At 33.9% G+C, this 72,089-nt stretch overlaps 2 protein-coding genes across 2 annotated transcripts; both read left to right on the forward strand.

Moving 5' to 3' along the window:
* The first annotated feature begins 4,838 nt into the window (after positions 1–4,838).
* LOC145330169 (uncharacterized) lies at positions 4,839–20,703 on the forward strand. Its single transcript, XM_080174763.1, has 7 exons — positions 4,839–4,959; positions 10,627–10,758; positions 11,587–11,699; positions 12,263–12,407; positions 12,895–13,666; positions 19,980–20,086; positions 20,400–20,703. The coding sequence occupies exons 2-7, from the start codon at positions 10,690–10,692 to the stop codon at positions 20,694–20,696; spliced, it is 1,503 nt and encodes a 500-aa protein (XP_080030889.1). The 5' UTR covers positions 4,839–4,959; positions 10,627–10,689; the 3' UTR covers positions 20,697–20,703.
* A 305-nt stretch (positions 20,704–21,008) lies between these two features.
* On the forward strand, positions 21,009–24,673 carry LOC145330170 (uncharacterized). The gene is made up of 2 exons (XM_080174764.1): positions 21,009–21,288; positions 24,160–24,673. Exons 1-2 carry the CDS (start codon positions 21,023–21,025, stop codon positions 24,524–24,526), a joined length of 633 nt encoding a protein of 210 aa, XP_080030890.1. The 5' UTR covers positions 21,009–21,022; the 3' UTR covers positions 24,527–24,673.
* Positions 24,674–72,089: the final 47,416 nt, after the last annotated feature.

Below are 72,089 nucleotides of genomic sequence, written 5' to 3' on the forward strand. Positions count from 1 at the left end.
AACATCAGTTTAAAGACAATAAAACACTTTTATTCTGTTTTCACTATTCAAAATTTTACTTAAATATTTTATTTTATAATGAATTGTTTTATAAATAAATTTTTTTATGTAAAATTAAACAATGTATAATACATCCATAGCATTCCATTAAAAAAAATGTAAATATTGCTATGAAATTTTTCAAGAAATGTACAGAAGCTTATAATTATTGATAATTATCGCTCAAAAGTTCTCTTATGCAATGTAACTAACGGTCTATGACATACTGCATGACATACCGGCCATAGTTAAAGAAAAGCTTTGTTATCAATAAAACACACGTTGATAAAATTTGCCGAAGCGGGGAATGCAAAAAATCTGTGAAGCGATAAATTTTGGCACTTTCTGAAAATCAAACAATCAGAATAATTTGATAATTTAAAAATCTTTCTTTTGATAGATAAGAAATTTACTCCCATTTTAAAATTTAAACACCTTATTAATTACTAGCGGCTACGCCCCTATAGGCCTCTAGGAGTACCTAAGGTAGAGGGGGGGGGATGATCCTCCCCACTTTCGATTTTAGTTTTAAAAGAAAATGTAAGAGGAGAACCAAATTGGTTCAGCGGTTACAGAGATCCTTCGTTACAGACAGACAAACACAGATCCTGATACTTTTACATAAGGAAATTTTTTAGCACATCTACTTAAAAACTAAAAAAATATTAAAGAAAATTCCTTAAAGCTTCAAAATTAATTTGGCAATGTTTTCCTTTTAGAAATGTACCCCAAAGAAGCTTTCATAAAAAAGTACCTTTTTGTTTATCTAGGTTAGGTTAGGTAAGGATTGTTCAAAGAAAAAAAGGGTTTGCAACATGTAAAGGGTCTTTAAAAAAGGTTAAAAATTTTCTAATGAAATTTTTGAAAATAATGGATGAGATTTGTGTTCTGTGGTAATCTTTTTTATTTGATATTTAAATGTATTGCATAAGTAACTAAATTCTATTTAACAAGTTCTGTCATTTTTAGATCTTTAATGTCAGAGAGATATACATTTTACATACATCCTATTTTTTTTCTTTTCGGATAGATATGGCAAAAAATCTCTAAGTCATGGCAAAAAATAATTACAAATCTAAGTCGAATAATTAATCTCTGAATTTTTGCAAGAAATCAAACTTTTTTTCTGTGTGAAAACAGTAAATTTTTAAAAGCTGCCAATTTTTTAAATGCAAATCTTCTTTACATCAAGTTTATGGTAGCTGCTCTAAACATTAATGACGTTTTGCCGTATATTTTTTCCCATTTCATTAGGTAAGTAACATCTATTCTACAAGCGTTTAATTGCACAGACTTTGTCTGAAAGTCTAATAACTTAGTCGTCTTGCGCCTTGGACTTTATTATTGCTAGAAGTAATCCTTTAACGTCCCTAATTATTAATTAATTTTTTTAGCTTCGCTTCCACGAGTTTTGTCATTCTGTTTTGATAAACGCTTGAATTCTTTTAAACAAAACCATTCAAATTGAAGTCATTTAAAAATTTTCTTGTGTCATAAATATATATTAATCAGGGCTCGGCAGCATTTTGGGCAATCCTCCAGCAGACAGATCAGTAGACAATTGTTAGCAGCCGCAGCTTTAAAAATCCGACTGATTAATCGACTATTATATTTTACTAGATTCAGAAGGTACTACGAGAATTGCAGGTTAGCTTTAATGTAACATAGAATACACTCAGATGGGAAAGAAGTTTACTAATCTAAGATTGACTAAAGAATACTTGGTCCAATCGTCATGTGCATATGATTCCTAGCTGCAGAGAATCAGGACTAAATACATACGTACATAACAGATTTTTGTTAAGTGGCAGCTGAAAAAAACGCGCCACCTAGCTGCCTCTTGTATGAAAAAAGCGAATGCTGAAATATTTGATATATTTATTAATAAATTAAAATGTGATAAGAAAACTGATTTATTAAAGGATTAGTATTTATTTGTTAATTTTAGTATTTTATTATCAAACAATGATGACAACATCCATAAGTAGTTAAGCCATAAAAAAGTATGAATTGACATGCGGACAAAGTAAGTCATGGAGCAGATGTTCAGTGGTCATAAAAAAAGAAATGGAGCGAAAATGTGTTTATTAGATTGAATAAAATCACGAAACCTTTCTAAAACATGATAAATTTGTCTTTTTTATCATGACAAACAGACTGACGGACCAAGTGAATTGATTACTGGATGTTTTTTTTTGGAAAAGGGTATCTTCAGAAGAAAAATCAGCATGTTATCTTAAATAGCAATTGAGAATATAACGTTTTCCCATAGTACTACGCACAGACAGACATATAAAGTTAAATATAGAAAATCTTTATACTGAACATTTAAATTTATTACGTAATTACATTTGAATTTAATTTCTTTTATCATTTTCACACGAAGAAAAATTATAAAACAAAGAAGTAAAAACTAAGTTTTTAAAAACCAAAACAGAAAAAATTATACAGAATAGTTATTTATTTATTGCACCGTATTAAAGACAGTTTTCCGCGGAGCCGGATACTGTGACAAGAAAACTTTTGGTATCGAATTCCAGGGATCTAAAGGGATAAGACAATAGTAAACTGATAATTGAATAGTGTTACACACTCGAACCCGACACCTGCTAGACAGTAAGACTACTGGTTGCTGACTAAGCTAAATGTCGCTAGATATAGGTATTGGTCGAAGCAGCAAATAGTGCCTAATAAAACATGACGTCATACAATACTAATGATTAATGAAAGAATAGATTTATTAGAGAAAATAAACACAAAACCTTGTTTTATATTGTATGATGACGACGGTTAAAGTAAATTACATACTAGATGCGCACAACAATGAGAAAAAAATATTTTGATAATGCCATTGCAAAATAGTTTGAAAATCGTACCAAAAATACCAAAATATGGGGAAATATGTAAAACTTAAAAAATAGCTAAAAATGCTAAAAGACAGTCAGTCTGACCGCCATTGTTGCTTTTCTTAAAATGCCAGGAAATTTAATTTTAATATCTTTTTTAACTGAAAAATATGAAAATCGGACCACAAACACCAAAGAAATGGGGAAAATGTAAAAGATATAAAGTAGCCAAAAACCTGCTAAACGGCAGTCTGACCGTCATTGTTGTTTTCTTAAAACGACGGGAAATTTAATTTTGATATCTATAACTGAAAGATATGGGGAGAAATGTGGAAAATATAAAAATAGCCAAAAACCTGCTAAAAAGCAGTCCGACCGCCATTGATGTTTTATAGTTAACTAGCGGCTACGCCCCTAGAAGCCTCTAGGGGCACTTAAGGTAGGAGGGGGAAAAGTCGACCTCATCCCATTTAAAATTTGAGTTTCAAAAGAGTAAAAAATATTTTTTTTTTTTGGGGGGGGGGTAAAGACACTTTCCCAAAAAAGGGTTAAAAACCTTTCCAGGACCTAAAAGAAGCTTCACTGTAAAGGAGAACAATATCGGTTCGGCGGTTAGCGAGATCCTTAGTGACAGACAAAAAACGCTTACTACTTTATATATTAGGATTGTGCTCCTTAATGATGGGAATGTTGCCAGCATTCTATCTTTTGTAGGAACTGAATAAATCCCATTTCTCCCATAGCGTTACGGACGGACGGGTTCGACGGACAGACAAAGCGAATTATAGAGTAGCTTCGCCAAATAGCCAAAAAAAATCTGCTAAAAAGCAGTCTGACCGCCATTGATGTTTTATAGTTAATTGTGCTCCTTAGTGATGGCAATGTTGTCAAAAAATTTCAGCTTTCTATTTTTTATAGGAGCTGAGTAAATTCGATTTCCTCCCATAGCGTTACGGACTGACGAATAGACAAAGTGAATTATAGAGTAGCTTCGCTACTAAAAAAATAATAAGAAAACTAAAAGGGATGTTATCTAGCAGTTATCTAACATATTCAATAATTGTTATACTCTAATTTAATACCTTTGATTCTATGGGCACTCTAATAGCATATATACTTTAATTGTGGTATTCAACATTTCTTAGGGAAGTACGTCAGTGAGACAGTGAGGGAAGCGGACACTTATAGAGATGATACACATCTAACAAGGATGACAACATCCATAAAAGCGAAGCACTGAAACGATATGACAGACGAACATTAACTTTTGTTGAGTGTCAGAACTGAATATACAAAATATTAAAATATAAGGTTTGACAAAATTATACGTAAATTTGTTGCAAAACTTCTTAAATACAGAATTCTGTTTAAGGACATACTGACATTTTTAATACTTGATTATAGAGATACTTCGCTCATAATATTGTACCTTATTGTAATAGGAATCAGTAATCAAAAAATCAGATCAATCGGATAATTTTATCACATGAAAAATTGTTATTAAAAAAATAGAAAATCAACATGTTTAAAATTGACGTACGGACATTCTGGTAACGATTATAGAGTTGCTACGCTTTCTAAATCGTACCTAACTACTAAAGGAATCACCATACAAAGTTTGAAATAGATGGGACAATTTTAACATGCCTATATTAACGAATAAAAGCTAACAATCTCGGACGTACGCACCGACTCTAATTATAGAAAAGCTTCGCTTTTAAAACCATAATAAAATGACACGAGTGGCTAGGTGTAGTAACACAGGCCTAAATAGCGTGACTGTATCATTACTTTGTAAATAAGGCCTGCTTATGTATGTGTCGGGACGGTACAAGTATATTTTTTCCACCAAGAGGCCAAACTCCGATATTCAACGGAGTGAAAGGGAAAAGAGTAGCGGGGGGGGGGGGCGGAGTGTACACCCGGTAAACAAATTTCATTTTGTTACTTGTTAGTCGGTCAATAACTAGGAAAGTGTTAAAAGGTGGCTACTCAAAATTCTTGTGAAAAAAAGTGAATTTTTAAGATAAAATGAATATTAGTTATAGTTTTAAGATTTCCTATTAATTTATAGGTAAGCTTTTTAATGTTTATATATAAATCATTTGATTGTTCAAGGTAAGGTTTAATGCTATATATGTAACTAGCGGCTACGCCCCTAGAAGCCTCTATGGGCACTGCACTGGTAGGAGAAGGAAAAGTCGACCTCATCCTATTTTAAATTGAGTTTCCAAAGAGTTATAAAAATTATTTTTTGGGGGAGAGCGGGGGTTAAGAAACCCTCTCGAAAAATAGTTTAAAACCTTCCTAGGACCTATAAGAAGCTTCACTGTAAAGGAGAACAATATCGGTTCAGCGGTTAGCGAGATCCTTCAGGACAGACAAAAAACGTTTACTACTTTATATAATAGGATATTGAAGTTATACAATGGTTTTGGAAACAATTAATAACCATAATTATTAATCAATAAAGTTTTGTAACTTTTTAAAATAAAGATTTTCTATGGTTATTGTGTGTCAGTATGTTTGTATAACGTATTAATATTAATTATGCAAAAAAACATTATAAAAAAACAATAAATATTAGATATTGGTCAAAAACATTAAAAGATTTTTATTTCTATAAAACACCAGTGGATACGCCCCTAGAGACCTCCCAAGGCATTTAAGGGAAGGGGGGAGAGTCGACTCTCCAATTTGAGGTTTAAAGTAAAATAAAAAAAAGTTTGAGGGGGGTATATTTCACAGGTGTGTTTTATTAGGAGTGTAGAGGTTCCCTCCCCAAAAATAATACACCTTTTCAGGACCTATAAGAAACTTTACTATAAAGGAGAATCATATCAGTTCACACAGAAAGACAGACAGACATCCTATTATTTTTTTTCATATAGCAATTTTAAAAAGTTAGTTTTATAACAATCAATGAAAACGTTGTTTTTTATTTGAAGTAGACATTTTTTATGATCAGACAGAAGTATTTTTTATTTGTTCTGGTTCAGCAAATAAGAAATATCTGAAATTTGTATGTGTGGTTTAACAATAAATTAAAAAGTTTTTTCATAAAATAAAAAAACAAAATTAATTTGGTTTAACAGAAATGAAAATAAAAAAAAATAATTAGGTATATTTTATAAAATATTTTACTTATTTATTACAAAAAATATATATATTTAACCTAAATCAATCATGCGATAAATAAAAAATATCTTTTATGATATACAAGGAAAATATCATTAGTAGCCCAGAATAAACCATTTAAAGTAAATATAGAAATTTTTCAATTGTATCCTTATAATAAAGTAACAGGATGTTTGTTTGTTTGTATGTCTGTCTATCTATTTGTATCAGGGGATCTCGCTAACCGCTGAACCGATATGGTTCTCCATTATAGTAAAGCTTCTTATAGGTCCAAGTAAGGTTTTAATCTATTTTGGGGGAGGATATCTCCACCCTCCAAATAAAACTTCTAACCCCCCCCCCCACCCCAATTTAAGTGCACTTAGCTGCTAGTAAAATATGTAAAGTAAAAAGTTTTTTTTTCTGAAGCTTAAGATCTCAATAACTACTGAACCGATTGGGTTCTTTAATTTGGGTAAACTTTACCTAGGTCCAGTGATGATTTTGGGAAAATTTGTTTTTAGATTAAAGTGCGGTAGGGGGCTTTTGGGGGTTTCAACCCACCCCATTTAAAATTGAAACTAGGAATGTCTTTCTTCCCCTGTTTTCACCCATTATAGGTTTTTACACCACTCTGGCGAATAGCTGTACACGCCACTTGTTATAGGCTTTTTTCCAGCCCCCCTTCTGGCCTAAAGCACAGTGTACTGCAATCAGCAGTTATTGTCAATAAATCTTTGCATATAACACAGTAGTTAAATGTTTTAATATATTATAAGTTTTAAGCTATCTGTATTTTTTTTTAAATTTTCCATTAACACATTAACAATCTGTTAAGAATATATTTTGTATCTTATTTACAGTTACAGACGGACAAACCCTAGATATATAGAAGCGTCTGTTTGTAAGTGTATGGTTAAAATCAGATTTGTTCTATTGATTAAAATATAAAGGGTGGTTTCCCTTCATTAAGTTCTAAATATAACAGGGAGGAAGGGAACATTGGATTTTAAAAAATATTTTGGTCCCCAAAGTATAAAAAAAATATCTTTCTTGTTAGATTAAAAAATGTTTGGTCATTTGTTTAATCTTGATTGGGTGGTACAAACTTAAAATGTCCAAATTTGTTTGACCAACAATCATTACCTGTGGTAAGGGTAATTTTGATTATTATAATGGAGGGTTTAAATAAAAATATTTTCCATTGTCCTATGCCTTAGATCTGTATAATATACAAAGAAATAGTCAATAGTTGTTGCTATCTCTAATAATCAAAAAGAAGCTGTTTATTACACTAGTCCCCATAGTTTTATAATAACGTTTTTTTATACGTTAATTTATCAACTTTGGGGGCTTTAAAATTTTTTTGATTGGTTGGTATATCTAGTTGAATGTCGAAACGTTTCAACCACTAATCTTAATCTAAAGAAGGGGTAATTTTGTGTATCTACATTAATTCTTGGCCATTGTCTTATCCCTTTAGATCCCTAGGAAAATTATTTTTAAACATCTGTATGCCTGTGTAAACAAACCAATACCAAGCTCTAATAAAAATAGTTTTTTTTGGTTGGCTTTTCTGATTAGCAACACTAAATGTCTTGTACCTCAAGGCTTACTCCCTTTGTTGTCTGTATTAGCTGCACTACTCTTGAACATGATTGTCCTAGTTGAAATAAGAATTAGAACTAGAACTTAGAAGATTAAATGTTAATTGCTCCATTATAAAAAGTGTAAATCTGAGAACAACTTAATATGAACAATGTCAACCTTTTTGTAGGCAAATACGAGCATAACAAGGAGGATATCTTTCATTACAATCCATGGATCATAAGTGACAAGACAATTGACGTTAAATTGATTTACACAACAAGTAAAAAATCAGAATATTTCTTTTCTTTGCTAAAAGAATCTGCTTTTAAAAATTTTTCACTCATTTTTTAACAACCCTACCTAACATTTACTTTTAAAAGTTTATCAACTACAGAATTCTACGAAGATATATGACTAACCGTCCAACACTTAAGACTTGTAAAACAGCTTTGCTTAAAAAAAAATGTTTAAGGTCACTGAAATTTAAATTAAACTCATGTGTATTAAAGTTTTCATTTCAAAATTTTTCTGCAAACTTTTAAAGATGGATTTTATAATTTGCATATGGCTGTCATTTAAGAGTTCTTTCAAATCCCTATAATAAAGTAACAGGATGTTTATCTTTTTGTCTGTACTGAAGGATCTCGCTAACCGCTGAACCGATCGGGTTCTCCTTTACAGGGTAACTTCTCATAATTCCTGGGAAGGTTTATAACTATTTTGAGGGGGGGTAAGCCAACCCCCCCCCCTTCCAAAAAAAAAATCCCCCCCTATTAAATCTAAACTAAAATAAAAATATTTATCAACTTCAACTCCCCCCGCCTCAAGCGCCCCTAGAGGCCTCTAGGGGGAGTAGGCGGTAGTTTTTCACAATGTAGGTATTTAGTAATCATTGAACTAGGAATTATTTATTTTAAACAACAAGATTTTTAATTACTTAAGATCTCTAAAAAAGCTTCAACAAACTCAAAAAAAAACTTTAGCTCAAAATAGCAGTATCAAAACCTTTATACCTATAATCTTAAACTAAATTCAGGGGGGGGGGGTTTGGTTTATCATAAAAGTTTAACTAATTATCTTATCTCCGAAGATCCATTATATTTTACCAAAACATATTTTTAGTTTTAAAAGCGCAGCTACTATATAACTTAGGTTCGTCAGCCCGTCCGACTGTTCGTCCTTTATAGAAATGTAATCCCTTACCATTGTGACAATCTTAATTTTATAATGCAGTAATAATCTACTTTGGTCTTTGGTGCTATTATGAGATCAAAAAGATCTGAGGTGGATTCTTAAAAAAAATATTACGGTCGATGGCAACGCTGGTGAAATGTTTAGTGAAAAATCCTTCAAAATCACATAAAAAATCTACAAACATTAAAAAATTTATGTTAATAACTCTAGGTACTATGATTTTATTTCATTTTTGTATTTTTTTATGTGATTTTGGAGGATTTTTCACAAATACAATTTTGCCTCACCAGCGATGCAACGACCCTATTTTCTTTTTAAAAATCCACCTCTGATGTTTATTTCTATACTTAAATATATTATCATCATGATTGCATTACATTTGTTATGCTGCGCTTCTTATGACCAAATATGTGCTTGTTTTAATCAGATGATTGGTTAAGAAAATTATACAGATCTCACATCAAACTATTTTTTTGTGCTCAAAATTTGAAAGCGTGTAATTATATTGGTTTTGGAATTACTTTACAACCTTTTTTTGCTTTTTTTTTATTTAGTTAAAGTCTGTCTTTCTAATTCTTTGCATCATTTTTCTATCATTGTCCATAACTTTAAATGTATTTTTATAATATTATTTCCACATTCTTTATCTATTTGTATATATAATCCTTATACTAAAGTAACAGGATGTTTGTCTGTTTGTGTATCTGTCTGTACCGAAGGATCTCGCTAACCGCTGAACCGATCGGGTTCTCCTGAAATTTTTATATTTTTTATTTTTTTAACTAAAATTAAAAATAAGGGGGGGGGGCTGTGGGCACTCGGCACCCCCCCCCCCCCCAAAAAAAAAAAAAATTCGCCCCTCCCCCAAAATTGACTTTAAAACTATTTGTTTTATAATAGTGTGGTTTGCCTCATAACATATGCATATTGGCATTCTTGTTTCGTCTGGCTCTGTCAGATATGAGATATCTAATTATCTGCTCCTCAACTTTTTTACAAACTCATTCTCATATTTTCATCAACTTTCAGAATAGATAGTTATCGCATCACATTATAGACAGCTTTCCGTGGAAAATAAAATAAAGATTGATTACAGTTTTGTTGTCCCGAGGGGCTTATCTTATCTTAATTCTTAAGGGCGGAATTTTACTTCCATTTTTAAGTGATCATCTAGTGCATCAAGAGCACCATCCACGTTTAATGGGATGCGATACTCTAACAACCAAGGATATTTGGTTAAGTAACATCCAACAGACAACCAACCCTTTGATTACACGACCTTTGTCTTAGAAGTCCTAACTGTACGAGAGAAAGAATTGTAGACTAATATGTATGCACTTTTTATTCCATAATTATAAAGTGTTTTTATTTAACGCCCCTAGAGGCATCTAGGAGCACTTGAAAGAACGGGGGGCGGATGCCGTACATCCAATTAAAATTTTATTTTAAACAAAAACTCCATTAATTTCTTGTTGGGGGTATTTCTTCTAGGGGGAATTTCTTTTGGTAGGGAGCAGGTATCCTCCCCCTTCATGCTAATCTCGCGTGTTAACAATTAGGTAGGTATACCTATGTATGAGAAAGGTATACCTAAAAGCATGTTTATTCCTGGATTAGAGTAAAACAATCAAGGGGGAAGGTGAATAGCTGTATGTCCCCATCCCGAGGACCTTGTGCCAACTTTCAATTATGTCTTTGAAAATCAACCAATAGCTCGGGAATATTAACACAGCCAAGTAGCAGAAATCAATTTGCTAGCAGACGAAAAAGGTCCCCAACAAGAGGTTCCATGTAGTTGTCTGGTTATATATATCTATATTTATAAATTTATTATTCCTAGGTTGACCGACTGAAACTGAATTGAAACCGCTGAAGAGTTGGAAGGCGACTGGTGGCTGGCAGGATGACCTTGTCAGGTGTAGCTGCACTTGAGGAGTGGTGCCGCAGAGCTCTGGATGGCTCTGGTGTCCAGGTATACCAGGGAGGGAGGGGGAATTGGGCTGTTTGTTAAACTAGTCCCCAAAGTTTTATGATAACGTTTTCTTATTCGTTGGCCCAACAATTTTCACGACTTTTCCAAACGTTTGTTTTAATTGTAATCTATAGAAGGGGTAATTTTGTGTATAATCATTGGGGGTGTACACATAAAAGTATCCAAACTTTTTGAGTCAACGAATGAGATAACGCGGTTATAAAACTTTGGGAACCAGTATATTCTTCCCTATAAAGTATAGATATTTCCTACTCTCATTGTCCAAACGTTTGTTTCAACCTATAATTGTAATCTTTAGAAGAGGTAATTTTGTTTGTAATCATTGGGGGTGTACACATAAAAGTATCCAAACTTTTTGAGTCAACAAATGAGATAACGCGGTTATAAAACTTTGGGTACCAGTGTAATTTTCCTTATAAAGCATAAATATTTTCTACTCTCATTGTCCAAACGTTTGTTTCAACCTATAATTGTAATCTATAGAAGGGGTAATTTTGTGTATAATCATTGGGGGTGTACACATAAGAGTATCCAAAGTTTTTGAGCCAACGAATAAGATAACGTGATAATAAAACTTTGGGAACCAGTATATTCTTCCCTATAAAGTATAAATATTTCCTACTCTCATTGTCCATACGTTTGTTTCAACCTACAATTGTAATCTATAGAAGGGGTAATTTTGTATATAATCATTGGGGGTGTACACACAAAAGTATCCAAAGTTTTTGAGTCAACGAATGAGATAATGCGGTTATAAAACTTTGGGTACCAGTGTAATTTCCTACTCTGATTGTACTATTTATTAAGGTGACTAACATGACAAGTGCCTGGAGGGACGGGCTGGCATTCTGTGCTCTTATCCACAGATACAGGCCAGATCTTATTGACCTGGGCAAACTGGATACCAGAGATTGGAAAGGGTAATTTTATTTTCTAATATAAAGTAGTAACGTTTTGTTTGTCTCAAGCTTAAGATTTTGATAAAAAATGAATTGATGGAGTTTAACAACTGAGGCCAGCAACCAGAAATAACGATCTTTAAAAAATCGGTGCTTTCCTTTAAATTGCTTACAGAGCTAGAGAAAATACCCTTCCCCCTAATTTTTAAAAATGAATTAAAATTAGGGGGGGGGGGGGGTAGAATTGTTTTTCGTTTACTTAACCCCTGCAGGCCATATTCCAGCCTATCTTTACCATGCAGGGCTACCCTGTTCCCAACCTAACCTGGCCTCACGAAAAACTTATTTTCAAATTAGTCGAGGGTGTGGGGGTTATTACCTCGATTAGAAACTTTAAGAGAAATAAACAATAAATTGTACAATTTCAACAACATAAAATATAAATATTCAAAATAAAGTAGTATAGAGTAGCTTCGCTTCTAAAAAATATTTGTATTTCTAAATAGTTGCCTAATTCTTTTTACCATATCTAATTTTTTTTATAACTAATAATTTTTTTTTAAATCCACGAATTTTAATTTCAGAAACCTGGAGTTAGCCTTCTATGTAGCAGAGAACCAGCTGGGAATAGCCAGCCTATTAGATCCTGAAGACCTCCTATCCACACCTTCCCCAGATAGATTCTCTATACTCACATATCTGTCTCAGTTTTATCATACTTTTTGTCAGGTAAGCTTCATTTGTGTCTCTACTACTATGATTTATGTTGTGTGTTTCTCTGAGCAAAATTGACATTCTAACGCATAAAACTTGAATGGTAGCTTTTCTACTAAAGTAAGTTTCAGAGTTGTTAGTTTTATCTGACATTGTCCTATCACTCAAAAAATTTCTAATATATTTTTAAAGAAAAATTATTATAACGATTTGAAACTTTATCTCTTATGTATAACTAGCGGATCCGCCCCTAGAGGCCTCTTCAATCTATGTTAAGATCAGCTGTTTACTAAAATAAAATATTTTTTCACCGCTAGAGGAGTTGATTACGTTTTTTGCGAGGGTGGTGGACCGTAGCTTCTACCAAAATAGCTATGAACCCATGAGAAGCTACTCTGTAAAGGAGGACCACATCGGTTCGGCGGTTAGCAAGATCCTTCAATACGGAGAGACAAACATTCTGTTACTTTATTATAATGATGTTATAAATTTGTTTATTTAGGTTGACTCCGGAATCTCAAGCTGTAACCAAAGCCCTGTTCTATCAGACAACGAGCTAGAATCCAGTTTCGGCAGCAGTGGTAGTAGCGGCTACAACAGCCAGCTGCGCCGCCGCTCCTCGATTGCCGGAACCAGCGGCGGCTCCCGCAGCACCGCAAATTTAGACCAACTGGCTACGCGGCTGTTGCGCAGTAATTCTACAGTTGGAACGGCGGGCAGCCGGCGTCGCGGCGCAATACACAGCCTTATGGACGGCCGGCGGGTGCGGTCGTTATCCTGCGGTGGCGGCGCTGGTAGGCGCGGATTGCGGCATAATCCGCCCGACTCCCAACCGCCAATTCAAAGTGAAAATCCTTTTAATGATCCTGAACTAATGCAAGGCATTAATGATGACACTAAAAGAGTTGTTGAAGGAATTGTAGAAGGATCCAATTATCATCTAAGCAACAACAACAAGAAAATTTCCAACAACAATTGTCAAAACAACAACAACAGCAATAAGGAAAACAAAAGATTACGCTCTGTGTCAGAAAATAAAATTGATCAGAGTAAAAGTGGTCCTGCAACCACGAGGGGGGATGAAAAACCTGCCTCTAGTGGTAATACCAACATAAAATCTGGAAGCAGTGAAGTGAAAAAAGTTAATTTGCGAGAGAAAAAGCATCGTGGTGGTGCGGTGGGTGACGAGGAGCGTCGGCAGCGGGTCACTAAAAGTTTGATTTTGGAAACTGATTTCTCTGAGACCATTCCTAGCACTACTTTAACTAATTCAGGTAAAATTTGATCATTTTAATAATTCTATTTATCAAGGCTCGGCAGCTGCGCTTAAGCCTCCTGTAAGCCTTGGTGAAAGCAACTTTTACAATTTTTAAAATCATATGAAAGTCTAAACCTGACCAAAAAATGGCAATTAATATTTTAAAAATAATTTTTAAGGCATCCAAAAGGGTTTAAATTTGAGGCTTAGTCGCGGTTGCCATGTCCTGCAATATGTAGGCTATAGTAATAATAAGCTGGGAACAACATCAAAAAATTAAAATTCTACAATAGTAATTCATTTCTAAAAACCTTATACCGGCCATATATAATAAAAAATTTATAGTATTTTAACTTTTTATTATGGATGTTTTAATTCTTGTTTTTTTTATAATTAATAATCATAGAGCATAGCATATAAAAAAGGAAATTTTGAACAAATAATAAATAGCTGATAAATATGCATTTCCGTTCATTTCTTGTTGAATGCCAAATTATGCAATACAGCTTTAATTTGATCATAAAACAGGGATGATTTTATCTATTTTCCAGCTTTTCCAGTATGACTTCAAAACCGATTAATATCCGCTGTAACAGAACCAGTTTTAAGCCATAATGAAAAATAATGTATTGCATCGTATTACAAACAATTTTCTATGAATGATAAAATAAAAATCATAAATTAATGCAAGTTTTGTTAGATGGATCCTCAACACCTCGGGGCTAAAAAAACTGGTTTCAATCCTATGTTTTTTTAGTTTAATATCAGCGGAAATCTGTCTATAATACGATGCGATAAATTACTATAAAAATATTGCTTAACAAACAAAAGAACAAGTGTCGACAAACTTTATTCAATCCAAGAGGTCATAATTGACATATTGTTAGAGCTAATTTTTCTAATATTTACATATAACTAAATTTAACATTAGTAACTGTTGAATTTTACTAACAGCTATGTGAACTTACAATTCAAATGCCAGAAAAAATTGAATTGTATATAGAGTAGTTTTGCAACCAATTAAAAATGCATAATATATTGAATAATTCATATTTGAATGAATGCTTATTGCCAAAAATATGCTTGAAGATATGCAAAAATGTCTTTGTTGCAATTTTTTATGCAAATTTTTTTCTTCAGAGTTTCTATTAGAAGAGCAGCTACTCTATAAATAAAGTAAATCCGTACGTCTTTCCTAATCAATCAGTCAGTTAATTTATGGTAAATAACATAATAATATACAGGTTTTTACGCACTCTATCTTCCACACACGCAGGAAATAGTCATGTGTGACGTCATAAAAGTATATCTAAAAAGGAGAGATTAGAGTAGAAAGGTAAAAAAATCATAATAAGCATTGAAAAAAATACTTATTTTTATGACGTCATACATGACACATTCCAGCGCTTCGTCAAGTAAACACTTTGACTGTACTGTATATTTCATTTCAATTTCAATGCATTGAAGTTATTTTTAAATTTAAAATTAATTCTGCTTATGGACAAAATTTTCCGCGTTAAAAGAGTTTTTTTGCGAAGTAATCTTTATCCAAAGTGACATTTGACACTTGTCAATGGAATATTATAACAGATGCCTCTTTTGTTACGGAAAAAATCTTCTAAAACCGCGTGTTCACTTTTTGTATACAAAACACTTTTTGCACATTGAATAAGAAACAAGCACGATGAGATAATAGTTATTTCTCGCATCGTATTATAAACAGCTTTCCGCGAATATAGTAGGAGTATATGTACATTTTTATATTCGTAGAAAGCTGGATATAATACGGTGTTAGACATAGTTTTTTCGTATGGATGAGAACCGGTTCCTATCCACCAGATTCGAATGAATACGAGAAATGATATTCTTAAATATATAAATCTAGAGCTGGCCGATTTTGGAAATTTTTCCTGAGACCACAGCGGAAACTTGCACATCATTTTTATAAGTTTAATACAACCCTGGAGGATTTTTAAAATAATTTAAGGTCCAAAATCCGTGAGCTAAAATTTATTGAATGAGAACTTACATCTAGATACTTTAGTATCATTATGATTAAGTAACAGGATGTCTGTCTGTCTGTTTTTATTGAAGTATCTTGCTAACCGCTGAACCGTTATGGTTCTCCTTTACTGGGTAGCTTATCATAGGTCATGGTAATTTAAAATTTTTTAAAATTTTATTTTTATTTAGTTTTTTTAAAAATCGGGTTATCGAATAAAACTTCCATCTTCTTAAGTGCCCCTAGAGGCTTCTAGGAGGCGTAGCCACTAGTGTAAAAGAAAGCATTATAATTGCAAACTAAGTAGAAATGTCAAATTTTGTAATTTTCACTAATTAAGTTATTAAAAACTAAAGAATGCTAGCTGTGTAATTATTGTAAATCATAGAATAAAATAGCATGCAAAGCCAGTAGCAAGCACTGGAATAATCCAGAGAGAGAGGGGACAATAGACTGTTTATTACTCTGGTCACCAAAGTCCTATAATAACGTTTTTTTATTCGTTGACTTAACAACTTTGGGGACTTTTGATTGGTTGGTTAATTAAGTAGAGTGTTCAAACGTTTCAACTACCAATTTTAATCTACAAAAAAGGTAATTTTATATATCATAAATGGGGATGTATATCAATTCCCTATTCACTCATATCCCTGTAAAAACTTTGGCTACCGTAGTCATGGCCGTAGCCGTAGCCGTCACCACTGCCAATAAAGGTACTAAGAAAGAGAGGGAATGTCTAATTGAGCCAATAGGAGAATCGCATCGGAATTTACATTGGATCTCATTGGTTGAAATTATGTACACATTTTCCTACGAAGGCATGTTTTTTTTCATTTCATACATACATAAAAGTCAGCTGTTAACAGTATATTTTCTTAGTAGAAAGCTTTGCGGAATCAGAATTAATTGCCCAAAAATTTCGTTTACAATTTGAAAGCTTGAAACAAAGTTGGATTCTTAAAAAAAAAGTTAGGCTGGCAACTCGCTGGTGAGGCAAAATTATTTTTGTGAAAAATCCTCCAAAATCGAATAAAAAAATTTACAAAAATGAAATAAAATCTTAAGAGGGTTATTAACATATGATTTGTTTAATTTTTGTAGATTTTTAATGTGCTTTTGGATGATTTTTCACAAAAATAATTTTGCCTCACTATCGAATAGCGAGTCTATCATTTTTTAAGAATCCACATCAGCTTGAGTCGAAAGTAAACAATACTTTTGCCTGCTAGGAATGTTCTCTCTTAGATTTGACGAAAAAAGGGTTCAGAATATTCTTCTACTCTTCTATTTCTATTCCACTGCCAGTGCTGCCAATAAAACATGGATTTTTAAATGTTTGAAGTTTTTACGTATTATTATTATTATTTTTCTTCATTTTTTACTGAAAATTCAAAAAGTGGTTGTAATTAAAAGATCGCATATGTATAGCCGTGGCCACGCGTAGCCAATTTGATTTAAAGATTGCTATTAGGTTAGTGGCTGTACCTCTGGCTTCGGCCATGGCAACTGCTACACATTTAAAGACCCAGCTCAGAACAAAAAGCTCTTTGTTTATTTTCCGTTTAAATTAGATGGCCAAAATTTAATTAGAGTGTTAAGGGCAAACTAGTCTACCTGATTAACAATCTATATAAATTATTTGTAGCAGAGAAAGCAGATAATTTTCTGGTGTGGATTTGTTTTTATTGTTCCCGTTGTCTGTCAACCATTTGCAATTTTTTGCATTGTTTATACAGAGTAGCAAATTTTTTGCAAAAGATATCAGCTGGTTACTATTTAAGTCATTCGGCCAAGTGAAACTCGAAGCGGGCTATTATTATTATACTCTTCTTCCCCTACTCTCCTCCTGAACTGACCAATAAATAGGTTCCATGTTAGCAACCTAAATTTCGACCCTTGATCTTTAAGGATAAGACACTGGACGATTAAATTGATATACATTCCAAATGTTGGTAAATACAATTACCCCTTATGTAAATTACAATTATTTGTTGAAAGTTGGGTAGAACACATATGAACAAACCAATCAAATCCAATAAAATTCTGGGCCAAAAAGTAAAAAAATCGTGGTAACAGAACTTTGGTTACCAGTGTAATTTACAATCCAAAGTGCCATCCCTCCCTGCACTGGTGTCGATAGAATGTCAACATAATTGCCAGAGATGGGTTTTTGAAAGATGAATTCCGCGTTTTTTCGACATTTTTTAGACATTGATTGATTGAACGAAGACGATAGAATTTCAACAGAGTATACAACTTAAGAATTCAAAATTTTAAAATTATTATTTTAGCCATTTGTATCATGTCTAACACAGCTCTAAAAAGATGCATTTATTAATATGCAGCAAAAATGGATTGAAGATAATTTGTTTTTCTTCTACGAAGGCCGTACCAACAAAAGCGAAATAATTAAATATATAGTTGTATACTCTGTTTAGATTTTGCGAATGCCGCGCTTGTTATTCATAGCGTAAAAAATGTCGAAAAAACGCGGCATTATCTTTTAAGAACCCATCTCAGGCTATTTCTCTATACCGTAAAATTGGTTAAGCTTTTGACAAAATAAATTATTTTGGTCAAAAAGAAATTTATAGCGATGACAGTCAACCAATAGACCGAGAATGTACGTATGGTTAAAGAGTACAAGGGGGAAAGGGAGATAAAATACTGCTTTAATGTACATTTTAGTTATCAAAAATGTCTACAACTGAAGCAAATCCTATTTGTACAAAATGGTTACTGTACAAAATCATACCCTTAGGTAACCCATCTATATTGGCTAGTGCTTAGAAAAAGCAAAGCTTTCATTGCAACTGAATTGGAACTGATTTTTTTTATGTTGTCAATTTTATTTAAAACGCCCTTTACACATTTACAAGTATTTAACAGCAAGCACGATGCAAATTCATAAAAGCAGAGCTGAAAACTTTTTCAACTACCTATATCTTTTAAATGAAGAGAAAACACGTTTTTAGAAAATATTTAGTGTTTTTCTTCATATAAATTTCTTTTTATGCTATCCAACAATAGTAAAGCAAGGATAACATCATCCATAAAAGCGAACATTAACACTTGTAGAGTGTCAAGAACTGAATAAGATGTAAGTAACTTTGAAGTAAAACTGCTTACGTGCAGAATACTGTTTTAGGACATAATTACATTTTTAGGACTTGCATATGGAGGTGCTTCGCTTTGTTATCCTAAGAATCAGTATTCCAAATCAGATGATTAGGGAAAAATTTAAAAATCAGGATAAATGGTGTTTTAAATGGACAAAGGGACTTTCTTGTGCTTCCTGAATCGTACATAACTGTTATATGAATCCCCATGCAAATTATGAAATCGACAGTACAATTCTAACATGTATTAATCAACGAAAAGTGCTAGCCGTTACGGATGGACGGTCCGACCGACCCAAATTATAGAAAAGATTCGTAAATTGTATGTATTTTGAAAAAACAGGCGGACAGTTGTAACAAAGAAATGCTTCACTGTAACAATATCTGAAAGGGTGGATATTTATTAAAAATAAATTTTTAAAAAGAAAATTATCTGATTTCTTTGTTACACCCTTCATAAAAAGAAATCAATGGATTTTGAATTGGTGATAATTTCTTTTAAAAGCTTCATACCAATAGGTTAAATCTATTATTCAAATAGAAAATAGAATATCCAGGGATCTAAAGGGATAAGGCAATGGCTGATAAATTGATGTATGTCCCTAATGATGATATTTAAAATTACCCTATCTGTAGATTACAATATGTGATTGAAACATTTAGGCACTCTATTATAAAACTTTGGTGACTAGTGCAACAGCCCATTGTCCCCTCTCTGTGAAAATATCACAGACAGAGAAAGTCTTTAGTATAAAATATTAAGCATTTTTGTGTTTTTAGAAACATTTCTCAAAACAATAAATAAATAGATATATCTTAAGACATGCCCCATAAATCAGCTGATAGTGAAAGAACAATACGGCCTTATTATCAATAGAAATATGAAAAAATCTACTGTAAAAACACGACGAAACGCCCCTGAAGAGGCGCCGCCACGAAAGGGACTATACCATAGACGTCCAAGCTATTTTTTTTTTTTGGGGGGGGGGGGTAAAAAAATTTTAAGGGGGGGTAATTCGTATTTTGGGGCGGGGGGGTAAATGGCGCGCCCCCCCCCCCCAAATTTTTACCCGGGGGTAAAATTTGATTGGGGGGGTAATTACCCCCCCTGAAGTTTGTTGGGGGGGGTAAATTTAGTTTCCCCCCCCCCCAAAATTTACCCCCGGGGTAAAATGTTTGGGTGGGGTGATTTAAATTTTATTTTTCAGTTGACATGCATGGAAGTACCCAGTTGCGGACAAGTGTATCAAATCTAAGAGAAAAGTCCAGCTCAACTCTCAGCTTCACATCCATTCCCTCACCATATAGACGCCAGGTACAATATTTTCCAGGGTTATTTTCAATTGTCATATCCCTGAATTATTTGCAGGGAGGGAGGGAGGGTATCAGGGGCGTTAAATATATCTGGTCCCAAAACTTTGATAAACAAGTTCTTTCATTAGTTGGCTTAGAAACGATGTGGACTTTTATTTTAAACCTAAATAGCATGTACAACTTTATATCGCCGTAGCAAATTAAAATTAATACAAAATAAAAACAATCGTTTATGTAATCATTCGCTATGTGTAATTTATTGTTTCTAATAATATTTGCTTTTCTTTTTTGGAAATAATAAATTTTCATCTCAGGATATTTTGACAAACCCAGCCTCAGCCAACAGCGGTCAGTCTAGCCTGACCCTGCTGTCAAAAAGCTGCTCCTACAGAAACATATCCTCTGCCCCACCGAAACCACTGCGCACCTACACGCACAACCTACACCGCCAGTCAAGTGTGCCGCCAGAGATTATGGAGTATAATAGCGGCGGCATCGGCGGTGCTTATAATAATCAAACCACGGCATTTTTGTCTGCGAAAATGAGTGCCAGTATGAATGGACATTCTACAATACAGGAATATACTTTGTACTTCTTTTTCCCCTTCTAATCAACGCATTTTAAGCGCGACCATTTATGGGACAATTTCAACTCATACATTTTTTAAAATAATGATTATGTATTTGTTACTCTTAACTAAGGTATACCTAACTATTACAGGCATCACCAAGCAAACATTTGAAATTGAAAGAATTATTCTAACATGCCTGTATTCACAATTAAAATGATATGTTACGGACGGACGGTCCACATATTAAAAAAGCTTCTAGTAAACAATAGACTTTCAGACAGGCACTTCATTTATAAAGACGCTGCGCTGCTAAACACTAAAACCAACGTACAAAGTATATTTTGTTATAGAATGGCCTAAACAATATGAACAATAGTAATAATGAAATTATGTATACTCGGGCAAATGGTACAAAGTCAGAAATGAACCTCAGCCACGCGGTCCTGCACGACCGCTCCAACCTGCTGCATGACCGATCGAACCTGCTGACCGACCGGTGCTCACGCACGCCGCTGTACGCGCCAAGCTCCATGAGCCTAGGGCATAAATTTTCCAGCTGTCTAAAGACAAGTTCTCAAAACCTGCAGAATATTGCTTCACCAGTAATTGAAGAAAATATTACTGCCAATAGGTATAATATATTTTCTCGTATTCATTCGAATCCGGTGGATAGGAACCGGTTCTCATCCATACGAAAAAACTATGTCTAGCATCGTATTATATCCAGCTTTCTACGAATACAAAAATGTACAATCATAGGATTAAAACCAGTTTTTTAGCCCGTGCCTTTGCGCACCACGGGGCTAAAAAATTTAAGTTTTAATCTTATAACTGTATATCTATATCCGCGGAAAACTGTTTATAATACGATGCGAGAATTAACTATTCTCGAATGGTTTCAAAACCGATTAATATCCGCATGGTTAGAACCAGTTCTGAGTCATACTGAAAAATCATTTATAGCATCGTATTATAGACATTTTCTACGAATAATAAAATTAAAATCATAGAATAATACCAGTTTTGTTGGGCCGGGTATTCGGCTTCTCGGGGCCAACAAAACTGAATTAAATTTTCTTAAATTTTCATTTATTATCCGCGGAAAGCACTCTGTGATATGATGCGATAGATAGATATTGGTATCGCAGCTATTCTAAATCTTTTGCATGTCTGTCCGTCTGTTTGATCATAGGGCGGTAATATCATTGTTAATTGACGTTTTACATTTTTTCATAAATAAGAGTAGTGGAAACATTTAGGTATTTATGTAAATGATACTGGTACGATCCAATTAATTATTTACACTTATTATATATTAATGATTATATACACTTTCTCTCATTCATTGCCTTAAAAACTTTGGGGACTCTTCCTCCAATATTTTCAGGCAACAAAGGGAGTAATTATGTTTATGATAAATTGGGCTTTCACATAATTTTAACGCCTATCAATGTAAAAACAACTTCTTACTTTTCTTTTTACTCTTATTTTCATATTTAAAAAAAGACTTATAACTCAAAAATGATTAAGTTTCTTAAAATACAGATTTTTTTAAAATCCATATTTTGTACTTTGTTAATCTCAATTAATTTTAAATATAAAACAAGGATGACAACATCCATAAGTAGCGAAGCACAAAAATTGTGGATGGGAATACGTAGAAGTAGATTTAAAGTTTATTTATTAAAATCAATAATAGATTTATTGGAGAAAATAAACATGAAACCTTTTTTTATTTTGTACAGGGTCATTCAAGAGAAATGATTTTTTTAAAAACTTAATTATGCATAGAAAATAAAACAATTATGTAAAATCCTGTATATATTTGGAAAACCTATTTTGGGACATTTATGTTTCAAACATTAAAAAATGATTATTTCAACAAATTATGCCCTAAAAACCGGTTTTTCCAAAGGCCTTTTTTTCGAAGATTTATTGATTTAAAGGTTGTAAAAAAATGCGCACCTTTTTGAAATTCAAATTGCGCAGCTTGTGTTAATAGTAGAAAAATGTTATGCATATCGTTCGAACCGTCATAGCCTCTAGTTTTTTAATATATAAGAACCATTCCTGTGCTACGTACAGTATAGGAGCTACGTGGTAAAATGTTCCAATTATTTAAAACTTTTCATCCTTTTTCTCACATTTTTCAACGTAGCGCCTAAACTGAAAATAACACAAAAACGGGTCTTATATTTTCAAAAACTAGAGCTTATGACGATTTTAACGGTATGCGCAACATTTTTCTACTATTAACACAAGCCATGCAATTTGAATTTTAAAAATGTGTGTATTTTTTTCACACCCCTTAAATCAATAAATCTTCGAAAAAAGGCCTTTGGAAAAACCGGTTTTTAAGGCATAATTTGTTGAAATAATTATTTTTAAATATTTGAAACATAAATGTCCCATAATAGGTTTTCCAAATATATACAGGATTTTACATAATTGTTTTATTTTCTATGCATAATTAAGTTTTTAAAAAAATCATTTCTCTTGAATGACCCTGTATGATGAAGATGGTTAAAGTAAATAACATACTAGATGCACATAACAATGGGAAAAAATATTTTGAAACTGTTAATGCAAAAAAGTTTTAAAATTGGACCAAAAATGCCAAAGATATGGGGAAATATATCAACATATAAAAATAGCCAAAAACCTGCCGCCATTGTTTATTTTCTTAAAACGCCAGAAATTTAATTTTAATATCTTTAACTGAAAAATTTATGAAAATTGGACTATAAACACCAAAGATATGGGTAAAAATGTGAAAAATATAAAAATAGCCAAAAACCTGAAAAAAGGCAGTCTGACCGTCATTGTTGTTTTCTTCAAATGACGAGAAATTTGTTTTGATACTTATACTGAAAAAATTTTGAAAATCGGACCATAAACACCAAAGATATGAGGAAAATTTGGAAAATATAAAAAATAGCCTAAAACCTGCAAAAAGGCAGTCTGACTGTCATTGTTGTTTTCTTCAAACGACAGGAAATTTAATTTTTATATCTTTAACTGAAAAAATTTCGAAAATCGGACCATAAACACCAAAGATATAGGGGGAAATGTGAAAAATATAAAAATAGCCAAAAACCTGCAAAAAGGCAGTCTGACCGTCATTGTTGTTTTCTTCAAATGACGGGAAATTTAATTTTGATATCTTTAACTGAAAAAATTTCGAAAATCGGACCATAAACACCAAAGATATGAGGAAAATTTGAAAAATATAAAAAATAGCGTAAAACCTGCTAAAAAGCAGTCCGACCACCATTTATTTTTTATAGTTAATTGTGCTCCTTAATGATGGGAATGTTGTTAAAAAATTTTAGCTCTCTATCTCTTATAGGAGCCGAGAAAATCACGTTTTCCCCAATTCATTAATTACGGACGGACGGACAGACGGACGGACGGACATTGTGAATTATAGAGTAGCTTCGCTACTAAAAAACATCTAGGAAATTAGGTTTCTCCTAAATTTTACATCTTATTTTTTTTCCAGGGAAACGGTGCCAGAATCAAATACTACTAACGGTACTGGAGTACCGCGGATGGGCGTGCAAGCGGCACAATCTCCGCCGAAACGGCAAACGGTGGCGGCAAATCAGCATAAGCAATGGGCGGAAGATGTGAACAATAACGAGATGAAGGAAAGATTTACCAATTATCCAATCCGCAAGCTCACGCCAGAGTCCAGTTTCCGCCATTTGGTGAAGCTCCGCCTTACAACGGAAATTTTCCGCCGGATAACTTCGGCGGCAGCCGGCGATACCGGAAAAAGAACGGCGGGAAACCGAACCAAAGATGATGGTAATAGGAAAACAAGTTCTACTGCCAAGTCACTGCCATACTTACAAACCCTTGTGTAAAAAAAAATTTGAAATATTTTTTGTGAAAAAAATAAACAAAAAATATCTGTATCCACAAAACATAACTGCCTAAATTAGATTCCAAGTTAACTTTAAATTGCATAAACCTTACTATAGCTGCCAGAATGTAAATAAGAAAAACAAAGCCTCCTTACCTGCTTTTTATACATACATAAATATCAATATATACTCTAAAATAGACATAATTATGCTATTAATCAACATTTATTCTAATTTCAATTGCAATAGTTGTAATAATATATATAAATTATATTTGTGTGAAATAATAACCAAAGAAATAAGTATAGAAGTTATTTATCGCTGCGTATTATAGACAGCTTTCCGCGGATATTGAAATATAATAAAACTGGTATAAATTTTATGATTTTTTTAGTTTTCGAGAAAAATTGTCTGTAATACGATGCTAAGCATGATTTTTCAGCATGGCAGAGAGCCAGTTCTAATCCAGCGGATATTATTCGGTTTGGAAGCCATACTGGAAAAACTATTTTATTGCAGTTTATAAAATTCAGATATAAGAAAAATAAAATAAGAGTATGTAAATTTGAAATAGCATAATTGTGAATCTGCCAATTACGCGTAGAAACAAGTTTTGTAGTGTTACTTTATTTTTCATCTGAAAATTTCAAACATTATTGCAAACTAAAGAATACTAATGCTTCTTTTTATGGTGTTACTAAAAATAAGACATAAAAAGCTACCCAAATTTTTTTATTCAATTATCTTTTGTTAGATACAAAATAAGTTTATCTTATTTTAGATAAGTAAACCAAAAGGCCCCCACCCCCATTTTTATTTTTAACCTTTAAAAATATTATTTCTAGTGAAGGATCGAAGTTCGAACCTTGGAGTGCCTTCCAACTCCTAGGCATCAGTATGGAAAAACTTACGGGGGAGGATTTTACAACAGAAGATATATTGTAATGAGAAGCATATTCAGTGTCCGAGTTTGTACAGTATGTATTCTGTACATATGGATTTAACAATTTTTAAAAGTCTTATTGTTAAAACCTAACTCTAATTCAACTTATAGTAGCATTATTTTACCGGTTATTTGTCTTTGTACTTTTTAAATTTGTGTATATTCTCGGACTACTGGGTATCTGTCACCGATCTAGCCACCTAGGACTTTAAGCATGAATTAATTGGCATTGAAAAGAGTTACATAATTAACTGATCATACGCCAACACAAAATTAGGTATCTAAAGGGATACGACAATGGCCACTAAATTTATGTTGTACATCCCAAATGATGATACACAAAATTACCATTCGTGTAGATTACAATATGTGGTTGAAAATGTTTCAAAACTCAACATAATGAACCAACCAATCAAAATTCAATAACAGTCCCCAAAGTTGTTAAGCCAACGAGTAAGAAAACTTTATTATAAAACCTTGGGGACTAGTTTTATAAAAAGCCCAATGCTCTCTTCCTTTCTTTAGTTATGTTAATGTGATTTTATATAACAAAATCATTCTATTATAATTTAAAGATCTATTATTAAATTTCCAATTTTATAGTTGCAATTTACTGAGAAAAAAATGAAAATTTCCGATACAATTTTTGCAACAGACAGCTAGCTCAATATTTATTGAATTGGAAGAGAGAGAGAGAGAAGGGACAATTGGTTGTTTATTATATTAGTCCCCAAAGTTTTATGATAACGTTTTCTTTTTCGTTGGCTGAAAACTTTGGGGACTTTTGAATTTTGATTTGTTGATTTATTAGTTGAGTGTTCAAACGTTTCAAACACTAATTGTGATCCAAGGGAAAATATCATGTATCTTCTTAGTATATGTATCAATCTTAGTGAACTTTCTGGGCCAAACTGTAACAACATAATTTTATTTATTTTCTTATGCAAAGCAACAAAGTCTTTATTATTTGGGTCAAAGATAATTAAAGTCAAATTATTGTCATTACAGGGCAAACTTGCAAAGTATGCTCACAATTTTTCTATAAATTTACCTACAATTTTGTTATTCTATAAAGTAGTTGGGCTGATGATTTTTAACTTTCCACTTAACTTTAAAATTCTAATCTCTTTTAATGAAGAATATTTAAATTATTTTTTAATTTTAAGGTCTTTTATTAATTTTGCATTGGCAAAATTATTTTTGTAATGTTAGTAATTTATCTAAAGATATAGATTCATTACTCCTGATGGAGACCTTTTTCGTCTGCTAGCAAATTGCTTCTGGTCTTTTGTAGTGACTTGGCTGTGTTAATATTCCTGACGCTATTGGTTAATTTTCTAAAACCCTAATGAAAGTCGGCACAGGGTCATCGGGAAAGGGATATATAAAGTAATATAACCCCTTCCCACTCTATTATTTTACTCTTATATGTTAGTGACATTAAAAGAATTGACATTATTTTTAGGCAAAACCAAAAACAGTAAAAAAATTAATGTTTACGCCACTAGCGTAACCAAAGCTACGTTTTTTAGCTGCTCTACTTTATTAGGACAACAGGGAGGTCTAGAATTCTTTTATTTGACAGCAAACATTATCATTTCTACAGCCAACCTAATTAGAAGGAATGCCTACACACAAAAATAGCAAAATACTTTCTTTAAATTGGCAAAAGTTTCAAATATCTCATTTAAACTTAAATTGAAATGTCTAACTATTTTTTTTCTTGTATTTTCTGAAAACAAACCAAAAAAGCATATTCTAAAAAAACATACAAATATTTTTAAGTTTGCTCCTACCTTTTACCTATTTTGAGATTAAATAAGAAAAAATAAAGTGGAACTTTTTGTCAGAGATTCCTATAAAATAGCTTAGAACTTGAATGTCTTAATAACCACAACATATGCTTGTAACGTAATTAAAATATTGACTTTAAGAATGTAGTTTATGTATTGCCATCGTTTTAATGAGTTGTCATTAGTATTCTTTAGTTCAGTATTTATTAGTATATGATAAAATACTTTTTCTCTCCAAAATTTTTTTGCAACTAATAAAACAAAGCAAAATTTAAAAGTTTTTAAATATTTATATCTTTGGTTAATAAAGCTTAGCAAATGTTTAATGTTTATAACCAATAGAAATTAATAGTTAACATAATCTGCCTAAAAAAACTGCCTGTTAATTAATTTAAAATTTTCCTAATATGGTATTAAATAATGAAAACAATTATTCAATATTTATCTTGTTATAAATGAAGTACTGTATCCTTTCTGACATTAGACACTCAAATTTCATCAACTTAATTTTACAATTTTCAGAAAAAAAATGTGAAAGGATATACTATTTATCAATAGAAATTCTTATAATAAATAGCGTAGCTGAGCTTTAATTATAAGTATGTACGTCGTATGTCCGTCAGTCGCTTAATAAAAGATTTTAGAAATCTATATAATCTATATAATCTCTCTTTGTCTATCTATCTTCCACTCTCTCTAGATATTTGTAGTTTTCATAAAGTTGTTGCATTTTATTAAAAGCGAAGCTTTGCTATAATTAGGGTTGGCCCGTCCGTACGTCCGTACGTCCGTACGTAACGGATAGCTCTTTTCGTTAATTTAGGCATGTTAGAATTGTCCTATCGATTTCAAACTTTGCATGATGATTCCTATAGGAGTTAGGTACGAGTTAGAAAGTAAAGCAACACTATACTCGTTACTAGAAAGTCCGTACGTCCATTTAAAACATGTTGATTTTTAACTTTTTTAACATTAAATTTTTATGTGACAAAATTATCCGATTAGTCTGATTTTTGGAATACTGATTCTTAGAACAACAAAGTAATTGTTATAAGCGAAGAATCTCTATAATTAAGTCCTAAAAATGTAAGTATGTCCTTAAACAATATCCTGCATTTAAGCAGTTTTTCATCAGATTTACTTACAATTTTGTTCGTTTAACTTTTATACATTTACATTCTGATTTTTCAGTTCTGACACTATACAAGTGTTTAATGTTCGTTTGTCCTGACGTTTCAGAGCTTCGCTTTTATGGATGTTGTCATCCTTGTTGTGAAAATTAAATCAAAACTGCACTACTTATGATCTTTATTAAGAACAGATTAAGCTATGATTATAAAAAATTACATAATCCAAAGAAACTGTGATATTTAATTGAAATTTATGAATATTATTAAAATTTATGATTGTACATATAATTAATATCTATAATATATCTTTTTAATTTAATGTAAAAAATAATGTAAACAAACTTGGTAGTCTCTAGGCTCAGCCAGTTAGATTCACGAATGGATGATTGTGTATTAGAAGGGATAACATTCTTTTTTGATGTAATAAATAGTTTTCATGTGTAGATATATTTTATTTTTATTTTATTGTGCGTATCAAAATAGTATGTAAGTTTTTGTTTTTTAGATCATAATAACTAAAATAGCAAACTTCTCTTCCAATGCACGTGAGTTTATTTGTGTATCTGACTATAATTATTATACATGTAATATTTACTATCTGTCAAACATTTATCAATCTGTATCAGTTCAATATTATTAGTAATAAATGTCATTTTAAATCTTAAAAATATCCTTCGTTTTTTTTATTTAATAGGTGTAAGGAGGTTAATTATCCTATATATAAATGTATATCTATAATATAAAGTAGAACGATGTCTGTCTATTCTAACCGCTGAACCGATCGGGTTTTCCTTAACAGGGTAGCTTCTCATAGGTCCCGGGAAGGTTTATAACTAGTTTTTTAGGGAGGGTACAAAGAGAAATCGCCCCTAGAAAAAAATTACCCTTCCCAACCCCCCCAAAAATTTTGCTCCCCCAAAATATTTTTTTTACTTTAAAAAAAATCCAAATTAAGAAATTTATCTAATTCAATTACCCTCTCCTCTAGTACCACAGGAGGCCTCTAGGGGCGTAGCCGCTAGTATATATAAAAGTAACTGGATAAGTGTCTGTCTATCTGTATGTACCATAAAATTTCGTTAACTATTGAACCGATATGGTTCTCTTTAACAATATAGCTCCCCAGAGGTCCTGGGAAGGTTTATAGCTATCTTGGAAGATGGTAACACTAACCTCCCAAGAGAAATCGCCATTAAAAAATATCCCCTCCCACAGAAAAAAAAAATTATTTTGTTTTCACTTTTTAATAATTGAAAGAAGAAGGGTTAATATATCCCCCCCCCCCCATCCCTCAAGTGCCCCTAGAGGTAGATTAGATTAGATAAATAAAAGAATTAGAGTTCGTTTTAACAAATAAACCAGCTTGTTACTATAATTATACTAAACAAGTGTAAATACAATTTTATAATAAAAACTCATCAAAAAAAACTGACGGCTACTCTGTAACCCGCGCTATACGTGTAATATGTAACGCGTCGGCTTTATGTCTAGGTTGTGATAGATTTATGCCAGGACCACATTGTGGCATACCAAAGACGTTAGAAATGGCACCTTATGGCGCATTGTTGAGCATGTGATATTAATAATAAGAGTGGGGTGGTAATGTATTGGAGCTTAAAACAGACATTACTATGCGCAGGTTGGACTTACAGGTTAAGATCGTTCAACCAAATATATATTGCATATATGGTGTTGCCTTTTATAGTACCTTGGAAATTTGGATGGGAAATAAGACTTTGCTCCCCTTGGTTATCTTGGGTTGTTGGATCGAAGCGTTGGAAAGTGTCATGTGAAACGACATAAAAATTCGTCTAATATTTATCTCTTTTCTTTCAGGGGTTTCCTTTCCCACTTCTCATCTCGTCCCTCCTATTTAGACGTATTTTTATGACGTCACATATTACACTTTCAAGCGCTTCTGTTGGATCTAACGTTTCGGCGACATTGCAATAGCCTTGCTCATAGAGGTAATATCGTTAAGGGTACTCCATCTATAATACAAAGTAGAACGATGTCTGTCCGTCTGTCTGTCTGTCCGTTCGTCTGTCTGTCCGTCCGTCCCTTAAGATCTCGGTAACCACTGAACCGATCGGATTCTACTCTTCAGGGAATATACCTACTGGTCCTGTGGTGGTTTTAGGCTATTTTTTTTGGAGGGTGGGACACACCCAACTCCCCCCAAAAACAAAAAAATCCCCATCCATTTTTTAAATTTTTTTTTTAAAGATTTCCTTGGTCCTTTTACGTATTTCGCCAAAAAAAAATTTCACCTCTAGGGGCAAAGCCCCTAGAGGCTAGGGGCGAAGCCGCTAGTGCTTATATAAATCCTGCCGAACTATTAGCACAGCAACTATATAATTCAATGCAAGTTATTCCGTTTAAAGCTCTTATCCTTCAATATCTAAGTAATGTCTCCTTGTATAGAGGAGATTATCTTGTTACAGCTGAACTAGTTATTATCCTATCCTATAATATAAAGTAATAAGCGTTTTTTGGTCTGTAGTGAAGGATCTAACTAACCGCTGAACCGATATGGTTCTTCTTTAAAGTGAAGCCTCTTAAAGACTCTGAGATGGTTTTAGGCTATTTAATATATTTTAAAAATAAGTCTGGGTATGGTTTTAGGCTATTTTTCTGCTCTTCGAATATAAAGCCCCTAGATGCTAGGGGCGCAGTCGCTAGTGGATATAATAGTCCTTGTTATTTTTTTTTATGTTTTACATAATTATATCGGCGATCAATTATTTATTGATATCAACTAATGATCTGTCAAAAATCTATTATCTATTAACAAGAACAATTAGTTTATATATCAGCGAAACCTTTCTAGACAAATAGAAAAGCTTTGTATGGTAAGAGAAGGTTCCTCTCTTAGCTTTTTCACAGAAAGAATTGCATTATTCTTTATTAGCGGCCTAGAGGCCTTTAGGGGCACATAAAGAAGGGAAAGTCGACCCCTCCCCTTTACTATTTTAGTTTTAAAATGTAGCTGGACAAAGTGTCTCTAAAATCATCCATGTGACGTCATAAAAATGAGGAAGATGAGAGGAGAAGTGGAAAAAAAACCTTAAAAAGAGATAGATAATGCTTCATTTTTATGACGTCACAATGCTGATTTGTTTAGACACTTTGTCCAGCTACTACGATTTATATTGGAATAAACATGTTACCTTTCCACGACCAAACAAAAGCTGAGAACATATATATCGGTTTAGCAGTTCCTTCGGTACAGACACACAGACAAACAGACATCCTGTTTTTTTTACTTTTAATGGATGAGTAGCTACGCTAAAAACAAGAAAACATAATTACATGCTTATAAAAGTCGTACTCTAATTAAATATTTCATGGGTATCATTAAAATAAATCATTAAGGGGAGCAATTTTGTTTGGTTTAATTTAGGCTTATGAATGATTGTTTTTTCTTGCAAGTAGTTCGATAATGTTAATTTATTATAAGGGAAATATTTGTAAAGATGATTATTGTCTGTTTGTTTGTATGCAAATAAAATTATGGATCCCGTCAAATCAACAATATTTTGAAACATTTTTTAGTAATTAACTAATGATCTAATGAATTGACGGTCCAAAGGGTTTACTTTTTTGGAAGGCATTAACAATATTTCTTTGGATATTTTTCGACCAAGGGTGGATTCTTAAAAACCTTTTGGCTCGCTGGCTCACTAAAATCAGTGAGACTCGCTAAAATTTTTATGAAAAATTCTTAAAAATCGCATAAAAAATCTACAAAAAATTAAATAAAATCACAAAAGGGTTATTAACATAAGATTTTGTAGATTTTTTATGCGATTTTGGAGGATTTTTCACAAAAACTTTTAGTGAGCCTCACTGATTTTAGTGAGCTAGAGAGCTAAAAAGTTTTTTAAAACCACTTCAGTTTCCTGTCTTCCGCCTTCCCTTTCCTAGAGGCTAGGGGTGAAGAAACCTACAAAAAAATGAGATTGAAAAAACTAGAGGGGGGGGGGGGGCTCTTGAGCCCCCCCCCCCGATCCGTAAGGGTTAAAAACTACTTATTACTTAAATTTGTAAAGATTCAAAATTTATGATTTGCAGCAAACTCAGAGACAGATTTCCTAAAATTTTGCGCTTGCGTTGTTTTTTTTATCAAAGAAGGGAGTCATTTTTAACAAATTAAAATTTGTATTTCATATAGCATTTAAACTAAACTAAGTAATTAAACTATACTTATTGTTGATTGTAACGTATGTTAAAAAATTATGATATAAATTTAATCAATTTTAATGAAAAAGAAACCATTTCAAACTTTTGTAGGGTTCCAAAGGGCTAAGACAATCGCTGATAATTGGAGGTACATTACTAATTAGGATACACAAAATTACCCCTTCTGTAGGTTACAATTAGTGATTGAAACTTTTGCGCCTAACTTAGTGAACCAACAAATCAAAATTCAATAATAGTTCCCAAAGTTATTGTGCAAACAGAAAAAGAACATAAAACTTTGGGTACTAGTGTAAAACTTTCGAAAAAGCTAACAATTACGAGAGCAGATGACATTAAATTGTTTTGCCATTGGTCTGTCCCTCTTCTCTGATATAATTTGTCGGACACGGTCAGCTACTCTTGCGAATCCAGAGAAAAAACAATGGGGGTTAGATCAGAGTCCGAATTTGTACAGTTCATATTTTGTACATTTTCGTTTAGTTTTCTTAAGTTTTGCAAATATTTTTAAAATGGTTGATTGGATCTACTGCACTTCACGGTAAAATAATGCTGGTAAGCAATATTTCAAAAAATCTATGAATTTTAAAGGCTGCTAGCTGCCAAACGGCTAAACGTACAGATCACACCCGCACACCATTTTAAGCGGCATAAGAAGGCCTACAAATAATCTGGAATAGCCAAGATCCAATTATGCACAGGGAAAGCTTCACTGAAGAAAAAACGCGTAAAATAAGTCTTTTTCGCGCATTTCTCTGCACTGTGAGATAATTATGCATTATTGATTTATGGCTATTCCATATTATTTGTAGGCCTTCTCATGCCGCTTAAAACAGTGTGCGGGCATTATCTGTACGTTCAGCCGTTTGGCAGCTAGCAGCCTTTAAAATTTCATAGATTTTTGGAAATATTGCTTACCAGTAATATTTTATTGTGAACTGCAGTAGATCCGGTTGATTTACTAAAAATATAAAAAACAAAGCTAGATATTGTTAAAACTAAGTAAAATTCAATCTTTAAGAAGTATTTTTTTAGTTGTGATTTGTCCTTTTTAATCTTTATTTTCTGTCTACCGGGTGTCTGTCGTCAGAACACACTGAGGGCCTCTTCAAATTCAATATTTTTTTTGATCAGACAGACAATAATCCTTTATCTATATTGCCGTTATTATATCAACATAAAAGTATCATTTTACAATTACATTGTAGGTATATATTTTCAAACTATGCTGGTTATAGCATCGATGTAACTATACGACAAATTTATATACAAAGTCGGCCGTTCACTTATTTGACAACACAAGGACTCTAGTTTAACAGTGATATTAGTAATTACGCTTCCGCTTTGTATTTGAACATTGAACGGGTAGAAAAATGCAAAAAAACTAAAATCAATTCAAGACTTGAATCTTTAAAATTAACAGCCTAAAGACCAATTAGTAAGATCTAAAGCCACAGACCAAAAAAGCCTTAATACATTATATTATAGGAAAAGTACAAATATAGAGCAATATTTAAACATTCTCTAAAATAATGCACATGAATTGTTCCTACACTAGACAGTATTGCTATTGGTCCAATTAAGGCATTGTTAAAAGGGTCGGTCCGTCGGTCCATACGTCCGTCCGAGATAGATAGCTTTTATTCGTTAATTTAGGCATGTTAGAATTGTCCTATCGATTTCAAACTTTGCATGATGATTCCTCTAGTAGTTAGGTACGATTTAGAAAGCGTAGCAACTCTATAATCATTACCAGAATGTCCGTACGTCCATTTTAAACATACTGATTTTTAACTTTTTTGACAACAACTTTGTAAGTGATAAGATCATCCGATTGTTTTGATTTTTGGAATACTGATTCCTACGACAACAATGTACAATGTTATAAACAAAGTATCTCTATAATCGATTCCTAAAAACATAAGTATGTCCTTAAACATTATCCTGTATTTCTGCAGTTTTTCAACAAATTTAATTAAAATTTTGATTCGACATTTATACATTTATGTTCCGATTTTTCAGTTCTGACACACTACAAGTATTAATATTCGTTTGTCCTACCGTTTCAGAGCTTCGATTTTATGGATGTTGGTCATCCTTGTTTATTTAGATACTTATTAGTTGACAAATAATTTCTTTCATTTCTATTTAGTTAAGGCTCTAATTACTAATTGTAGGGTAATGCTAAAACACAATTAATTTACACATTTTATAGCTGACACATAATTTGGTCAGTGAGGAACAGGATACTTGAGAATAATTTAATCAACAACCCAATAATTCCCTGCAGAATCTATCATTTATAATACTAAGTAGAACGATGTCTGTCCGTCCGTCCGTCTGTCTTTCTGTCTGGCCTTTAAGATCTTGGTAACCACTAAACCGATCGGATTCTACTCTTCAGGGAATATAACTACTGGTCCTGTGGTGGTTTAAGGCTATTTTCTCGGGATGGTTGAACACAAATCCAACAAAAAACATAAGATCTCCTCCCAAAGAAGATAAAGTATAGAATAGAATCCAGGTAGAAGATTCTGCCTGGCTAGCCTGAAGTAAAATTGGAACTTTTGAAAGACCAAAACGGCTACAAGGCTGTTAGTAAATAACATGATTTCAGTAATTATTCAGAAAAAATATTCAAAATAAATTTCTTTTCCAATGATATACTAAAAGCCATGTAGCCAAGAATCCAGCTTCCTCTTCCCTATTCACAATGGATTAAAAATGAATTTAATGTGCATATTAAGCCTTAAAAAAATAATTATGTAAGAAAATTTACAACAAAATATTGGTCTCAGTATTTATATTATAAAACTAGGTTGCGCTCTTATGTTTCTTATATTAGATGTTGATACAAATTAAACTTTTCTAGTTTTGTCCAACTAGTCATTGTGATTTGTACTTAATCATTATTGTCTTTACTGCGCAAGTCAAAGATTCCTTCAAATTTCCCAGAAATATTTAGGGTTTTCATTTCTATTCCTCCTTATTCTATGTCTCCTCCCCAATTTTTTTCCCACAAATTTTTACGAATTTTGCGAATTATTCTCGAAAATTTGCGATCCATTCCCATTTTCTTTCGGTTGGGTAGGTAATAGAATATGTAATTATACCTCTTGGGGCAAAGCTCCTAGAGGCTAAGGGCTAATCCGCTAGTAAAATAAATGTAACTAAATACATGTCTGTCAGTACCAGAGGATCTTGCAAACCTCTGAACGTATATAGTTATATTGTACAATGACGCCATTCATAGGTCCAGATAATGTTTTAAATATTTTGGGGATATGTTACCGCCACTCAACAAAAAGAAACCGGTCCTGAAAAAAATTATCCACCACCAAAATTTTAAAAAATTTTATGCGCCTCCAGGGGCGTTGTTGCTAGTTTATAATATATCATAACATCCAGACGGAATTTATTCCTCATTTATTTATCACCTATATCTCTGATTTTTTAAAAACAATTTATCATCAACAAAAAAGATTTAATGACCAATTAATTGTTTGATATAAAAACTTTTGTTACATATATTGCAATCTATGTTATATTATAATGATTGATTAATAAATATAACAGACACGAAAAAATCTAAGTAAGCAAAAACTATTTAGATACTCAAACTTGAATTGAGATCAAGTTTCATTACTATTAACATTAAATACTTATTCCTTATGTGTTTGTCTGTGTGTCTGTCTGTTTGTTTGTACCGAAGGATCTCGGTAACCGCTCAACCGATCGGGTTCTCCTTAACAGGGTAGCTTCTCATAAGCCCCGGGAAGGTTTATAAGTATTTTGGGGGAGGGTACCACCTCCCTCCCAAGAGAAATAAAAAGAAATCGATTTTTTACGCAGAGAGACTTCAACGCAACATAGATAGGTATCGTAGAGACTTGAATAAAAAAAAACAAATATTTAAAGTGCCACTAGAGGCCTCTAGGGGCGTAGCCGCTAGTATATTACTTTACTGACAACCCCATATTCTGCCACCTACAGACACGCACCCTAATACTTCGTAGAACGAAAAATAGCGAAGCTTCAAAAAAAACAAAACTAAATAACAAGACATAATTACAGACAAACAGACCATGAAACAATTTTACAGAGTAGATTCGCTTCACAAAGGGTTAAAATCATGCACATTTACATTCTAATTTAGAGCACGAGAGAAAAAGAACTAAATTTACACTTCATCTTTATTTAGAAATCGTGAAGATAATTCAAAGTTGCGCCTACGCCATAGGGATCTTAAGGGATAAGACAATGTAATGGATGGAAAATTGATGTGCATCCCCATGCAAGGGTTGAAGAGTTTTGACACTCCTAGAACCAAATAAAATTTAAGCTAATGAATTAACGAGTTCATTTTTTGTATTATTTTGGCAAAAAATACATATAATGCTCTTAAAAATAATTTAAGAATTATATGCTGATTTAAATTCAACTATTTCATTTAGTAGTTAGACTTAAAGGCCTACAACATGGTAAAACCCCTAAAAAAATAAATTCTCATTTTTAAATTCACTTGGAAGAGATTTTTTAAAATTTGTGAATCCATATTTCAGGAATAATTGTCTTGTGCACATGATTGCATAGCCGCAATATTGAAGCGTGCATAAAAACCTTAAAAAGCGCGACACTGCACACGTGCAAAATTGTATGCGCATTTACAAGGATAAATATGCTGCAAAATATTTTTTGTGGACGTATTGGTTTGGATTTGTTGTTAAAAGAGAAACTTTTCTATAATTATTAAAAGCGATGCTTTTCTATAATTAGGGTCGGTCCGTCCGTCCGTACGTACGTAACGGATATCTCTTTTCGTTAATTTAGGCATGTTAGAATTGTCCTATCGATTTCAAACTTTGCATGATGATTCCTTAAATAGGAGTTAGGTACGAGTTAGAAAGCAAAGCAACTCTATAATCGTTACCAGAAAGTCCGTACGTCCATTTTAAACATGTTGATTTTTAACTTTTTTAACATAAAATTTTTATGTGATTTAATTATCCGATTGATCTTATTTTTGATATGTTCCTGGGACAACAAAGTATAATGTTATAAGCGAAGCAACTCTATAATCAAGTTCTAAAAATGTAAGTATGTCCATAAACATTATCCTGTATCTAGCAGTTTTCCAACAAATTTACTTACAATTTTGCTTTAACTCTAATACATTTATATTCTGATTGTTGAGTTTTGACACTATACAAGTGTTAATGTCCGTTTGTCCTATAGTTTCAGTGCTTCGCTTTTATGGATGTTGTCATCCTTGTTTATTTTCAAAGACATATACCAAGTAGTAAGAGACTGTACACAAATTGTAAAATGTACAAAGGCAGAGAACCACTGAAATATACAAAACTAATATTAATTAATCTATATGTAGTATGGAATAGATATTTATAGCATCGTTTTATAATCAGCTTTCTGTGGACATTAAAATGTAATATTATTAGATTAAAACTATTTATTTAATAAATATTATGTTAATATTCGTGGAAAAACAGTCTATAGTAATACGATGCAATACATGATTTTTTACTAAGGGTAAGGACCGGTTACATACTTGTTATTAAGAATGTTTTTCTCAGACCCTCATCGTAATCAGTATTGGTTTGTAGTCAACAAACACAAATCATTATCCCCAGGTTGTTTCTTACACAGAATATTATATCTTTACAAGCCTAGCTCATCTACAAGTGTAGTTTTCCCGCGTTTTTTGTTTTTCTTTACCAATAATGAGTATTTTTTCATATATTTCTTCCGTGGCGTGCATAGCAATTCACCAAAAGGGTATGAAATGTAACCATTAGAGGGTGAAAAAACGAGAAGGCAGGCCTTCCCAATTTTAGATTTTAGGGGGGTGTTGACACCTCCCTAACGCACGCTACTGGATTTGTTTTACATATTTAACTTTTTTTTATGCTTAGAATCAATTTCTTTTCAATTGTCTGTCTCATTTGGTATATTTCATTTTGAATTTTTGTTATTTATCTATACATCCCGAAGGTGCACCATTATGTACATACTGATCCTTGTTTGTAATTTGTCAAATTTACACTAACCATTTGGATTTTAGATATTTAAATCTATAAGAATTGTCAAAAAATTTAACAGTAAAAATATGGGGAGCAATTAATGGTCATACTGCATTAAGTAGTTATTTTAGTGGTTTACTAATAAGTCTGCATATATAAAAGCCACTAAAACTATGCCAAGTGAAGTTTGAATTAATATGACAATTAATTCATCTATTTATGAAACTTTTTTTGAGGAATAATGTCTTTCAAGCTAGATTGATCAATTCTTAATTTTCAAGAGAGTTTAGTATTGATAAAGAGAAGGTTTAAGGCTGTATAGCAGGAGGTTTGTCATCCCCTCTAAGTAGCATTACTCCTATATAAGTGCCACCCACCTAACAAAAATATTAACTCTAGCCTATTTCACAAAAGACATATGTCAACCTCTGTAAATTTTAAGTCGACCTAAAGAAGCTTTAGGTTGACCGATTTTATAAAGGCATTTGTTAGTTGTACTTGTTTAGGTTGACCTACAGAATAAATTGGTCGACCTCTAAAAGTTGGAATATATGTTACACAAATTAAAATCTTGAAGGGAATTTTGTATCCCCCCCCCCCCTCTTTGTGTAACTCCCTTAAGGAGAGGAGCGAATCAACTTCAATATAAAAAAAATAATTAATTTAAGTTGGATGTCTAAACTTGCAATTTATGTCTATGCTTTACCTATATAATTCATATATTTACTTACACACATACATATAAACATACATATGAAAAACACAAATTATATACGAAGGACAAACACATTACTTTGAATAGGTGTTCTTGCAAATACACGAAAAATTATTTGACTAGTAAAAATATTTGTACTAGATTTTGCTTTAATCTTGAAAAAAAATATTGCCCAATATTTTAATGGAATGCTTTAGTTCAAAGTTAAAACAACCAACAGACAACCAACCCTTTGATTGCACAACCTTTGTCTTGGATTGCTAACTGTGCATGATACTGAGTCTTGCCTGTTTATGGGCAAAGGTATTCTCCCTACTCTCACTGTTAGTGTCACGTGTCAAACAGCAGAGAATTAAAAAACTTATGTTATCAAAAAATAAAAGAGAATTTTTAGAATGGAGAAATTATCTTCCTGTATTTTGTGAAAACTCGAAACAACTTAACATCAATGCAAGTTTTAGAGTGGCAACATTTTTTTTAGATATTATCTGTACTGTATTTTAACATTAAATCGATATCAATATAATGTGTTTCTGTCTGTCTGTAACAAAATCTTTTGAATCAATAATTATCACAGGATCATTTGGATCATCATATGTCTACCGGGAAGGTTCTATATTAACCCTCCTAAGATATAAATCACCACTAGAAAAATTTTCCATTTTTTTTCATTTTTCTTTTTAAAACTAAAATTTAATGTAGGGAGTTCAACCTCGCCTAATTTTTAAAAGTTTCCTAAGACACTTCAAAGTAGCCCTTTAACCCTGAATAATATAAAAATAATAAAAGTAGTGTTTTTGTCAATACCTTAAGATTGAGTTATACCATTCTAATTTGCATTGCAATTTCGCAACATATGTTTTGCATGGTATATGTTAGGTAGCTTTGTTTGGTAATTAGAAAAAAGAATAATCTAGTAGGTTTAAAATAATGACACATTTCAGAATATTATAATTGTCCTATTTATTTAAAACTTGGCAAGGTATTGTTTAGAATATGTCCAATTTAAAAAAAATATGATTTTTATCTATCTTAAAAAGCGTTATATATATAATGATATAACCATCCCATTCATTTTAGTTTGGGTTATGAAAACCTAGGTTTATTTGGCATAATGTTTGACTATTTGATCATGTCTTAAAATGTAAGTATGTCCATATTAAGCATCCTAATAAAGATTATTTTTTGGATTAATTAAATTTTAAGAATTTAAATGTATCAAATCAAATGCACTAATACTCTATAATTGTTAATGTTCATCAGAACTCTTAATATATTAAGCATCACTTTTATCAATGTTGTCATCCATGTTTTATTATCATCACACTACTTTTACTGAGAGATTCATATTTAATGTTCATTAACCTTACACTTTGAATCTAGTCTGTCCATCTTGTATATATCTAATTAAAAGTGAAGCTTCTCCATAATTTGGTTGTGTACGTCTATAGGCAACAGCTGGCTCTTTTCATTAATGTTGACATAATGATTCCTGTAGCAGTTAGGAACAAATTGGAAAGCGTATCAACTCTACAATTGTTTAAAACATGATTATGTATGATATAATTATCCTATTAATCTGATTTTCAAAACATTGATTCCTAGGACAACAAGGTTGAATATTTTGAGAAAACCATCTTTATAATCGAGGTCAAAAAAGTATGTCCTTTAAAGGAATCCTGTATTTATACAATATTACAATATGTATTATGTATAATTTGATTCATACAAGTTCATAAATATTATGTTCATAAAGATTTGACACTACCATTTTTCGACCATTTGATTTCTGAGCTTCTCTTTTATGGATGATAAATACTTGTTTAAATGTAAATAAGATTTATAGTTAGTATACATAGATGTCTACAAGCATATTTGCAAATTATAGATGTTTATTTAAATGCATTTTAGTCAAATTTTGCATTTGTTAGCATTTTCTTGGTAATCAAAAACATATTTATTTATATTTTCACTGTTGTTAATAAATAAATGTAAATAAACAAAAATTGATACTATTTTTATATAACCTAACATGTGATAGGTTAAATGTTAGTCAAATAATTAGTTAAAATCATTTCTCGTATTCATTCTAATCCGGTGGATAGGAACTGGTTCTCATCCATACGAAAAACTATGTCTAGCACCGTATTATATCCAGCTTTCTACAAATATAAAAATGTACAATCATAAGATTAAAACCTGTTTTAATCTCATAATTGTATATTAATTCTATATCCACGGAAAGCCATTTATAATACAATGCGAGAAATAACTATTCCAGCATTGCAGAGAAACCAATTAATAACCCTTGGTTTAAAACTGGCCATTCCTAAAACTCATGTATAGTTTTGTATTACAGACAATTATCCAAAAATAAAATCATAAAATCATAAAAATTCCATAACTTTTCATTTTTATATTCGCGGAAAGCTGTAAACCTGTCTATGATACGATGCAATAAATAACTATTAAATCATTTTCATTTTAACTTTTAATCGTTTAATTCTCTGTTTTGAAATAAAGAGTAATGAATAAGTTGGATAGTAAAATATCTGCATATTTTTTTTGTCAGAATGTAAATTAGTGCCAGCCTAATCTGCAAAAAGGCGGACACAGGAAATATGATATAGGGGTCACAAACACACAAACAAACATCACAAAGGATACAATTTATCAAACAACGAGAAAATCTTCAAAATTCAATACATATTTTTTGGTATAATGGCCTTTCCTGTAATTTTAGGTTTTTTTAAAGCATTATAATATGATCTGTCTGTTTCAGCGTTAAATTAAGCTTTATTTGGATGGTTTTTAATAAGCCCTTTTTAATAAAATACAAAAAAAACATTTCTAAAGTAATAAATAAACCAAAGTGAATTAGTGTCCTTTGACGAAACAGGAAGCCTCACTAAAATGGGAAATTTTGCTTAATAGGATGCGTGTGTTTGTATTAGACAAAATAATACCACATTTTCATTTTAAATTTATATCTTTTTGTTTTTGATATTTTTGTTTGCAGCAAAGCTTTTCTATTTTTTATTTTGGCCAGTCTGTATGTTAGCATTAAAGGATCGCCTTGTGTGACTTAGTTTATTTTGAGCTTTACCAAAAAATATGCTTTTAAGGTGACGGTTTTCGAACATGACACCTTTGCACTGAAGGGCTAAAAATTAATAAAGACTCTAAAGAACTCTAATGTGTTGACAATAGAAGTGCAAGGTTAGATATATTACAGTTGGGTACTCGAATGAATTAAAAAGAGGAAGGATATATATATTACAGTTGGGTACTCAAATTGATCACTAAGAGAAAGGATAGATATATTATAGGAAGGTACCGAAATTAATCACTAAGAGGAAGGAGAGATATTTTATAGTTAGATACTCGAATGAATTAAAAAGAGGAACGATAGATATATTACAGTTAGGTACTCAAATGAATTACTGAGAGGAAGGATGTATATATATTACAGTTGGGTACTCAAATGAATTACTGAGTGGAAGGATAGATATATTACAGTTGGGTACTCAAATTAATTACTAAGAGGAAGGATAGATACATTACAGTTAGGTACTCAAATGAATTACTAAGAGGAAGGATAGATACATTACAGTTAGGTACTCAAATGAATTACTAAGAGGAAGGATAGATACATTACAGTTAGGTACTCAAATGAATTACTAAGAGGAAGGATAGATACATTACAGTTAGGTACTCAAATGAATTACTAAGAGAAAGGATAGATAAATTTTAAGTAGGTACTGAAATTAATCGCTAAGAGGAAGGATACATATATTACAGTTAGATACTCAAATGAATTACTGAGATAAAGGATAGATATATTATAGTTAGGTACTAAAATGAATTACTAAGAAAAAGGAAAGATATATTACATTTAGATATTCAAATGAATTAAAAAGAGGAAGAATATATATATTACAGTTAGATACTCAAATTAATTACTGTTAGGAAGGATATACTATAGTTAGGTACTTAAATAAATTACTGAGATAAAGGATAGATATATTACAGTTAGGTACTCAAATGAATTACTGAGTGGAAGGATAGATATATTACAGTTGGGTACTCAAATGAATTACCAAGAGGAATGATAGATACATTACAGTTAGGTAGTCAAATGAATTATTGAGTGGAAGGATAGATATATTACAGTAAGGTACTTTAATGAATTACTGTAAGTAAGATAATAAAGGCCATTAGCTATCCCAATACACAGCTATCCTTTTATGTATCTTTTTATCATATAATGTGAGTATGTTATTATTCTATTGTAGAAGAGTACTTAATGTAAGGCTTTTTCCTTTTCATATTTTTATCTAATTTAAATGTAATTACAAATAAAGAAACTTGTTTTCTAGCTCTCCTCAAATTTAAATCTCACAAAAAAGTTTTCAAGAGTTTAGGTTTAGCTTTATTATTTCAATGTTAACTTATATATTTCAAGATCATTTTAGTTTTCAAATCAAAGACTAAACTTTTTCATTTTAATAATATTTGATATAAAGTAAATAAACTTCGCTAAAGCCGCAAATTTTATTAGCCTGTGATAAAAAAAATAGTTATTGCGACTGTGGATCAAGCTGTGTGTGGTTGCCGATCCCTGATTATTAAAAGCGAAGCTTTTCTATAATTAGTGTCGGTCCGTCCGTCCGTTCGAGTTAGCTTTTTTCGTTAATTTAGGCATGTTAGAATTGTCCTATCAATTTCAAACTTTGCATTATGACTTTTTAACAGTTAGGTACGACTTAGAAAGCGCAGCAACTCTATAATTGTTACCGGAAAGTCCAAACGTCCAATTACAACATGCTGATTTTTTACTTTTTTTGACAACAAATTTTTGTATGTTAGAATTATCCGATTCATCTGGTATACTGATTCCTGTTACAACAAGGTATAGTGTTATAAGCAAAGCATCTCTATAATCAAGTTCTAAAAACGTCAGTATGTCCTTAAACAGTAACATGTATATAATCAGTTTTGCAACAAATTTACTTATAATTTTGTATAGACATGTGCATTTATATTCATTGCTGACACTCAACAAGTGTTAATGTTCGTTTGTCCTTCCATTTCAGAGCTTCACTTTTATGGATGTTGTCATCATTGTTTTTTTTTTAAAAACATGTAAATCAAATTAAATGAAAACAGAAAACCCTCAAATTCATGGAAATTTAAATATTTGCAACAATTTTCTCTGTTTACCAATAATCATATTCAAATATGCATATCAGGGAATGGACAATGGAGTATATATTAATCTACATCCCCTCTTCATCCTAATATTTGTAGGTACCAAAGAAAAAATTTCCCATTTATAGATTAAAAGAATAATAATCTATCACCAATTGTTGTAATATCTCTGAATTAATCAAATCAAAATTAAATAATTTTTAGTAGGAGAAGATCAAATAGTTGAAACGCTGAAAAATTTCTTTTATATCAGATAAATATAGAATTATGGAATATATCTAATAAAAGATAATTTTTTTCAATCACCCAACTGGCAAATAAATACATTTAAGGATTATTGGCTTAATACAATTTTTAAAATTTGAATTTAAAAGTATTTGATTATGCTAAGCTGATGCAGTATGGTAAATAAATTGCTGAGGGTTTAACAGAGAATCCAAACTTATATTCTTTTTAATGCATATTGGTTCCAAATATAAATGAAGACTGCAGTGCACCACTCTGTGGTGCTAGTGTGGTATTCGGCAACCGTGAGCCATGTCTATGGCACCCCTGATCTGGGGTTCGGTGGAGGGTCAATGGCCCTCCCCCGAGTCCTGGGGAAGGGGTCTAGTGACCCCCTCCCTACGCTTAGAATTAATGATTTGAATCTGTCATGTTTATTATGGTTAACTGTATTCTTAATTCTCCCCCACCCTTTCCAGGGATGGGGGAATCATTATTGCCCAAACTGACCATTGTATATGTATTATTTATGCTTTCATGTTATGATTATTTATTCCTATCCATGTAATTATTGTTTGTTGTATATAGCTGCAGTATCTCTTAACCCTTCAATAAAGTGACAACTGAAAATAGATGTTGATCATTATCTAGTGAAAGCTAGAGAAGCGTAGCTTCTCTATAGTAAGGTGTCCACGTCTGTCACACTGCCGTAATCTAATTGAACTCCGGTGTCTGCCATTTATCCTCGGCGGATACCACAACTTTGGTGACAGCTGTGTGAGATTACGGCGAACCACAAGTGTAGAGCAGACGCGCATCTGAGGCTAAGGTACTCCCAGCAGTGAATCTGGCAAAACTGACGCAAGCAACCTGAATTACCCACCCTGGACAGCAAAGTTTAACTCTGCATCCGGCAGTTGTGGAAGCGAAACAGCGAAATCTGACGAATAACCGCGAGCAGCGCTGATATCTAACGGAGAATTGAGCGCCAAAAGGGCTGAAACAGGCCTGCGGACCGGCTGAAACAAGCCAAATATGTGTAGACGGCTGAAAATAGGCCAACTTTACTGCAAGAAATAGCAGGATCCGAACCAGTGGCGCTAGCAGGACGGGACATTCCCTGCCGCCGATAGGCTGAAACATGCCACATAGCTGCAAGCTGCGAGCTAACATACGGGTGTAGTGCACCAGAACAGAGAAAAACTACGTCAACCCCGAGTATCCTGAGAAGCTACAACGCAGCCACCCATCTAGAAAACAGATATTATATCACATTTGCAGGGATTACCACCCTAGTGTGATGGCCAAACAATAGATTTATGAGCAAAGCTTGGCAAACAAATTGTTGTGTTGTGATAAATCTAAGAATAGAACAGGCTTGGATTACTGTGTATTGTGATAACAGCTAAAAATAGAACAGAGTTGGTCAACAAATCTGTTATGCAATTGTGATAAGGACAAAAATAAAAGCTAGATGTAATATAATCAAAACAATCTCAAGCCCACAGCACAACAACAATACACCCCTTATTCCAAGGGAAGGGGAGGGGCCCCTCTCCATTGAAGGCAAATACAATCAGGGTGATATAACAGATAAGCCCAAGATTAAGAAGCAAAGGCCCTATTACACCAGCACACAGTTACCCCCCTCCCTCACAGGGGGAACGGACGGAGTTACCCCCGTCCCCTCACGCGCTTCCCCCCTTCCTACCCACACTAGACTAAGTCCGTCTGTAGTGTGGAGCTAGCGATCGGATACACAGAGCGCCATTCACGGGTAGCGCAACAGAGTGCGGAAAATATCATAAATCCAACGGACGAAGCGGACCAATGAGAGAGCGAGCTGAGGGGTGAGAGCGCGTTTTCCCCGTGTGCGCGGATTTGACGGCGCGAACGCGCGTTACAAGGACAGAAGATTCCACGCACACACACACACACACACACACACTCTCACACCAGAGTGGAGCTACTCCATAGCATTTAACAGGGGTATTTTTAGCAAATAAAGAATTGCAAGTTTCTTTCCTCCTAGCTCTAGTGTGATAAGGGAAAACCCAATCAGTTCCTGACAGCAGTTCAGACCCTCAACATCTATCTACCTCAACACCTAACTATTGATAAGTACAGCTAAGTTATATCTTTGCAACTAAAACTCCCAACCTAGTGATACAAACAGTGTTGGCTGTTAGGCTAGGAAGCCTCAAGTGACAACCCATTCATTGTAGTACTGTATAACTTTGTGCCTGCCGTTTCACCGTTGACCCAATGGACCAGCATCAAGTCCCAGGAGGTGACCAAGCCCCAGGATGGCTCCAGGATGACCCTCAGCCGGCCCCAGCCGAGTACCGCAAGCTGATGCTGAGCAATCTGCCGGAGTTTAGAGGGCCGCCCAAGCAATCCTGGTCGGCACATATCCGCCGACTTGAGATGTCATGGGCGGCTTACCGCGTGCCACCTCATGATTCCCTCAACCGCCGCAACGCCCTACTACTGTCATTGGTAGGGCAAGCGGCGGAAATGGCGTCCCATCTGTTTGGCGAGGCAGGCCAAGCCTTGACCTACGAACAGGTCAAGACCGAGTGTGAATTGCTATTTCGCCCTGCTTTTGAATCCCAAACGCTTAAACAAGCGTTTAGGGATTACAAGCAACACTCGACAGAACCTATACAAGCGTACATATCAACTAAGTGCGCCTTGTATAGGGACGCCTACAACCATGAGGATCTTGAGTTGTTGGTGGACGAATTAAATCGTGGAATTCGTAACGCCAATGTAAAACGCCTCATGATGAACCATGAAATTGCGAGTGTACCTGAGTACACTCGCAAGGCCATGTTCACCGTGACCATGGTTACTAAGCAGCTGAAGGAAGGTGTGTGCTTAGTGGACTCGACCGACGGGCTGACTGGATCTGCCTGTATCCAGTTGCCCCAATATGACGAGTCGGAGCCAATGGAGATTGGCTCCTTGGCTCCGGGTCTCCACCAGATGGGGAAGGTCGCTCCAGATGACAAGGTTCCAGGCCGCTGCTACCGCTGCCAGGGGAGAGGCCACCGAGCTCGAGACTGTCCAACGCCTGTGGAAGTTAGCCTAGAGGAGAGGCGCACCCAGCCACGCCGTGACCGTTCTGCCAAGTGTGAGCGTTGCCACTATGACGGTCACACGGCGGCCGATTGTAGAGCTGACTGGGCCCAGGTAGCCGGCCGCAGGCGCACCGCCGACAAGGGTGCCCCTCCAGGGAAGCCCAGCAGAGTGGCCCATATGGAAGGGAGCGCGCCCCCAGCACCACCACCGCAAGCAGCCGCCCCCAGAGCTGCGGACCGAGCCGATGGGATGCCGCAGTTCGGGACTGTCCCAGCTAGGATCAACGTACTGGGCGGCGCGGCTGAACCCAACCGGGTTGGCCTAGGCTTCAGTCTTAACCATCTGGGGCCAGAGCTGGTACAGCCCAACAACATAGCCGAGCCAGAGGTGCTGAGGCCCCAGCCTTTCAGCCTCAACATGATGGAACCTGCCCGACTGAGCCTACCCAGCAAGAGTGGAGGGGCGCTGCCCAGCGTCCCTGAGACGGTGTATGGGGAGGCCCTGGCAGCCGCTGAACGAGAGAGGCAGGAGGTGCTAGCCAGCACCTCTGCATCGATGTATGGGACGCCACCCGGCGTCGCCACCTGGGATGATGGGGGGGTGCTATCCAGCGCCTCCCACCTGGTGCCTGGGGCGACAACCGTCGCCGCCACCGAGATACCTGGATCCTGGAACGAGCCAGCCTCCAACCTGATGTCTGGGGCGACAACCGTCGCCGCCACCGAGAGACCTGAGTCCTGGAACGAGCCAGCGGTCCCAGAGGAAGGGGTGACACCCGTCACCCCCAGCCAGCCAGCGCCACCAGTCTGCAGGGAGAGCCCAGCTACATGCCAGCCAGCGCCACCAGCCTGCAGGGAGAGTCCAGCTACATGCCATCCAGAGCCCTCTACCAGCCAAGGGAACCCAGCTGCTCACCATCAGGATAAGTTGAATTTGTTAAATGTGTTGTATCCAAAACATTGTAAACACCCAGCCTTGTCTGTGCCCCCTGCACCTGAGGCTGGGGAGATTGAAATTTGGGAAAATAAGGACTTGCCTGTGCCACATGCACCTGAGTTCCTAGGGCAGGGGAGGGCATTGAGTAAGGGCGAGCCTGTGCCACATGCACTTCAGCCCCATGCCACTGGGCATGCCTTGGACCAGGGAAGGGAGCACTTAGGGCTAGGGGAGCCGACACCCAGGCAAGTGCCAGTCGCTTGCCAGTCTGTCATTGGGGAGGGTATCGGGGTGCCTCGGCCGCATACAGATAACGCTCAATGGAAATTTGTATCTAGCCAGGAGCAGCCCAGCCGTGTCCAGCCCCAAGAAGCAGCCGTGACCAGAGCCGGAGATCCCCAGCCGCGTGTACGAGGAAGATGGTTACCTGGAAGCCTCTCCCATTGGTGGATGGTCCTGTGGGGCCTCCTGCTGGCAGCCGTGTGGCCTACAACCAGCTACGTCCTGGTGGGGTGGGACTGTGCCAACCCCACCCATGTCACGTCTTACAATAAAGAAAAGATGTGTGACACGGAGCCCCTACACCAGGAGGTGCCCCTGGGCCATTACATACACGTCCTGCAGCAAGTCAAGGTGAGGGAAACCACTGGGTTCAGCTGTCAGCTCACCGTGTCCCAGTGGACATTCAGGTGTGGGGTATGGGGTCACCTCAAGGTGACCTCGGTCCCCACCCTCATGAGGCCAACCAAGATAGACCCAGAAGCGTGCCGAGACCTGGCCAGGAACCGAGTATACACGTTGCCAGGCAAGACCCAGCCACTGACGTTCCAGCTGAACCACCCCCTGTTCTTCACCATCGACATGGTGGGCGCCCTCGTCAACAGCCCCGAGGGGGTGGGTTGCGAGGGGGAGGACGTCCACTTTGAGGGCCAGCTCTACTGCAATGAATTAGTGCTCCAGGAGCGGCGGCTGCTGGTCAAGGAGGAGACCTATGTGGTGGAGGATGGACGGGTGGAGTCCCAGTCTGACCACCTGACCCTCGAGTGTCCCCATTCTGAGCTGTCCTGTATCACTGGGGAAGCAACCTACGTGTGGGACCACCTGGGAAGAGATTGCCCCTTGAGGCTGATCCGCAGCCTCCAGCCCAGCCTGGTGAGGGATGCATATCTGGTTGACCATCAGGCCCAGTTTTTCATCAACATGACCAACCCCACCTCAATTGTGAACTGCGACTTCGAGGCCCATGCCACCAACCATCCAGCGTTGTTCGTGGCAGCTGACCCAGCCGCGGCTGCGCTGCCCAGAGTGTCGGCCAGGGATGTTGACGTTCCCCTTCAAGCACAGATCCATGCAGGTTATATTGGGTTTACCCTGGAAACGCGCATGAGAAGCACTGCAGCAGAAGAAGTAGCGGCCAACTGCTGGAAGCTCCAGCAACTAGATCCGGCCCACCCGGTGCGTGTCCAGGGGAGCACGTTCTCGGTACTGAGGGGAGACATCCTGCTGCAGCTGACCTGCCAAAGGCACAAGTATGTTGTCCGCGAACACAAGGAGTGTTGGGACAAAGTGCCAGTGGAGCCCACAGGTTTTGTAGACGCTGTGACACGGGTATACAGCGAGCACGCCACCAAGATTCCCTGTTCCTCCACCTACCCCCTGACTGTGCACGCGGAGGAAGGCTGGATAGAGTTAACCCCTGCTCCCAAGAAGAGGCCACCCCCGCTGGATACGCCTAAGCAGTTGTTGACAGAACCCTTAGATGACTTCAGTTCAGGTGGTTTGTATTCGCAGGCTGAGTTGAACGACTGGCAACAACTGCTGGCGTTCCCAGCATACAAGAGTGCCATGCTGACCGGCCTATCCTATGGCTCCTGCGTTCAGCAAGGCAGCTGTTCGGCCACAGGAGACCATGGGATAGTGTCCTACAACATTGACCGACTGGCGGAGGAAGGAGAGGCAGCCCTGGATGTCTGGGCAGGATTTAGACAAGCCATCCACGAGTGGGGAGATGGCGCCGCCATACTGTGCTTGCTGTTGCTGATCCTCAAACTGCTGGGGGACCTAACCATCATTTCTCTGGCAGCAGCACAAGGAGGAGTCCGGGCAGCCCTGAATGCGATATCACAAGTGTTCCTGTACCATCCAGCTTTATATAGGAAAGCGCTGGCTAGAGCCAGGCTCAACCATGCCAAGTCCCGGGACTTTTCAGTGGACTGGGATGCCATTCCCATCGGCAGGGAAGCAGCCGAGGAAATGGTGTCTATGAAATCAACTGACAGCGGGCATGACCGCCCAGGTAGGCCAGGACCGCCCTCTGGCAGACCCCGCGGCCCCTCAGGAGGACAGGCCGCTGCTCAGACAATCAACCTGGCAGCCAGTGCCCCAGCCGCTGCCAACAACAACCCGCAGGCCCCACTGCTGACCGTTCCAGCAACAACTGTGCCACCAGCAAACCTGATACCTGCCGGCGCTGACCAACGTATCCAACCCAAGTCAGCCTCTGCCTTCTATCCCACATTGGGAGCCCATCAACCCTAAGAAGATACTCACCACTAGGATTCCATTGAATTATTATCGTTTGTATATATTTTAGCCCTAAGGAGCGGGCCGAAGGCCTCAACCACTGTCGGAAGTCTGATAGGGAAACCACCTCCCAGCCTTCCGAGGGGAGAGTTGTGGTATTCGGCAACCGTGAGCCATGTCTATGGCACCCCTGATCTGGGGTTCGGTGGAGGGTCAATGGCCCTCCCCCGAGTCCTGGGGAAGGGGTCTAGTGACCCCCTCCCTACGCTTAGAATTAATGATTTGAATCTGTCATGTTTATTATGGTTAACTGTATTCTTAATTCTCCCCCACCCTTTCCAGGGATGGGGGAATCATTATTGCCCAAACTGACCATTGTATATGTATTATTTATGCTTTCATGTTATGATTATTTATTCCTATCCATGTAATTATTGTTTGTTGTATATAGCTGCAGTATCTCTTAACCCTTCAATAAAGTGACAACTGAAAATAGATGTTGATCATTATCTAGTGAAAGCTAGAGAAGCGTAGCTTCTCTATAGTAAGGTGTCCACGTCTGTCACACTGCCGTAATCTAATTGAACTCCGGTGTCTGCCATTTATCCTCGGCGGATACCACACTAGCAAATATATTACAACCTAACCTTGCTTAAAAGTAATAATTACACAATGATAGTTATCCACCCCCCCACCCTTATTTGAAATTTATTTAAAAATAAAGGGTTAGAAGAAACTTAGATCAACTAGAGAATTTGAGGAAAACTTAAAAAAAAATATTTAGATAATTGGCTCTGTAATAAACTTTACGCATTATTTTTTAACTACTAAAAGATTTAATCAGAACTAATTATTGAATTATCCATACTTTATAATTTTAATGGTTCAGTTATATCATAAAAATATATTAATTTATTCAACGAAATTTCTCAATCATTAAATATTGAAAAATTTTATAACTAACTGTTGTTTTCATTATTTACAGTTGAAACAAGGATGACAACATCCATAAAAGCGAAGCTTTGAAACGTAAGGACAGACGAACATAAACCCTTGTAGAGTGTCAGAACTGAATATACAAAATATAAATATGAAGTTTTGACAAATTTATACGTAAATTTGTTGCAAAACTTCTTATATCACAAGTTTTTTTTTGTTAAAAAGTAAAAAAATCAGCATGTTTTAAATGGACGTACGGACTTTATTATAACTATTATAGAGTTGATTCGCTTTTTAATTTGTACCTAACTGGTACAGGAATCACCATGCAAAGTTTGAAAAAAGTTTGAGACAATTCTAAATGCATAAATTAACAAAAAAAAAGAGCTAACCATTATGGACGGACAGACCGACCGTAATTATAACAAAGCTTCGCTTTTAAGAAATGTTATTCGAAAAATTTTAGATTTGTAAGAAATGTTTTTATCCAAAAATTCTTAATAAGTCAGATTGGCTGTTTGCCTATTTGTTCTCTTAACTACTCATAGAGACATATTTCAATCAAGTAAAAATAAAATTAATTATTTGTTCTTAAAAAAAAATTTAAATCAAATTTTAAATTGAATTATTAGAATATTTTGTTGTCCATGCTATGATGTTTTTTCAAGTAAAAAAAACAGATTCCAATTCAAGGAGTGGGGACAAAACACCTAATTTAAAAATACCTAATTTAAAAATGCCTAATTTTATAAATGTCTAAAGTGACAAAACACCTAATTTAAAAATAACTAATTTAAAAAAGCCTAATTTAAAAATACCTAAATTTAAAAATACCTAATGTGACAAAACACCTAATTTTAAAAACACCTAATTTTATAAATGCCTATCTAAAAATGCGTAACTTTAAAAATACCTAATTTTAATATAACTAATTTAAAAATACCTAATTTTAAGCATATCTTATAATGTTGTCATATCTATAATACAAAGTAGAATGATAAAATGATGTCTATCTGTCTGAAGCTTAAGATCTCAGTAACCACTGAACCGATTGGGCTCTTCTCTTCAGGGATTATACCTACTGGTCTTGTGATAGTTTTAAGCTATTTTTTGGAAGGAGGGGGGGAAGGGTAGGACATCCAACTCCTGATAAAAAGATTAAAATTTTAATAGAAAATTACAAAAATTTTGAAAATCAGACTAAAAACACCAAAGATATGGGGGAAAATGTAAAAAATATAAGAATAGCCAGCATTATCCTCTTAGATATATTTTTTCAATTTTGAAAATTTTTATACTCCCCCCTGTCCCCCCCCAACAGAACAACTATTTTAGGTTAGGTTAGGTTTTAGGCTAGGGAGCCAAGCGCTGCGGCTTGGCAGGCAAGAGGGACGAGCGCTGCGGCTAGGCAGACTAGGAGGCTGAGTGCTGAGGCTAGGCAGGCTAGGAGGCCGAGCACTGAGGCTAGGCAGGCTAGGAGGCCGAGCCCTGAGGCTAGGCAGGCTAGGAGTCTGAGCGTTGTGGCTAGGCAGGCAAGGGTGCAGAGCGCCGCAGCCAGAGTTCATAGTTCATAGTGGGGGTTGGGTTGGGGGTGGCGTATAAAAATATTCAAAATTAAAAAAAATGTTTCTAAGAGGATAATACCGAATGGTCAAAATTCTGCTATGGATGTTTTATAGTTAATTATGCTTCATAATAATTGAATGTTGACAAGAAGTTTCAGCCTTCTATCTTAAATAGTAGCCAATAAAATCATGTTTCCCCCACTTCTTTACTTATAGAGAGACGGACAGACGGACATTATGAATTAAAGAGAAGCATTCCTACTAAAAGCAAAAACTCATTTAAGACCTGTCCCTTTTAGGTATATTAGTGAAAAAGTTTGATATTTTAGAATTAGGTATTTTTTAATTGGGCATTCAGATATTTTAGTTTTAGGTATTTTTTAATTGGGCATTCAGATATTTTAGTTTTAGGTATTTTTAAATTAGGCATTTTTAAAATTAGACATTTTTAAAATTAGGTATTTTTAATTAGGCATTTTTAGTTAGGCATTTTTAAATTAGGTATTTATAAATTAGGCGTTTTTAAATTAGGTGTTTTTATAGTAGGCATTTTTAATGTTAGCTATTTTTAAAATTAGGTATTTTTAATTAGGCATTTTTAGTTAGGCATTTTTCAATTAGGTGTTTTGTCCCCACTCCCAATTCAATGTTTATAGCACAGAATTCTACAAGAATAATAAAGCAACACTCGAACGTTTTGAATTCTTTAAGCTCTAAAATGCTCTGTTGTTTGTTGTTTTATCAGATATTAAAAAAAACACCTCTTATAAAATTGATGCATATTTTTACAGAGAATATGGACATAAATTTTTTTTGTATTCCTACTGGTTGTTTCCCAAACCAGAAAAAAGAAGTTTTATTTTGTGACACCTTGTATATTCTCGAAAAGAAACATAAAAGAGTGTTAGGCACTTTTTAGAGTGCAGCTAAAAACTTAACTAGTTTATTGGTGTCGTGATTAACAGAGCGAAAATGTGATCAGGCACAATTTTGACAACTATACAGTTGGGGAACATAAATGTATATCTTGTCAACTATTTTTTCCTCCACTATACACAATTAAGGGTTTACATTAAGATTTAAAGAACACAGGTTTAATTAAATACTTTTTGCATTTATGGCGTCAACACGTTGGGAGTTTAATGATCGCTTTCCTTTAAAATCCCACTAAAATTAAAATATTTTTTTTATTCTAAAAATTTGGGTTGAATGCTTTTAGATGTTCTCAACTGACATTTTTATTTCTTTGTTTCTATCTCTGAGAATTTCGTATAAAAAATTTGGACTTGATTACAAATTTTCGCATAGATACCATTTTGGTTTATCACGCTATTGAACACCGTAAATTTTACCACTTAGAGCAAGGATAGATTTTGCTTTTGTTGACACTTATTATTTTTACTTTTTTTGGACCTGTGGCTTCGTCCCTACTTTTGAATATATTTTTATGCTATGTTTTGAAAGGAAAATCTTAAATAACTTTTTTATGCAATAAGTTATAGTATAATTCCTTGGACCAACAAGTGTAACATTGAACAACTTCCCCCCACACAAATAAAAAACAAGGATGACAACATCCATAAAAGCGAAGCACTGAAACGAAAGGACAAACGGACAATAACACTTGTATAGTGTCTGAACTGAATAATCAGAATATAAAAGTATAAGAGTCGAAGCAAAATTGTAAGTAAATTTGTTGAAAAACTGTTTGATACAGGATAATGTTTATGGACATACTTACATTTTTAGGAATTGATTATAGAGTTGCTTCGCTTATAATATTGTTCTTTGTTGTCCCAGGAATCAATAAACCAAAAATCAGATCAAACAAATAATTAGATCACATAAAAATTAGTTGTTAAAAAAGTAGAAAATTCAACATGTTTAAAATGGACGTACGGACATTCTGGTTATGATTATAGAGTTGCGACGTTTCCTAAATCGTACCTAACTACTACAGGAATCATCATGCAAAGTTTGAAATTGATAGGACAATTCTAACATGCCTAAATTAACGAATAAAAACTATCTGTCCCGTACGGACGGACAGACGGACCGACCCTAATTATAGAAAAGCTTCGCTTTAAAAAACCTTTTATAAAGCTTGGTGCTCTAAACCTAAAGGTTATTGGGTCCAATTAGCTTATAGGACTCCGACCTCTGAAAACCTCCAAGCATCTCCTAATCCTTTAAAATTCTATTCAAAATAAGTAATAACATTACACATCTATACTTCATATTTATTCATGGTCCACTTGCGGTTGGAGGGAAATTGCCGGATTTTTTAATAATTTCTAACTCTCAAGAACTTCTGAAAGTTGGTAGAAAATATATATTTGCAAATAAAAACTTTTAATTTATCAGTTTTGTAAATTGCATTGTTTCAAGAACAATTATATCCAAAAGTATCGCGGCAGTAAAGTAAAAGCTAGCAGTTTCATTGTACTGAAAGAAAAAATATATTAACAAAGTTCTATCTAAATAGTTTTGCTAGATCTGTGATACATTAATAAACCTTTTTTCTTCGCTTTTAAGAATATTGTCTGTCTTGTTTTTCTTTTTTTAAATTTTGTCGGTGTGAATGTGTCTTAATATTTTAAATGATTAAACTTGATTAAATTAAACCCACGAAAACACTATATCCATTCTTATTATTTCCATTATGTATAAATTTGGTGCATGTCATCAGAATGCATATCATACTCTTCTTTGATGAGTCTTGCTGTCATTTTATTATGAGTAGTTACAGTAGAAAAACAGTCTAAATCAGAGTTAAATTGAGCTGAAATTTTTCTAGGACTAACAGACTTTAGAAACTGCTTTTCAACATAAATCATTTGCATCTGTACGGACAATAATAGAGTAATACCAAGAGTAATCGTAGATCTAAAGGAATAAGACAATGGCCGATAAATTGATTTACATCCCCAATGAGTTTACCCAAATTCCCTCTTCTGAAGATTACAATCATTGGTTGAAAAGTTTGTGAATCAACCAATCAAAATTAATTTTGAAAAAACCATTGTTGTTAGGCCAACGAATGAGAAAATGTTAACGAAAAACTTTGAGGACTAGTGTGATAAACAGCCCATTATCCTGTTGTAATACTGTTCGTTTTTAGAAATGCATAATTTCGTTCTATTCTCAGGCCAGTCCGTAGCATAACTAAAGACGTTCAAAATGATGTTTACTGCTTCTTTTTAAGATCCGTAACATTAATAGTAAAAGGCCAACGAATGCTTCCGCCCATAAACAGGTGCATCTCAATACCAGGTACAGTAGGGACTTCCAGACCAATGTCGTGGAACCTAGTAACAGTGTCTAACTTTTTATCTTTGTGACGTAACAAAAATCCATCTATTTTTTAGGGGTTTCCTTTCCCACCTCCCCTCTTATCCTTCGATTTTTGTTACGTCACAAAGATAAAAAGTTAGACACTATTACTAGGTTCAAGGTCGTGTAATCAAAGGGTTGTACAGCCATCGTTTACCAAGGACTTCCATAGACAAATGCAATTAAACATTGGTTTTTAAGTAACCATAAACCCAAAACCTAAGAAGTCATATAAATATCAACTTTGCCTTTTTTCATGTGTGACAAGAGTAAATCAGTAGCTTCCTTGAAAAGAATCCTTCTTTCAAAGAATGACTAACAAGCATACAAATAAACAGGGGTGAGTCATACGTTTAAAATAAGCAAAATAACCTACAACAAACTATCCAATAGAAGTATTAGCAAATATAAAGAGAAAACAGATAGAGAAACACAAAAAATTATAGAGCTGCTTCCAGCTTATACCAATAATGAATATAATTCGTTAAAAAATCAAGAAGCCCATGTTTTTCAGCTGTCGTTGGGGGAACACATCGTAAAATTGACGACCTCTCCATTTACCCCCTTAATATTATTTTAGATTTATTTTGCATGTTGGTTATACCTTATTCCTGAGTTGTTTCGCTACTAACATAAATAAAGGGTTTGGGTGTGTCTAGAATTAATAATTCTAATATTTGACAATAGCAATACTATTAGATCTAAAGATAGGAAAGAATACGATGAAGGTAAAATTCATGGTCCGATTTTGTACAGTAAAGTTTTTATCAAGTTTTATAAATATTTACAAAGTAAAGAGATTTTAAAACCAATGAGTGATTTAACTTTTAGAAGTAATATCTTAGTTGTTAATTTCCTTTGTACTTTTTAATCTTAATTACTTACATTCTTGGACTACTTGGAATCTGTCTTCTAAAATACAGGACACAAAAACAACAAGGATAATGATATTCATATATTAGCTTAATGGTGATATTACACTAATATGATAGCATAGCTATGTAGAAAATTGGATTCAGTAGATGCAGGGATCTAAAGGGATAAGACAAAAGCCAATAAATTGATGTACATCCCAAATGATGATACAAAAAAGCATGCCTTATGTAGATCAAAATTGGCAGTTGAAACGTTTGGACACTAAATGAATCAAGTATACAAAATTCAATAAAAGTCCCCAAGGTTCTTCAGCCAACGAATAATAAAACGTTATTAGAAGACTTTGTGGACTAGTGTATTAAAGAGCTCAATTTCTCCTCCCTCCCTAAGTAGATTATTGATATAAAAATTTCAAATCCTTATTTATTAAAGTAGAAATTATTCTGTATTTCTGTATGTACTACAAGATATTGCAAACTGCTGGATAGATTTATAAATTTTAAATCGAAACACTACAATAAGGCTCTGAGAAGGATTTTATAGTTTTTTTTTAAATTCATCTCTAATAAGAGAAACTATCACTAGATACGTTTCCTCCACTTTCAAAAATAATCACTATAATCTATCTTTTTTAATCTACATCTTAAAAAGATTTACAAAAACTAAAGAGAATTTTAATCCATCTCTTAAAAGATAATAATTATCATGTAATTATTGGATTAATTATTGCATAACCAAACTCTTGCATAATTCTATTTAAAGATTAAAATTTTAGTTGAATTAATCATAGTTTTTCTAAGTAAATAATCATCTTTAATCTATAATTGGGTTTAATTTTAAAAAAAGAAAAAATGATAACTTCTATAGATTCAAATCTTAACAAATGGATGAGAAAAACAAACAAATAAAAGAAGAACTTCAGTATTCTTCAAAGAAATTTACAGAACTTAATCATTACAGGAGTTATCATTTGAAAACTGTCATTTGGGAAGAAAATTTCATATAAAATAACTATATCATTAAAATTTGACTGTAAATATAAATGTATATAATTATATTCATTTAATTCCTTTATCATTATTGTTCTTTTTATATGTGTACACTCAAGAATAATAAATCTAATCTAATCTAATATTATATTTTACAGATAAGATATGCTTATTCATAAATACATGTGTTTTGTATTACTATATATAAATACATAGAATAGGAAATAGATAATTGTGCATTGGACAATAAAAGTTATAGCAATAAAACAACATACACAAAGTAACACCAGGAATAAAGGGAATAATTATTCATTGCATCGTATCATAGACAGATTTACACGGATAGTAAGATTAATTCCAATTTAGTTGGCCCTAAGAGCCTGAAGAAAAGTTCCAATTCATCATATTTTAATCGAATTGACCGCCCTCAGTTTCATTATTAGTTTTATAAACAAATTTCTTTTTAAATATTAGGGAGATTATATTTTCTACATGAGATTTCTCTTGGAAGGGTGATGGTACCCTCCCACAAAACAGTTATACACCTCCCAATGACCTTTGAGAGGTTATGCTGTAAAGGAGAATCATATCGGCTCATCGGTTAGAGAGATTCTTTTTTACTAACAGACAGACATCCTGTTACCTTTATATAAGGATAGTAATATTATGTTCACAAGAACAGGTTCCAGATACGATATGGTTGGTCCTGATCCTCCAGGTCTCCAGAAAACTTGTTTCCTTTTCTCTGCCAATATACACAAAAACAGGTCAGCTGAATTCTAGTTTCCGATTGTGTACATAGCACCCTAATTCTATCTCAATATTTACTTCTAGCTAAAAATGTTGCAAACTTCCCAAAAAAATCAAAAATTGAAAAATGTAATTTTTTAATGTATAATCTATAAACCGCTGTACAACTTCGGAAATTTGTGAAGAAATGGGCAATCAATTTTCAGTTGATCCAAAAACAAGAAAGATAATATAGCATAGAAACTGACTGACCTACAATGGGAATACTATAAACTGGTGGTCATTCACTTCAACATATCATCAGGGCGCTACAGTGTTTCATAATCAGAATATATGTTAAACATGGATCTTAGGGGATAAGACAATTGACAAAAACATAATTATATGTTGATAAACAATATTACCACTTCTGGAGATTATAAATACTAGTTGAAAAGTTTTCACAGTATTAGTTTGGAACCAACCAACCAAGAAACTGAAATGTTCCCTAAGTTTTTAAGCCAACGAATACGATAAAAAAAAACTTTGGGCACCAGTGTAATTTACGACTCAATGTCATCTCCCTCCCTGGTGGTGAATGTGAATGATGGTGAATAAAAGTAAGGTTATGTTGTAATGTATATATATACAATTCTAAAAATATGATTATGTGTTACATGTGCGTAAGTGAATACGCACCACCCAAGTATGTCAGGGAGGGAGGGGGCATTGAGCTGTTTTTTTTACACTAGTCCCCAAAGTTTTACAATGACGTTTTTATAATTGGTAGCTTAACAACTATGGGGACTTTTTTCGTTTTTTTTATTAAGTTTAATGTTTAAGTGTTTCAACCACTTATTGTAATCTACATATAAGGGGTAATTTTGTGTATCATCATTTGGAAGGTACATTATATTAGCGGCTATTATCTTATCCCTTTAGATCCCTGAATTTTATGTATACTTAGAGAGTGCTTTTGTTGGAATTTCTTTGTTCTGTGAACCCTAACATTTTACATTTTGAGCCATTCTTTGTTAAGGGTTGTAAAACTCATTTTTTTGCTTTCAGGAAAGCTTGATTTAGGTTCAGTTAAAATCTTATTGGCGGGTTTTGGGCCAACTTTTCAAAGAGTAACAAACTTCGAAACCCCCCACAACAACAAACGTATTTTTTAATAAAAAAAAAACAAAGAAAAGCCCAAAAACTAGGGGCGCAACCAACAGTTATAATTAAAAGTAATAAAAAGAAAAATCTATTATAACAACTTTTTTAATAACCAAAAAAAACTTTGACTTGTTTTTATTGTCTGACCCAATTATAAGTTATACAATTATTAGAAAAAATAATGTAAACAATAAAGTTAATTGAAATATTATTGAATAAGTTGAATAATTCTATTTGTATATTGGAGTAAAACAAAACGGGAGGGGGTTAAATAACTGTATGTCCCCTTCCCGAGGACCCTGTGCCGAATTTCAATTGGGTCTTTGAAAATATACCAATAGCGTCGGGAATATTAACACCGCCCAGTCGCTACAAAACAGCAGAAACCAATTTGCCAGCAGACGAAAAGATCCCAGACAGGGGGATCCAGGTAGTTGTCTGGTTATGTAGTGAATGTATGTATGAAGCCTTGGCTCGTATGGTTAAGGTTCAGATTGAATGAATGAATCCTATGGCCTACGGGGGACTTGAACTCGGTTTCTCCTAAAAAAGGGCTCTAACCACTACACTTAAATGGTACATCCCTATTATCGGGTTCTAATTATCACGAACCTTGCAAAATCGGGCTACCCAACAGACAACCAACCCTTTGATTGCACAACCTTTGTCTGGAAGTCCTAACTGTAACTGTCAATGAGTTGCATCTGTCTATGTACCAAGACAAATTTTCATTCTTTTACAAATTTTTTATATGTCCTCTCCTTATACAAAATTTGATTACAAAAAATAAATAAAAACTCTTATATACACTTGAATAAAAAATTCCCTCCAGAAAAAGGCTACAATAGCTTTTTGACAAAAAATTTATTAATGAAAGAAAATGACATTAATATAAGGCTATTCCCCCTTCTAATCACAATGCTTTGATTTCAAGAAAATAATGGTTATAATACAAAATTTCATTTGAAGAAAAAAATTATATTTTTATAACCCTAGAAAAAATATATATTATATCTTTTTAAAAGCGAAGCTTTTCTATAATTAGGATCGGTCCGTACGTCCGTCCGTCCGAGATAGATAGCTTTTATTCGTTAATTTAGGCATGTTAGAATTGTCCTATCGAATTCAAACTTTGCATGATGATTCCTGTAGTAGTTTGGTACGATTTAGAAGGCGTAGCTACTCTATAATCATTACCAGAATGTCCGTATGTCCATTTTAAACATGTTGATTTTTCTACTTTTTTAACAACAAATTTTTATGTGATCTAATTATCAGTTTGATCTGATTTTTGGTATATTCATTCCTGGGACAACAAAGAACAATATTATAAGCGAAGCAACTCTTTAATCAAGTCCTAAAAATGTAAGTATGTCCATAAACATTATCCTGTATCAAGCAGTTTTTTAACAAATTTTCTTACACTTTTGCTTCGACTCTTATACTTTTATATTCTGATTATTCAGTTTAGACACTATACAAGTGTTAATGTCCGTTTGTCCTACCGTTTCAGTGCTTTGCTTTTATGGATGTTGTCATCCTTGTTTATATTAATATACTTTACTGTGTAATTTATGTTATCCCCATATACAATAGTAACAGGATGTTTATGGAGTTACATTTATAACTATTTTAGGCGAGAGGACTTCCAAAAAGAAAAACCTCACTCAGCTTTTAAAAAATTACAACCCCCCTCCCCCCAACCGCAATTTTTAAAAAAAATAAATGGTCGACCCCCTCTCTCTAATCAAGTAACCCTCTAGATGATAAATTCACTGAGGGAAAAAGTATTTGATACTTCTTAGTTATTTTTTATTGAAATATATTTCGGTGGACATTGCATTCTCTTCAGTCTAAATGACACAAATCATATTAATTTAATATACATATTAAAAGATAGGTAAAAATAAAGAAATTTGTAGAGCTATAAAGGCAGAAAATGTTGCTAAAAATATGGTTGGTAATAGAGGCTTTGTACTTCTAAAAAATGAGAGGGAATATATTTCTTTTAAAGCCTTTTTTGTTTTTGCACCCACCAATGCCAATGTTAAGTTCGCAAGTGTGTGTCAACACACAGTTTCACTGGGAGGGAGGGGACATTGGGCTGTTTATTAGTCTCCAAAGTTTTATAATAACTTTTTCTTATTCATTGGCTTAACAACTTTCGGATGCTTTTGTTGAATTTTGATCGGATGGTTTATTAAAATGAGTATTTAAACGTTTCAACCATTTATTGCAATCTACAAAAGAGGTAATTTTTTGGTGATGTACATCAATTTATTGGTCATTTTCTTATCCCTATACAACTCTGGAGTTTCCTGAATAATTTATAAGGAAGGGATAAATCAAAATGAATTGGTAAAATTATTGTAATATACCAACATAATAATATTCTACTATATCATCATTAAAAATAGGTTCACCTCAAGGTTAGCCAATGTTAATATTGATTTGTTAATAGAATTATGAGGGAAGAAGACTATAGTAAAGAAATTGATCATAATGATAAAGGAACTATTAGATGGTTTCTTTATTAAGAAATTGTAACAGTTAAAACCTCATTAGAATCAGCTAAAATCTTTCTGTTAAAAAAGAATAAAAAAACAGGTAAGGTAGAATCTTAAACGGTTTTAAAAATCATTTATTTTTTTTTTAAGTTTTAATCGCCGCATGTTTATTCAGAACCAAAACTAGTTTAACAGATTTTTTTTACTAATTAAAGAATTTTATAAACATTACAAATAATAATGCATAAAACAATTTAATTTTTTTTACTCTGCATTTGAGAAAATTATTTTAGATTCCAACATTATCTTTTAAAAAAATGTAATCAAATATTTGTTAATTAAGAACTGATTACTTAAGTGTACGCAAACCAGATTCTTTAATTAAAAGAAGATAGTTAAAGAAAATTAAATAGGTTTGTGCATGGTATGTCTTTTAAGATCTCGTCAACATATAGAATAATAATTTATGCTCAATTTTCAGGAAGTGTTAATATCGGCTTGTAGTTTTTTTTTCATATTGGAAGATATCAGTGCGTAAAATATATAAACCGACGAAAGAAAAAATGATAGAAAAAACACTCAATTATGCCATATTTTTTTAATCTTTCATATTAGGGTTACTCTCATCCACCTTTTTAGCAAATCCTCTAAAAACTTGGACTAAAGCCATTAGCTTTTTAAAAATGCATTGTGACAATTAATTTCAAAATTGAAATTGCACTTATAAAAAATGGAAAGGGATTAGACTCGTTTTTTATTATTTAAGTTTGATAGTTTTTCCCCTATTTTTTTCTATTTTTTTAATGTATAAAAATCTATAAAGAACTAAGGAGTAGTGTTCCTAACATCACTCTCGCACTAAATTTGAAAACTATTGAAACGAATTGATCTATGGGTTTTAATTAAGAAATTCGACCGTTTATAGCCGACTTTTTTATTGGGAAGAAATAAAAAAAATAAGGCCTTTCATACCAAAATGTGTACAGTTTCTACCCAATAGCAGGTCTGCTGGATTCTCACAGGGAATTTTTATTGGCGGAGCCTGATTACCTCTCTTTCTTAGTACCTTTATTGATTTGTTATAAAAATACAAGATGTTTTTATTATATTTAGCAAAACAAAGCCCATTTTTTTCAATTTTAGTTTTAAAAGAAATGAAAGGAATTTAGGGGTCCTTTTTTCATAGGGTCGATTTTCTTAGGAGGATCCTTCCCCTAAAATGGCTATATAATCCTTTCCAGGACCTTTGAGAAGCTACATTGTGAAGGAGAAACTATATCGGTTAATCGTTTAGACTGACAAACAGACACAGATCCTGTTACTTTTACTTGTTACGACATTATTGAGTAATATTAATTTATGTTGTATTCTATTCACACCTTGCTTGAATAAACATGTTGTTTTTTATTGTTTAAGGGGGGTGGGGGAGAATTAACCCCCCTCCCCCCCCCAAAAAAAGAGAAAATCCTTAAGCTGCCAGGAATGCAATTTTTAAAAAAAATCACAATTGAATGTTGTGTATAATTACCAGACTTTAAAAGTTACTTATTTCCTTATTTACATAATGATGAGACAGAAAAAAAATAGAGGTAATAGAGAGGGGTTTAACCACCACCCTACCTTATCATTTAAGGGTTCAATTAAATGCTTATAATAACTGCACTTCCCTTTGTATAATTTTTCTAAAAACTATAATTTTGTTGAAGACAGGTGTGTATTATAATGACTATTCTGGCCAGACTATAAGGAAGTAAACAAAGGAAATAAAACAATAATAATGTCACAATTTCATTAATTTCTAGGGTTACACATTCAGACATTTAAAAAAGTCCCTTTCGTGGCAACGCCTCTTAAGGGGAGTTTCGTCGTATTTTCACAATGGCTTTTGATAGGTTATTTAAGGTTAGGTTAGGTTATATAAGGTTATGAGATTACCCCGTCACGGTTGTTGCAATTGGCCCCGCAAGGGCTACAAATAGGAGAAAACCTAATTTTACGCCCCTCGTGATACGAAGAAATGCCCCTAAAGAGTCGTTGCCACGAAAAGGACTATACTCAGAAAAAGTATCACTATGATAGGTAAGAAAGAAAGATATAAAAATTGTTATTTCACATGCTTAACATTATAAACAGAGAATAGGTCTTGGCCTAAAGCAAGCACAACTTAATTTCATACATAGATAAGATTTTGAACCAATTTTACTTTATCTTATCCTCTTAGCAATTGCAAAGCTACCCTACTAAAAATAAAAAGGCATAAATTTGTTGTTCTAGTATAGCAGACATTTATTGTGACATTTCTAATTATTAACTTCCCAGGGGACAAACTAACAAATATATAGATAGATAGATTCTATGGCTAAAGATTTATAAAGTTACCAGGCTATTAAATCCTATTCTTGGGATGGGGGGATCGTTTTAGTCACCCCTCCCCCTCTTCTAAACTAGTTTTTTTTTAAATTGTTTAGAAGATAGAGTTACAACATTTTTTAACTTTTCAAATGGCACAAATTCTTTATTGTAAAGCTTTGTTGATCTTTTCCTATGAAATTATGGTAACTCTCGTCTCCCTGATTTAACAAGGATGACAACATCCCTAAAAGCTAAGCTCTGAAACGATATGACAGGCAAACATTAACTTTTGTTGAGTGTTAGAACTGAATATACAAAATATGAAAATATAAGGTTTGACAAAATTATACGTAAATTTGTTGCAAAACTTCTTAAATACAGAATTCTGTCTAAGGACATACTGACATTTTTAATACTTGATTATAGAGATGCTTCGCTCATAATATTGTACCTTATTGTAATAGGAATCAGTAATAAAAAAATCAGATCAATCGGATGATTTTATTACATAAAAAATTGTTATTAAAAAAGTAAAAAATCAACATGTTTTAAATGGACGTACGGACATTCTGTTAACGATTATAGAGTTGCTACGCTTTCTAAATCGTACCTAACTACTACAGGAATAACCATGCAAAGGTTGAAATCGATAGGACAATTCTAACATGCCTAAATTAACGAATAAAAGCTAACTATCTCGGACGTACGAACGGACGGACCGACCCTAATTATATAAAAGCTTCGCTTTTAAAAACACCTCGTGCAACCTCGCCACAGGCATACCTACAGTAACACAATGGATATACATATGTATTATACGTGGATATTGTGACGAAGCAATTTTTGTCCTCAATTTAGATTGCTAATATAGTCCTCAGATGTTGGTCAATTAGTTCCTTATGGTGAGGGGAAAGGGATGGGGGCATCATTATATAAGCAATTTGGGAGGCAAATTTTATCAGGGTATGTTTACATATCTTACAATATCCACGTTTTCTATATCCATTGTATGTATATTGTATACACACTTTGGTGACAATTTATATTTACCAAGTTAAAGGAATTTATATAATAAAGATAGGAGAAAAGAAAATACGACGAAACCCGCTATTTCTTTTTCATTCTATAATCCAAAATTTTAATTATCTTTCTTATTGCAACTCTTTTACTGTTTATTTAAATATATTTCTCGTATTCATTCGAATCCGGTGGATAGGAACCGGTTCTCATGCATACGAAAAAACTATGTCTAGCATCGTATTATATCCAGTTTTCTACGAATATAGAAATGTACAATTATAAGATTAAAACTAGTTTTTTTAGCCCCGAGGTGCCGGAGGCACCGGCTATCTATATCCGGGGAAAGCCGTTTATAATACGATACGAGAAATAACTATTATTAAATATTTTTATTTAAGTTATATGTATCTTGTGTCCCTGCCATTATTAGCTTCCTGCAACGTCATGCAGATATATATTTATTATCCCAGGTTATTGGGTTCAAGTCACGGCTCTCTAGCACAAATATAGACAATTATCAAGAACATTTTTGTACAGGGTAAGCGCGGCAAGAGACATGAAATTGAATTGTAGAATACAATTGGAATGATAGTATAACTTCTTATACATAGTCCTTATATATGCAGATAATAATTTCCAGACAAAGAGACAGACAAAACGGTAAAAAAATTATAAAAAACAAATAAATTGACAGACAAACAGTAAAAAGCAGATTTAAAAACACAGAAACAATTAACCAGTCAAACAGACAGACAGACATATAAAACAACAGACAGACAAACAAACAGAGAAACAGTCAGAAAAAAGACTCACTTGCAAACAGACAATTATAAAACTAAAACGTCAAGCAATCAGAGGTTCTTTCACGAAAAGTGCTCAGCGAGCACAAAAAACAACCTTACACCCTCCTTACTTATTCCGATTTAATTCAGAGTTAGGAAGATGTTTCCTATGTTCTCAAGGCACTTTTGGTGAAACCACCCAATCAGACAAATTCCTATTAAAGAAACGTACTACAGGAGAGCAAGTTATAGAGTGTTTGCTCTCTCTATTTATTAGGAAGTATAATTTATTTTACTTACCACAATAAGGTGGGTGCTGAGTAGGTAGATGGCTGCATGGCGGATACTAATATATTTTAACCAGGGCTCGGCAGCCGCGCGTCAGCCGCAACTAAACATCAAATTTAAACCCGTTAGGTTTCTTTGAATTTTTTTTTGAAGAGAACAAATGCAATATTTTGGCAAGGTTTAGACTTTCGCCTGATTTTAAAATTTGAATAGGTTGATTTTCCTAAGGCTTACCTGCGGCTGCGGCGAGGCTGCCGAGCCCTGATTTTAACATAAATAAATCCAATAATTTCAATTAATTTAGAGTGGCAAAGCTGCTTTATAATGAATACTAGTTGCATCGCCCCAAGCATGTAGTTTTTTATTCGAAGATGAGGGAGTGGGGACATAAATAGATATATAATAATAGTTATTTCTCGCATCGTATTATAAACGGCTTTCCGCGGATATAGAATGTACAATTATAAGATTAAAACTAGTTTTTTTAGCCCTGGTTTTAGTCTTATGATTGTACATTTTTACATTCGTAGAAAGCTGGATATAATACGATGCTAGACATAGTTTTTTCGTATGGATGAGAACCGGTTCCTATCCCCCGGATTCGAATGAATACGAGAAATATTTTTTTAAAAATAAAATAGCCAAGAGCCATCCCTGGAGCTATGATAAATTTACTAGATTAAAAACTATACAATCAGTTTAGTTATTAGCAAGATTAGACCAAAAAACTTACTGCTTTATATACTAAAAAGTAAGGCTATTTAATTATGGACAAGGTTCTGAAAGATTCAAAAATTAGTTTTTTAATATAAAGAGTCCAAAATTTTATTGGTTTGATATTGCTCCGCTACTTTAGTACATATTTGTTCTTTATATGTTATTGTATATTTACAAGGGCATTGAACTGGTAAAGTTTTTATTCTACACATAAATGAATAAATGCATATACATTTAAAATAATAATATTGGTTTGTTTTATTGTCTTTATTTAATGCGCCAATTAGTGAACCTTTGATTTTGTCTATGGTAAAGGGGAGTGGGATGGTCGAAATAGACAAAGTTAGATTAAAATAAGTGGGTTAATTTGCTGTGTTTTAAAAAGCGAAGCTTTTCTATAATTAGGGTCGGTCCGTCCGTCCGTACGTAACGGATAGCTCTTTTCGTTAATTTAGTCATATTAGAATTGTCCTATCGATTTCAAACTTTGCATGATGATTCCTATAGGAGTTAGGTACGAGTTAGAAAGCAAAGCAACTCTATAATCGTTACCATAAAGTCCGTACGTTCATTTTTAACATCAAATTTTTATGTGATCTAATTATCCAATTGATCTGATTTTTGATATGTTGATTCCTGGGACAACAAAGTATAATGTTATAAGCGAAGCAGCTCTATAATCAAGTCCTAAAAATGTAAGTATGTCAATAAACATTATCCTGTATCAAGCAGTTTTCCAACAAATTTACTTACAATTTTGCTTTGAGTCTAATAAATTTATATTCTGATTATTAGTTCTGACACTTTATAAGTGGTAATGGCCTTTTGTCCTACAGTTTCAGTGCTTCGCTTTTATGGATGTTGTCATCCTTGTTTTTTTTTTATAAAATTGTTTCCTGTAGGACAAGGTTAAAGAGATAAACACATGTTCTTAGATAAAAGTAACAGAATGTGAGTCTGTTTTTCTGTATGTCTTTCTTTGTGTATAGTTTTACTTGTCATAGGTCCTGTGAAGATTTATAACTATTTTGGGGGAGGTCACCCACTTGAAAAAAATGACCCTCCCTAGCTAAAAGTATATTAAAGATTGAATTTGTTTATACTGTTATTTATTATACATTTATATATTCTCTTATCCATGTGGCATGTAGTAGACTTTGTTGGTTGGTTAGTGGTGCTAACATTGTTCTTACAAATTTCAAGGCCCTATTTGTTTAAAAGCAAATCTTTCATACATTTAGGTTGTATGATGTATCCTTAGTAAGACGTATAGCTTTCTTTTGCATTCTAGAAATCATCGTTGCGGAGCCGTTTGATTTTGGTGCGGCCCCGGCTCCGCGGAGCCGTCTGTGATAATGGCGACTTCGGCTCCGGCTCCGACCTAAAATCAAGAAAAAACTCGACAATTTTTTTCCTACTTCTATTTTTGACTTTTGAAGGTTTTAAAAGTTCAATTTTTGATAAAAACTTAATAGAGGCATTTGCACATGACAAAACAGAGTTACCAAATTATAATTTATAAAAAATCTCTTTATTTATTTAGTCCGGAGCCGGAGCCGTTTTTTAACGAAAATTACGGCTCGGGCTCCAGCAAAATATAGCGGATCCACGGCTCCCGGCTCCGGCTCCGCAACACTGCTAGAAATAAAAGCTAAAATCTGGAGATCAGAGCACTGCCATGGGTATCCTGTTTAGTTATCAATCAGATACATGTTCAACGTTTTCATTTTGATCTTAATTATGGATTTTAAGTGGTAGAATCATCCTGTAATTTTAATTTTAATTTTTTTAACTCTTTAACTCAATAGATACTAGAGACCAATTTAGAAGAACCCAGTAATAGTGTCGGACTGATTATGACTTAAAAAAAAATATTAGCCAATGAGAGGCCATTATTGACCAATATGGTAAAATTTATAGTGGCCTCTCATTGGCTAATTATTTTTTTACGTCATAATCAGTCCGACACTTTTTCTGAGACCAATTTAGAATATGTTTTATTTTGATTAATTGATTGGATACATACTTTTGTGTAAAGAATTTTGTGCCCTCATGGATATTGTCATCCTTGTTAAAATGATATAACTAACATTATGTTCCTAAGCAAGCACGATTTTCAATTAATTTGCAACAACCATATACGTCCAAAGGGGAAGGGTTAAAGGGGTGTCTAGCCCCCTCAAACTCTAAAACCTTTTCTATCCCTCTGAAAAAATATCTGATCACCCCTTCCCCACCTAGAAAATCCCTCATTCTACCCTCCTCAAAATAAAAAGCTTGGACGTCGCTGGTAACAACAGCACAGTTTTCTTTGAAATAAGCAAGTATTTGCAGAAATAGAAGCTTTTTTAAAGTTAATAATCTTTTTTTTTATCTCCTGTTTACCATTACCTCGTAAGGGCGGGATTTTCCTTCGATTTAAGTGATCATCTAGTGAACCCTTTGATTGCACGACCTTTGTCTGAGAAGTCCTAACTGTGCATAGTAGTGAGTTGCGCCAGTTTATGGGCCAAGGCATTCCCCCTACTCTTTCTATTTATGTCGCGTATCAGACATAGCAGTAGTAGGAACACTTTTTAACGTCTTTAGTTATGACGCGATGTCGGCCCGAGATTCGAACCTATCACCTCCCCGGTGACGATTGGATGCACTACGTGTTGAGCCACGATCGCGGGTTTGTCATAATGACATTAACATACTTATGTTGACATAATAACTAAATGACAGGGTTTAAAATAAACCTTAGGTTGCTGATAAACCTTGCTTGAAAGTATGCTTTTTAAAAGCGAAGTTTTATATAATCAAATTTTGTACGTATGTTTGTACGCAACCCTATGATCGTCATCAGAAAACTTACTTTTTTGACAATAATTTTGTGCATGGCATAGTTATCCTATTCATTTGATTCTTAGAACAATAATTCCTAGGATAACAAGGTACAATATTTTAAGCGAAGCATCTCTATTATCAAGTCCTAAAAATAATGTAAGTATGTACTTAAACAGAATCTTGTATTTACGCAATTTTACTTTGCTTTTATGGATAATGTCATCCTTTTTTTTAAAAATATGCATTTACCATAACACTAGTGCATAATGTTTCTAAGTGTTTCGATGAATCTAAATTTTATGACTTTAATCTTTATTTTATTTTGTAATTCAACTTAATGAGGATTAGTAAAGTAATTTCCTTTCCAATTGTAATAAGGTTCAACAAATTTAGCGTAAAGTGTAACACGTCCACAAGTGGTCATTGAGATGTTTGTTTCGATTTGTAGCGAAAGGAAAAGGGAAATAATGTTCTACATAGAATTAAAGGTTGGTTTAAGGTTTTTAAAACAGAAGTTAAGCATTAGCATTTAAGATATTCAAAAGTTTGACTATTAGCAAAGAATAAAGTCAATACCTGTGTTTCTGTATACAGCAGATAACCTACCCTTTGACTGCACGATCTTTGTTTAAGCATATTTGTCTTTTGTGTGTTGTTGACTATTAAATTTCTTTT

This window comes from Acartia tonsa, chromosome 10, assembly GCF_053477335.1.
Source record: "Acartia tonsa isolate MP-2025a chromosome 10, ASM5347733v1, whole genome shotgun sequence".
Taxonomy (NCBI): domain Eukaryota; kingdom Metazoa; phylum Arthropoda; class Copepoda; order Calanoida; family Acartiidae; genus Acartia; species Acartia tonsa.

What these genes read in the sequence shown, in the direction of transcription:
- LOC145330169 (XM_080174763.1), top strand. Translation starts at nt 10,690, where the DNA reads ATGACCTTGTCAGGTGTAGCTGCACTTGAGGAGTGGTGCCGCAGAGCT. An exon ending in TGGATGGCTCTGGTGTCCAG is followed by an intron (nt 10,759 to 11,586) that starts GTATACCAGGGA and finishes CTATTTATTAAG; the next exon opens with GTGACTAACATGACAAGTGC. An exon ending in CACTACTTTAACTAATTCAG is followed by an intron (nt 13,667 to 19,979) that starts GTAAAATTTGAT and finishes TTTATTTTTCAG; the next exon opens with TTGACATGCATGGAAGTACC.
- LOC145330170 (XM_080174764.1), top strand. Translation starts at nt 21,023, where the DNA reads ATGAACAATAGTAATAATGAAATTATGTATACTCGGGCAAATGGTACA. An exon ending in GAAAATATTACTGCCAATAG is followed by an intron (nt 21,289 to 24,159) that starts GTATAATATATT and finishes TTTTTTTTCCAG; the next exon opens with GGAAACGGTGCCAGAATCAA.